This window comes from Pinus tabuliformis, chromosome 3_1, assembly GCF_031772625.1.
Source record: "Pinus tabuliformis cultivar Carrire ecotype Pingquan chromosome 3_1, CPIR1, whole genome shotgun sequence".
In the NCBI taxonomy this organism is placed as follows: domain Eukaryota; kingdom Viridiplantae; phylum Streptophyta; class Pinopsida; order Pinales; family Pinaceae; genus Pinus; species Pinus tabuliformis.
Window position 1 is genome coordinate 553,900,855 of NC_142301.1, and position 72,089 is coordinate 553,972,943.

The 72,089-nt window shown below is 36.7% G+C and overlaps 1 protein-coding gene, 3 long non-coding RNA genes and 1 pseudogene across 5 annotated transcripts; 3 read left to right on the forward strand and 2 right to left on the reverse strand.

Annotated features, from left to right (window-relative positions):
* Positions 1 to 17,167: 17,167 nt before the first annotated feature.
* Positions 17,168 to 23,227, forward strand: LOC149188201 (uncharacterized). Of its 2 annotated transcripts, none has more exons than XR_016256252.1 (3): positions 17,168 to 17,248; positions 22,418 to 22,647; positions 22,848 to 23,227. It is a non-coding gene; the product is annotated as an uncharacterized LOC149188201 (long non-coding RNA). The 2 variants fall into 2 exon arrangements; XR_016256251.1 differs by lacking the exon at positions 17,168 to 17,248 and adding an exon at positions 21,045 to 21,212.
* A 2,322-nt stretch (positions 23,228 to 25,549) lies between these two features.
* Positions 25,550 to 26,672, forward strand: LOC149188202 (uncharacterized). The gene is made up of 3 exons (XR_016256253.1): positions 25,550 to 26,060; positions 26,199 to 26,267; positions 26,522 to 26,672. It is a non-coding gene; the product is annotated as an uncharacterized LOC149188202 (long non-coding RNA).
* A 5,879-nt stretch (positions 26,673 to 32,551) lies between these two features.
* LOC149188203 (uncharacterized) lies at positions 32,552 to 33,697 on the forward strand. The gene is made up of 2 exons (XR_016255804.1): positions 32,552 to 33,334; positions 33,406 to 33,697. It is a non-coding gene; the product is annotated as an uncharacterized LOC149188203 (long non-coding RNA).
* Positions 33,698 to 43,885: 10,188 nt separating this feature from the next.
* On the reverse strand, positions 43,886 to 44,224 carry LOC149188204 (putative protein phosphatase 2C 58 pseudogene; annotated as a pseudogene).
* A 9,320-nt stretch (positions 44,225 to 53,544) lies between these two features.
* LOC149188205 (putative protein phosphatase 2C 44) lies at positions 53,545 to 54,116 on the reverse strand. The gene is made up of 2 exons (XM_089409890.1): positions 53,837 to 54,116; positions 53,545 to 53,666 (listed from the first exon to the last, which is right to left on the reverse strand). Exons 1-2 carry the CDS (start codon positions 54,114 to 54,116, stop codon positions 53,545 to 53,547), a joined length of 402 nt encoding a protein of 133 aa, XP_089266016.1.
* Positions 54,117 to 72,089: the final 17,973 nt, after the last annotated feature.

The window sequence follows — 72,089 nt, forward strand, 5'->3', positions numbered from 1 at the left end:
GGAGGAGCTTGGGAATAGATATTACAAATAGAAAAAATAAAATTACATCATGAAAAAAGATAAAATACATAATAGTCGGTTTTCACCTCGAAACAAGTTTTGAGGTGAGAACTACATTAAGCTATCAAAATAACAAATTATGACTTTACCCATCATTATTGGCCTCCTCATGTGCTTTCTGACCATTATTAACATATAATCATTGAATTTGACCATGGAGGAAACCCTAAGACCTAATCAGACCAAACCCTAGGATTTGATGAAATGGACTGCAAAATGAACATGAATCATGACTAAAAAGTATGAAAGAAGATTAGAAAGTACATATCATGAGGGAAAATTTGAAGTAAACCCTACCATCAGTGGATCCATGACCTAACGGAATGCAACCTCATCAAAATGAGACTCCTATTATCAAATGCAAAAGAGTAGAGTTTTTATCACTGATGGCAGTGTGAAGACACTGACACTAACATTGGCTCCAATGGGGATGGTAGCTCCTTGGAGGTGCCAAGAACACCGTAGACCTAGTAGCCTTATCCATTGGGAAATAGGGTCAAGACACTTCAAAGACTAAAAACTGACACTATGAAAACTGACTCAAGACTCAAACTGTGACTAAAAACTATTTAAAAACTGGCAAACCATACACATATCATTCAAACTTTATAGCCTTCACTTTAGGCCCCAAGCTGGAATGACTGTGTACCTTGAAATCTTGCAATGAAAGGGAAAATGGTATATACAATGATCATATCATGATTTCAAAAATCACCTTAGAAGAAGTAGTGCTTCAGGAGCCTACCATTGACTGGCCCTCCTGAACAATCCTATCCATCCATTTCCTTTAGCAGAAATGCATTTTTTCCTCTGTATGCAGCAATCTTATAGGGTCCTTTCCATAAGTTTTCAAACTTACCATGCTTTCCTTTATCTTCATTCCTAGCATCCCACCGCAACACTACATCCTCAAGCTGGAATTTATCTGCTTTTGTTTTTCGGTCATAGATCTTTTTGATCTTTTCCTGTAATCTGAAAGTGTTTTGGAAAACTTCCTCCCTTGTTTGCTGTAAATGAATCATCTGATTGATTCTTCTCTGAAAGTCATCCTCCTCACTGCCAGCCTCCTGTAGCAATTTCATAATCGGGACTGCAAGGGATGTTGGAAAAATTGTGTCAATGCCATAAACTAATTCAAATGGAGACATACCTATGGATTTCTTCTGGCTCACTCTATCAGCCCACAAGGCATTAACCAACTTCCTGTGCCAACTTTTCTTGTTTGCTTCCAGCATCTTCTTGATGATGTTCACCAAAGACTTATTGGATGGTTCAACCAGACCATTTCCTTGCAGGTAATAGGCTATAGAATGACCCAAAGTAATATTATAGCTGCTGCAAAATTCGACCATCGTCTTTGATTTGAAGGTAGCTTCTTTATCTGTGATAATTTTATTTGGATAACTGAAACATAATAAAAAAATTTATTCTAAAAATTGGATGATTATCGTATCTTTGGCTTGTCTGGTTGGAATTGCTTCAATCCACATGGTAAAGCAGTTGGTTGTTGTTAGGATCCACTTTTTTTGTGCCGACGATGTTGGATCGATTTCCCTCATAAAATCGAGTCCCCACTACTGAAATTGTGCATTGACTTCAACTGGTTTCAGAGGAAGAGGGATTAATTTTCTTTTGCCTTGAAAGACCTGACATTCATGACAGCTCATGAGTGTTTTGTAAACATCGGAAAATAGAGTCAGCTAGTAGTAACCTGCTCTCAACACTTTGTTTGCCATTGTCTTCCAGAACAAGTGACCACCACAATCACCTTTATGAATGTCATACATCACCTACTGAGCCTCATATTTTACAAGAAAATTAAGTAGCACACCTCCTGGATCTTTCCAATAAAGAGCATTATTTAGAATGCAGAATTTAGCAGCTTTGAGTTTGAGTGATCTACCTTTGTTCTTTGTCATCCCCGGAGGTGGTGAAAGGTGCTGAAGTACATACACTATGTTTGAATACCATGGTGACTGAAGAAACATTTCAGACACTTGAATCAGAGAGCCTTCTTCTTCATCTTCTGACATGGTTGCGATGAGATTTATATCTAAAGCATGCAGATTTGATTCCGCCATTAACCTCTCCAAGCCTTGTCCTTTGATCAACTTTGTAGGCTTAATCTCCAGATCGTATTCCAACATTGTTGCAATCCATTTTCCTTGCCTTCCTTCTCGATTGGTTTGGATCAGCACATCCTTTACTATTGCATTAGGAATGTATGCTATGATGCGCGAGTGCAGAATATACACTATGAAATCCTTTAAAGCTTTGACAAGAGCAAGAACCTGTTTTTCAATTATGTTGTACCACAAAGCAGCATCTCTAATGGTTCTGCTGAAAAATGCAATGGGCTTCTCCAGCTGATCTTTCTTTTGCATCAATACCGCAGCCATGGTATGCTCGGATGCAAATGAAAATATGATGAAATCTTGCGTATAATCGGGACTAATCAAAACCGGGGCTATAGATAAAGAATACTTTAGCAGATTAAATGACTTCATAGCATACTTCGTCAATTTTACCACGTTTTCCTTCTTTAGCATATTAGTTATTTCCGTCATTTTACAAACTTGTTGTTCCGTCATTTTCTCTATGTTTCCTAATAGTTTGAACAGGCTGCTGTTCCATTGCCGTCTCTGTGTTTTTTACAGCGTGCTAAGCATGGGAGGAAGATCAATTCGTAGAGAACCACAAGTGTTGACAATTTTTGATGCTACACGAGAAATCCTAACAAGGGCAGGATGGTTAGTTTATCTCAATCGCCTACAACAATCCACCAAGACAGTGGCAATTGAATTTTTGCAGAACCTGCAAGAATATCACTCCACGGTAAGAGGGAGACAAATAGCAGTCACTGATGACATAATTGCAGAGGTTTCGAGACTGCCAGCCACTGGATCTGTGAGGACTCTCAAGAAGGTAAGGCTGTGAGATGCCATAAAGATTTTCCAAGATGAAGGTCAAAAACTGACTTGAAGTGGAAAGGGAGTTCTACCAGCAACCTTGGGAGAGTCGTGGGTAGAATTGGCGAGAATCATCTAGAATTACATCACCTGTGAAGGAAGAAAAGACATGGTAAGACGACACCACCTTAAGATTTTAGCTGTGTTAAAACAAAAATGCACTGTGAATTTGCCTCCATTTTTAAATTCTTTATTACATGATGTTGCCCGAAGCATGAAGAAATATCGCCACGTAGAATCGGTAGTAAGTCACATGGGTTGATATGATCGACAGTTAGCTATAGTCTTGCTCAACAACAGAGCAGCTGAGAAGAACTGATTGTTACAATAGATGGGGGACTGGATTTGCCAGCCCCCAAACGAAAGCGTACTGTAAGTACATCGAATAGATCGTTGAAATGAAGGAAATCCATTAGATTGGCATGGATCAGAGGGAGGTTGGAAAATTCCCAAGGGAACACCAATCAACCGGTGGAGATAGATGATTCAGTGGATGGGAAACCCCTGCAATTGGAAGGAGGAGAGAACGAAAGAGAATTGAACGATGAGGGAGAAACAGAGGGAGAGACCGAGCAATCTAGTCAGGTGGAAGAAGAAACAGAGCAACGTGAGGAAAGCCCGTTGCAAAATCCACTGTGAGAAGATGAATTGGCTCAGATTCTCACCAATATGGGAGAATATACTCAACCTCTCAGCCCACTAAACGTCCACACTGAAAAAGAACCAGTGGAGCACTCTATTCATGATAAGAGTGCATCCAAAGAGTTATGCGACGAGGAAAAAGAAGAAGAGAATCACTCTGGCCATGATGAAAGTGCATCTGGAGAGAAAAATGATGAGGATAAGAAGAGGAACAATTTGTTCCAAGTTAGAATACACCGGAAGAATTTTATGAAGAAGAAGGGGGGGAAGAAGAAGTTACCCAAGAAATTGCAGAACAAGCTATGGTTTCTACCCACGAACAGCCCGATCAGCAGAATAATGAGGAAGCACCCCAAGAGGGAAATAAATAAATTGGTCAAGGATAAAGTCCAGGCCCGAGTGAGATAATGGCTATTCCTTCCAATAAAATAGAATAAATCAAAATATTATGAAAGGAACAGCAAAGACTACTTAATTTAATAGCGCGACTTCGACAACAAATCAGGATTCTGAAGATGGGGAAGAAAGCAAAAAGGACCCCGGTGGTAAAGCATGCAACCACTCTGGCGAAACCCCTTAGGAAAAAGGTTAAGAGGACTCAGGTCCAGCCTGTCATTCAAAATCAAAAGGAACAGCATTCGTCTGTTACCCATGTTGAATTACAAACAGATAACATAACGGCCTGTGACAAAGAAATTCAGATAGAGGCACAGTCCTCTGAGGAAATTCGAACCATAAATACGGAACAATGCAATAAGAAGATTCAAGTGAACCTCCCGCTTACAACTACTATGTGGGATAGTGACCCGAGGACATAAACCCTATGAGAAGGTTTAATGCAAGCCCAACGAGTAGTAGAAAAATTTACTGAACAAACTGTCTCTCGAGAAAAGTATGAAGAATTACAACAACAGCTAAGGGATATACATTTATTTGAAAGTCAGGCTTTTGAAGGATGGTGAAAGGAAGAAGAAAGAGTCACAAAGGTAACTCATAGGCTAGATGTAGTCATCAAGCGAATGGATACCTTATGCTCTTTAAATACTGATGTCCTAGCATGTAGAGCACCTGCTAAGAATTATGCTTTGTTTTTAATGGAAAGATATTTGCAATTGAAAATTAAACCTGTCAAAGCAGGAGCCCCTATAGAAATAAACACTATTGATGACTTCATAAATTATTGTAAGCATTATGGGGTGAAGGTTCAGAGATTATTATGTGAATTCTATTTGCACAACCTTGTGTTAGATCAAGAAATAGAGCAGAATCCCAGCCCTTTCGTTGGGGATGTCCAACTGCAGGCATTCATTTCATTTGGAGTTAATCAAATAAAATGGCTTAAAGCCTACAATGCCTTCCAAAGACAAGAAAACAGATTATACTTATGGGCAAGAGCTGAGCCTAGAGATCCATTGCAGCTAGGAATAAACATAGGAACCTAATGAGGACTCTGGGTGTGATTGAAGCATTAGGACCCATTCATACAGCAATCATTCGGCAAGGGATAGAATAATTCTTTACCATCAAAGACCTTGCCATTGCAACTGTTAAATTTCGATATCAAACTTCTAATCTGAATATCCAACACAGGGAACCGTTTAACTATGAGAAATTTAAGTTAGCTGTTGATCACTTGGGCCTCTATGGTGATCTTATTTTGAGGGAAGGGCCATCTTGGTTAGGTTTTAGGTTCCGAAGTCCAGTCATTTGGCATCCTGCACCAGGATACCAAGCCTTATACAAAATGCCTGAGGGCCAGACAGGACATCTTTTTGAGCACCTAGCTAGGCATCATGGCTGTAGACCTCCTCATGAGATCCCATCTCTAGCCTACTCCCTCACCGCCTTGCATGTAAACTAGAATTTTTTCATGAGGCCATGAAAAAGGGTAAGCAGGGGGGTGTGTTGAGCATTGGAGAAGGTATGTTATTTTCATTTACTTTGTTATATTTTCTTAAAAACTCATAACCTTTTTACATCATGAGCTAGGTATATGACAAGAGAATATGATAAAATATAGAAGATTTATATGTAACGTGAAATAACTAATAATTACCCTTTTTCCTATGCAGAAACAGGAGAAAACGGAAGACTGCCATCACAAAGGAAAGAACAAGACCAAGTTAACTGTTGTCCCTTTGACAGGGAACTGTGTTCAAACAAGGCGATCCAAAATGGAGCGTGACAACCAGAAATAGGAAAAGGAGATATCCAATCGGTCAAAAATAACAAGAGGATAACTGAGAACTAACAGTTTGGCGAATCCCTTAAGATCCTTTGATCCTGAGGGATCGCTATCTTAACAATCTTTTGTATCATTGATATCTCCGCTAGACTGTTATAAGAAGGGGTAGCATTGTTAGCATGGGGGAGAACAATTGTTATTTTTATGAAATTCCTCTTGGAACTTGAACTTTGATCATTGACTCTCTTTGAAGAGCGATTCACTATAACTCTGTTTGATGTTTAATATATAAATCCGGTTGCCGTTCTATTGTTGATTCTGGAGTAACCTTAACCAGTGAGTCCCTGGAAGCTAAGGGATCAGCCCTGGTGGATCACTTGCTCCTGTATCATTATTTCTGATTCATGTGTGGTTTAATCTCTTCCATTTACTCTGTTCAGCAATCTAACATGCTTTACAGTTTTACATATCAACTCTGTTACATACAATTGACTAAGTAATATTATTATCTGCAACAGGAATGCTATGTTATTCATTCTATCTTTATTTCACATTTTTGTTCCTTTTGACAATTGATATAACATTGTTGTTCCTTACAGATTGCCATTCGATTACATATTAACAGTGTTGTATATTCCTAAATCGGTACTACTGTATGGTTTATTCTTAAATTGTGATTGTTGTTCATTCGGGATTGTTATTCCGTTGCAATTTCTATTATTTTATGGCTATGATTCATGCTTATTGTATCGAAGCTCAGATTACTGTTCCTTTTATTGTTAAGTGTGTCACATGTTTAATCTGGTTTGTTGTACATTCATAGTTGATCTAAGTTGTTGTTCTATATTTTATTTATGTTAGTCCGCTGTTTCATTTATGTTTGCTGTTCAATTCAAAGGATGTTACTGTAGGTTATAATTATTGTTGCATTCATTTCCATAGGTTAAGGTTTTATTGTTCAATCCTGTTCATAAAGATATTTGTTGTTCCATTTCTTGTCATTTGAAGTTATCATCGCTTTGGTGTGCAAAAGGTTTGAGACTATAGTGAACATCAGCACATGCTGTCTAGTTCCTAGTTTGACGATCCTTTCTTCGAGTGATTTTTAATTGGATCAGTTTACAAAGGGAAGAGTTACCATTACTGTACCCTTGACTGATAAATTTTTGTAGCTTTCTGAACGCATGATTTGAGTCTTAGGTTTATTTTTGCAAGAAGATTTCATTCCAAGCATCTGTTTACTCTTGTATTTAGAGCACTATACTACTAGCATTACTCTAACAAATGACCGCCTCAAACTGAGTACACTCTTTGAGATAACAAATCATTCCTGGATTGACAATTAATGTAGGGTAAATAAAGGTGAAAAAGACCCTTTTTACTGCTCGACAGAGGATTTTCCTCCTGTCTTGATGGAACAGGTGGACTGTCCCCAAGCTCATTTTAATATGAGGAAACAAAAAGAATTTGAGTGGTATGATTTTCACTCTCTTAGGGAAAGGTACGATTAGCTGAAGGTGAAATCGGGTCAACTGTTACCTTGACCTATTGATTTGGATCGGGTATAGACTCATAGGATTCACTTTCATAGAGAGTGGTTTCGACCGACGGTTGATTTTGGTCAGTCGGTTCATCAACTAGTGAAGGATTTAGGGAGAGTTTCCTATAACCAGATGGAAGTCACTGCAGTGAAGCAGGATGGTTATCCAACACTCTTTTGGCTTCATCCAAAAAGGGACAAAGGTGAAAGGAATGATTACCTTCACATAACCTACATGGAATCCTGACCTTTCCCTTCTGTCCATGAAATTTACTATCACTAGTTGATGGTGTGTTACCAACATGATCTCCAGAGGTTGATGACACAGGATGGTGTGAACGGGAGGACCATTCTTTCAAGATCCGAGGAAAATAAGGACAATTTCGATGAAAATGGTCTCCCGCACAAATTATGCATGGATATTTGACTTTGTGAGGCTTAACGGATGGATTTTCATCAAATGTTGCATTCAGAGCAATGGTTGCCTAGTTTCCCCCTTACTGAATTGGCTTCTTCTTCTTCTTCTTCCCTTTCTTCTTCTTCTTAGCCACCTAGTTTCTAGTACCAATACTTTCACCAAGCGAAGAGGAAGAAGGGGAGGAAGAAACAAACGAGGAAGAAGGCAAAGGGTCAACTTTAGGATCAACTGGAGGTTGATTTTGTCTAGTTGGAGGTGTACTCGATTTCAGAGATGTCTTGACATTTTGAACCGAGGAGGTTGAAAACAGCCATACTGGCAAGCCAATGGTAAGTCCTGGAAGGGATAATGTAGCCATATAAGGAGCACCAATATTTTCGAAAGAAGGAAAAGGACTAGGATTCCCATCAAAAGGGATTCCTTGATTAGTGGACTCCAGATTTGTCGTCATATGTCTCAACCTAATATCAACTAAGGAATAGGGATGTTATTCGCAATGAATTAATTTTAACGACACTTTGGACACAACTTTTCTTTTTCATATTTTAAGAGTCAAGAAAAAGCTAAAGATGACTATAGTCTCCTTCAATTTTTAATGAGCCTAAAAGGATAAGTGCTGAGATGGACCTTTTCTTTTAAAGAGTCAAAAAGGAACGAAAGTAACTACTCTGGAAAATCTAGACAGAAGGATTACCAAACCAATCGCAAAACTGCAATATACACCTTGGTGATAAATTAAATTTTTTAATTGTAATAATTGTAATTGAATTTTTCTCAATTCAATTTCAGTGTATCTGTAATAATTGTAATTGAATTTTATTTATTTTTATAATTTAAAATTAGAAAATTCATGCGGAAGAAGAAACTTGGAAAGTATAAAAAACTTTAAAATTATATTTAAGTGTATCTCTAACTAACGTTTTTTCACAATAACGGTAATTGAAGCTTCTTTGCCTATTAAATTTTGAAACTGGAACATTGGTGTGGAAGAAGAAAAATAGAAAGTATAATTTTTATTATTTCATGAAATCAAAAACCTCCTCAATCCTGTACGGTTTACTTATTCTGACTCCTTTCTTCCAAAAGTTGAGTTTCTATAGTGTTCTACAGAGTGATATAATGTTGTTGTTGCGCAACTAACCCTTTCTTTCAAAGGTTGAGTTTGTACAATATTATACACAATACACAACGATACCATTTTATGGTTGTGTAACTAAATTTTGCAATAAAATGAAAACTAAATTATGTAGTATGTTTACAAATTCAAATATATTTATGTGTTGTTTGAAATTTTCATTCATGATCAAAAGTTTTATTTTTAGTTTTTATTAATTTAATTTATGATGAAAATATTCATCATTAAAATAATAAATTTATTTACATTATGTATTTATTTATACATGTATTTATTTAATTTTTTTCTGTTGTTGTTTGAATAATTTTTTTTTTGATATACCATAGTTTAAAAACATCGAATTTAATGTATTTAATGTGTTCGTTAGTTAATGATAGATATCCTTAAATACCAAATTCAAACACGTTGATCATTATTACTTTGTTCTATCTTATACTACTACTGTTCCAAAATAGGGTTGATCTATTCTATGTTACAAAATAGGGTTGATTTATTCTGGGAGAAAATCCACTTAATGTATTTTTCATATACTTTGTTTTACCGTTAATTAATAATTTACAAATTTAATATCAAATTTATTCAATATAAAATAATAAAAAATATAAAAAAATTGTATGTGTATAAAGTTTTATTAATTTAGTCATGTAAGATCTATCTTAACTCGGATCTTGATCCCTCATGACCTTTCTAGAAATAACGTTAAGATGGATCTACATTGGTTATAAGAAATATTTTATTTAATTAATAAAAAACATACAAATTCTTTTATAATTTGATGGAACTAACACAAATTTGTCTTCATGTAATATAATAAAATACATATCATAGAAGCAGGCATACTTGTAGCACAATTGATTACTTAAAAGAAACACAATTGATTTTTCAGTGTTTAATTTGCAAGAAATGTAAGAAACAAATATGAAACAACTAAACCTTTGAATAGTACAACATTGTAATCAATTTTGAATAACACTGGTTATCCATAGATTTGGGTGCAATGCTTCACTAGCATATCATAATAATTTTATGAGCAGTTCTTATATTACTCATGGTCCCCTGTATAAATCAACTAAACAAAATAGTTAAAATAAAATTGTAAAGATTCAATTCATATAAATTCAAATATAACATGAATTAAACATTTTGTAATTTAATATCTTTTTATTATTTTTTTAACATAGACTATACTCCCATGCAACTGTTGTATAATATATCTATCTATATATAGTTTTACATGTGAACTCCATGTCAAAAAGTAATATTACTTTTTTATATTTAATTATTTTATTTGTTTATATAAAGTGGTTGTTAAATTAAAGTTAAAATTAAAATATTTTATTTATAAAAATCTTATCTATTTTTTATTAATTTGTTAATATAAATATTAATTTATTATTTTTAAAAATAATGTTAGGAAATAACATCTCCCTCGTAAGACTAAACTATAAAACTCCTCTTAACACAATTATAAAACATATAAATAACACAATTATAAAACACATAAATAAAATAATTTATTGACAATTAATTTATTATAACACTACGATAAATAATTAAAATATCCATTTGTCACCTATCACCTAACACAATTATAAAACATATAAATCAAATAATTTATTGACCATTAATTTATTATAACACTACGATAAATAGTTAAAATATCCATTTGTCACCTATCACCTAAGTGTTTTCTTTTATTACCTCGCCAAAATGTTTTCCTACATACTTCTACTAATAGGTAAAGCCATCCCAATTGCAAATGTATTTGTTGTAATGATGAATGAGAGGGCGACGGAGTTATTGTGTAAAATAAATATATAAATATATAAGTGTTAATTAATTAATTAAATAAATTAATTAAGAAAAGATTAATGAGAAAACAGTTAAAAGGATTGAGTAATTAGACTAAAAACAACGTTTCTTTCAGAGAAAAGTTGTGGTCTATATACATACAGAAGTTGCATAGTAACTCTGGCTACGTTTTCTCAGCCGCTCAGCTACTCAGCTGAAACTGAGCTTTTTGAAAACATTGGAATAATAACTTTTTATATTAAAAATGCGAAATTTTATAGGATTAGATAGCAGTTCTGGGATTGAGAAGACAAAAAGGAATGTAAATGAAATACTTTATGAATCATTGTTCACAAAAATGGATGTAGTCTTAAGGAGATTGCACGTAAAGTCAGGTATTTTTAAGTTGATTGTAGATTCCTAAATATTGAAAATCAGACAGAGGGTCTTTTTTTTTTACCATGGCCATGTCCCTCCGATTCCCCAATATTCGGGGAATCTGCAATCTACTTACACTCAGGGCTTAAATTTTAGAGGCCGGGAAGATGACGAGATCTCGGGAGGCACAAATGGGTCTCTTAGAGGCTGTGTTGAAATTAGAGGAGCTGGAGGTTCAGAAGAAGAAGGGGTTACAATAGGAGCAATCAAGATTGGAGATGATTTGTTAGCAGGAAGGAGAACTGCATTCTTCACCTTAACTAGTTTGATTATAACTACCTTCCCTAAGTCGACTCTCCTGGGATGGATGTGAGCAGATAGTTATATTTTTCCATTGAGGCCACCCGCCCCACCTACAACGTCCAAAGTATCGAACCTCTGATTTGTTGCTCAATTATGGATTAGAGTTCTAGCAGAATATCTCCAGGTTGTAGCTGGCCGTGAGTACCTTGCAGCTCATTGAAATCTATTCATTCTTCTAACCAACGTAGAGAAGTAATGAGAACAAAGAGGAATTGGAGCGTGAATCCCAGTGAAATCCAAAGATGAACTAGCCAACACTGCTTCAGAAATGGCCTTAGTGGAGGGTCATCAACCTACATGATGCACTATTTCTGGTAGGGAATGATGCCAGTAAAAATCCCACCTATGTTATGTGACAAGACAGAGAAGTGTATTATCGTAATTGCTGTAAGTAAAAGATGTGAACGCCCAGGACGTGGGAGTGTGTATTGAGTATTGCCTCTCATGTGGACTTAATACGGCCTGCCGCCTCTCGCAGCATCCTTTAGGATGACACCTGCGAATCAAAACACCAGTCGATACAATGTGGCGATGTACATTAAAAAGAAGTCACTTTTTGGTCCCACGAGGATGGCCATGCTGGCTTGTTTGTGCATGAGGCTGTTGTTAACTTTTTGGAAATGAAGCCATTATCTGCCTTTCAGTGTGGAAAGTATGGTTGTTAACTTTTTGGAGATGAAACCATTATCTGCCTTTTATTGTGGAAAGTATGGCTTCCATACATAGTATGGAGATCCTTTGCATGTGTTTTTTTTGGTACGGGTATTTTGAGAAGTTAAAATGGAATGTACGAAGAGAAAACAAAATGAAAATCCCTTTATATACGGCAAAAGCTTTAACAAAAATATTGGAAAATATTGGACATAATACCTATTTTCCAAGGAAACTTTTGCTCTCTAGGAAAAAAGAGTTTTTCTCGGTCTGTACTTGTCTCCATGGATATGTTAAAAGAGCAGTTTATATGTTTTTTTGCAGTTTTCTAATTTAAAGAGCAGTTTCATTATTAGATATTTTATATTTTTCTAATTTCAAATTACAAATTTTGGTTAAATAGTGAATTTTAGCTATTTGAAAGTGTTTTTGAATGTGAAAATAGATTTAAATCGCTAAAAAAGTTATGACACATTTAATTTCTCTAAATTGCACAATTGAAACTTAAGATTTAAACAAATTCTTATCATATTTCTCACAAAATTTACTGGAAAAAATACCCCCACATATATAAAACTAACTCTATAACAATTGAATGACCACTACAATATTAAATCATTAGCTAGAATTTAACTTATCTTACAAATAAAAAAAATTCATATATCTATTATTTAGTCATAATTTTAAAATTATATTATTATAGCATAATATATGTTAATAAAAAAATCATATTATTATAACATAGTATATGATAATAAAATTATGTGTAATGCTATTCAGTGTTAATTTGCATTATGGATTAATGGCTCGAGCCCATCAATAAATGTAAGTATGTAAAAATTCATCATAAATTTAAAATTATATTATTATAACATAATATGTGATAATAAAATTTTGTATAATGCTATTCAGTGTTAATATGCATTAATTAATGCCTTGAGATTATGAATAAATGTAGGTATGTAAATTTCTAGTTTGATGTGGAGGACACCACAATCTCATAAAAGTGGGAATTTCAAATCCTAAGCACTTATCAAGTTCGATAGTTTATTAAAACAAAATGTTAATAGGCAGGAAATATTTCTAGCTATATTTGATGAGCAAACCATCTTATAATAAGAAATTTACTTGTAAAATTCTCTCTCCTATCTAACCTACCATCATGTCCACATACTAATACAAGAGAAAAACATTACCAATTCAGTCATGTAGATAGAAATTTATTTATTAAATGTTTTCATATCAATCTTTCTTTTAATCAAATGGTCAAAATGTTCTCTTTTATTCTAAAGTTTTTATTTATATCGATGGATAGAGATTTAAGTATTATTTTTTTACTTTTAAATTTATGATAATAGTTTCTTACTTATCTAATTTGATTATAAATTTATTATATAATTACGCCATAAGGCGTTTCCCTTTGAAATCAAATTTCCTCTTGGGTTACGTGTACATTTCTGAGCCTTTGATTTTAGTGTTAAACGATCAAAATAATCTTACCCATCCAATTGATTAGACCGGTATACGTTAGTTAGAGATTTAACTACAAATCGACCCAGTAGATCGACCTCACCCGACCCAGCAGATCGACCTCACCCGAACCGGGATCCGGTGTTGGAAGAGTGAAGATTTCACAGCACTATTGGAACAACAAGAAGCAGATTCAGGTACTGAAGCCTCCATTTGATTTCATTGTTGTCACAGATGTTGTTTATTTGGAGAATGATGTGGAGCCTTTTATTTCCACCATGAATGCCATTTCTAGAGCGAATACTGTAATTCTATTAGGTTATCAGATATGATCTCCAGAAGCCCATCAACTTTTTTGGCAGATTTGTCCTAATTATTTCACTGTGGAGAAAGTACCCCATGAGGATTTGCATCTGGAGTATGCGTATGAAGAAACTAATGTGTATATTCTCAAGAAAAAAATGACCAAAGTGTGGGTAAAACCAGGTTTTCTAGGGTTCAGGGGTGGGGCGCAAATTGTATATGGGTTATAACGTAGAGGGCACATAAAGTAGCTGGCCCTGTTATGCAAAAACTCTGATCAGATTGCCACTGGGGGAAATCTTAGGCAGATCCTATTGCCGAAACTGGGTTGTCCAATTTTGTTCCGTGGCAGGGCAATGTTGCAGCTTTTGAAGTCGACATTCTTCTTTATGTGTGTGAGCATGAAGCCTCTCGGGTGAAAGGCGACCGAAGAAGGCCAGAAAAAGGGTCACTATCATCTCCTTAACTGGTCATCGTCTTTATTTTCTTGATTTTCCAGATGGCAATGATTGGTTTGCGCAGTCAAGACTATGGAACACTCGCGTTTATATTTGCTACTTCTTTGCTTTTGAATGGGGATAATGCTCTAGCATTGCAGGTCTGGGTTTTCTTTTTTGTGGTTCTGTTATAGCTCATGAATGGGGAACTTTGAATGCAGCCTTTTGAGATTTAGCTTTTGATTCTAATTGTATGTGTTTTGTCTGGCGCTGGGTTTAGGGGCCATGGGGCTTTGAAACAGTTGTTTGAGGCTCACCCTTTCATTCCTATGGCGTATATGTTTCTGGAATTGGATTCGAGGCCTGTGGATTGGTACTCTATTTTTCGAATTTCTTATATCATTTTAAACCTATTTTATTTTTGTTATAATTTTGAGAGGGTTTAACTCATTTAGCTGTTTGGATTGGAACAAATTGAAATGATGTAAGAATCATATTTCTCTTCGGAATTCTCTAGAATGAGGTTAAAATTGTTACAGTATTATTTTTTTATTGCAGCCTGTTTGGCTTTATGGTACCCTGTAGCTTATTTTTATCGAACTGGTAACTACATCACAAACTCGTGTTCAGTTTTAAATCATGATATTGTATCTATTCTCGATTTCTAAAGACGTTGGAATGAGCCTCCTCAACTGTTGTGGTTTTAATTGATTGCGTAATCAGTGTTAAATTGCGAGGATATATATGTTTGCAGTTTTTATTGATTTAAGTAGTAATTTCTCCAGTAGGGATGTATCCTCTATTGTTGGCTTTTATAGAAGGGGGTTGTGTGATTTGGTTTTATATATAGAGAAGTGCTTCTTTTTTCTTTTAAGTTATTATACATACATAAAAAGTATAGCTTTTTCTTAGTTTTCAGAGTGGTTTTTGGAATGTTTTGAATCATCTAATTGGAATCAAACTAATTTATCCCCAGGTTAAATTAGCAGAGATCAAACACATTCAGGATGAAGGTAGAAAAAGTTGATCATAAGTTAAAATAGTAGAGATTATGTTTCCAAAGATGAAAAAAAAAAACTATTGATCAATCTATAGTTTAAAATGGCAGAGATAATCCAAATCCAAACGTGAGACTTAAAATGGCAGAGAGCATCCAAATCCCAACGTGAGACTTAAGATGGCAGAGATCATCCAAGTCCAAATGTGAGACTTAAAATGGTAGATATCATCTGATTCCAAATGTGAGATGAAGATGGAAATAGAAAAAAAAATGATCTATCCATAGTTTAAAATGACAGATCATCCAATTCTAAATGTCATTGTCAGAAAGAATGTGACTATTAGTTTAAAATGGCAAAGATCATCCAATTACATAGTTTAAAATGGCAGAGCCATCCAATTCCAAATGTGAATGTTAGAAAATGTGATTGTTAGAAAGAATGAGACTGTCATAGTTTAAAATGGCAGAGATCATCCAATTCCATAGTTTAAAATGACAGAGACATCCAATTCCAAATGTGAATGTTAGAAAGAATGTGACTGTCATAGTTTAAAATGACAGAGATCATCCAATTCCAAATTTGATTGTTAGAAAGAATGAGGCTGACATAGTTTAAAATGGTAGAGATCATCCAATTCCATAGTTTCAAATGACAAAGATCATCCAACTTCAAATGTGAATGTTGAAAAGAATGTGACTGTCATAGTTCAAAATGGCAGAGATCATTCAATTCCATGGTTTAAAAGGACAGATACATCCAATTCCAAATGTGATTGTTAGAAAGAATGTGACTGCCATATTTTAGAATGGCAGAGATCATCTAATTCTATAGTTTAAAATGACAGATCATTCAATTCCAAATGTGATTTTTAGAAAGAATGTGATTGTCATAGTTCAATTCCAAATGTGATTGTTAGAAAGAATGTGACTGTCATAGTTTAAAATGGTAGAGATCATCTAATTCCATAGTTTAAAATGACAGATAATCCAATTCCAAATGTGGTTGTTAGAAAGAATGTTACTGTCATAGTTTTCAAATGGCAGAGGTCATCCAATTCCATACTGTAAAATGGCCGAGATCATCCAATTCCATACTATAAAATGGCCGAGATCATCCATCTCCAAATCTGAGACGAAGATGGAAATAGAAAACCTGATCTATCCATAGCTTAAAATGGCAGAGCATTCAATTCCAAATGGTGATTCTGTGGTCAGAGAAACCTAGAGAGGTGCATGATTTTCTGCTGCAGAACATTTTAGGAGGTAGTAGTTCTGTAGGATTATTTCTTATTCCATTGAGGACTGTATCATAACGAGAATGAACTGACTATGGGAAGATCTGGGAGACTATGGTAGTGCAAATACGCTTTTAGTTGATACTTCAAATGTGGCCAGGGTTAGAAATCAAGATGGAAATGTCATTTGCCCCATTCCCTACTAATATCATGTGCAGGCTTCTCATGGGCAACTAGAGACCTATCTCTTGCCTTATTTGGAATGTTTGGAATCAGTGCCATGTATTCCTGAATTTGTAAATAATTTTCCGTTTCGCCTGGAGACGGAACTCAGTTGGCAACGGTCTCAATTTGAAGAGGGAAGGGTTATTCCACCACAGATTCATGGAATTGTAAACAACTGGAATATGTTTCCGAGCAGTGTAACTGAAACTTCTAATTCTCAATTGCATCAATTTAATACTCAATGCCTTGGGATTAGTAATACTGCCCAACATTTTCCTATTACAAGAACAAACATCTCATTCTCGCAGTCAGTTCCACCTGCTGCTAACTTCGGTATTTTTGAAATGTTTCACGGATTGTTTGGGACTGTTTTTAGCTGTCCAGAGTGGAGTTTCACCATTTGAAATTAGATGTCTCTTCAATGGAGGTACTTGGCAGAGTTTGAGGTATTACCTTCCACTGACCTAAAAATTTGGGTAATTTAACATTTAAATGATTGGTATATCCTACTTGCATATCTTATTTCCATGACCATTTCCATGACCAGATGACCCTTCTTGCCTCTCATAAGCAGGATTTATGGCCTTCATACCCTACTATGTTTTTATTTTACATGTTAAAGAAACCAAAGTTGGTTGAAACAAAATAAGGGGAGTTGAAACCCACAGTGAGAGAACAAAATACAGGAACACTGCTACTGTTATGGCTACTAAAATTAGCATAAAATAATCATCAACATACAAATAAATGTTGAATTCCTATTTTTCCTGCAATCCTGGGATGGGTATAGTTTAACGCCTAGACTTAATGCCATAGGGGAAGGCCTTAGTTATTCACCAATCAAAACCTCGTATCTGGAAAGAGGATGGTAAGGATGGAATCTTGAAATTACTTATACATGGCATGGTATTTTATATTAGTGATGTGAGTTTATTAAGTTTTTTTTTGTGTCATTTTATATTAGTGATCAGTGTTTATCATTTTTTTTTGGGTGTTTTTTTGAAATTTTATGTTATATGGAAATAATTTTTTAGCTGCTGACATTCTGCCTGGAAATCTTCACTTTGTTAACTGAATGCTCGTGAATACTCATTTATCCACTCAAATCTAGATTAATTTCCAATTTTCTGATTTTTGACTTGGATATTTGAAATTGTTGTCTCATCCCTAAGTACATTTGAATATGAAACAAATTGTGTAGTTTAAGTCCTCTAGATTGGGCTAAGTTTGATTGATGATATTTAATTACATCTTTAATTACTAAAAAGAAGAACTATGCCATATGTATCTACCAACTCATCTTTGGTCTAATTTTGGAAAATAATATTTCTTATGCAATTTTATAAAACCTCTATTCATCAAATTGAGGCTCGATGTTTGCATAAAACCTCATTATATTAAATCTTGTGGGATTCCCTCAACTATGACTTCAAAATAGGTTTGTTGTAAGATTTACACCTTGTTTTTAACCACTCCTATCATGGGCATTTGTAAGAGGATGAATTGGGCTGGATTCATAGCCAACTAGAATCAATGCTATTTGAATTTCAGTTGGCCTTGAGATTGCAACCTTGAGGTTAGAATAGGTGGTCTGTCTCTATGCTGTTTGGGATGGGCATTTGTAAGAGGATGAATTGGGCTGGATTCATAGCCAACTAGAATCAATGCTATTTGAATTTCAGTTGGCCTTGAGATTGCAACCTTGAGGTTAGAATAGGTGGTCTGTCTCTATGCTGTTTGGGATCGTTTAGGACTGTTTTTAGCTGTCTGGAGTGGAGTTTCACCATTTGAAATTACATGTCTCTTCAATGGAGGTACTTGGCAGAGTTTGAGGTATTACCTTCCACTGATTTAAAAATTTGGGTATTTTAACATTTAAATGATTGGTATATCCTCCTTGCATATCTTATTGCCATGACCAGATGACCCTTCTTGCCTCTCATAAGCAGGATTTATGGCCTTCAAACCCTATTACATTTTTATTTTACATGTTAAAGCAACCAAAGTTGGTTGAAATAAAATTAAAGGGAGTTGAAACCCACAGTGAGAGAACAAAATACAGGAACACTGCTACTGTTATGGCTACTAAAATTAGCATAAAAGAATCATCAACATACAAATAAATGTTGAAATCCTATTTGCCTACAATCCTGGGATGGGTATAGTTTAACACCTAGCCTTAATGCCATAGGGGAAGGCCTCAGTTATTCACCAATCGAAACCTTGTATCTGAAAAGAGGGTGGTAAGGATGGAATCTTGAAATTACTTATACATGGCATGGTATTTTATATTAGTGATATGTGTTTATTAAGTTTTTTTTGTGTCATTTTATATTTGTGATCGGTGTTTATCAATTTTTTTGGGTGTTTTTTTGAAATTTTATATTATATGGAAATAATGTTTTAGTTGCTGACATTCTGTCTGAAAATCTTCACTTTGTTAACTGACTACTCGTGAATACTTATTTATCCACTCAAATCTAGATTAATTTCCAAATTTTTGATTTTTGACTTTGATATTTGAAATTGTTGTCTCATCCCTAAGTACATTCGAATATGAAACAAATTGCATAGTTTAAGCCCTCTAGATTGGGCTAAGTTTGACTAATGATATTTAATTACATCTTTAATTACTAAAAAGAACTATGCCATCTGTATCTACTAGCTCATCTTTGGTCTAATTTTGGAAAATAATATTTCTTATGTAATTTTACAAAACCTCTATTCATCAAATTGAGGCTCGATGTTTGCATAAAACCTCATTATAATAGTGTTGAAATAAGTCAAATTGTTTTTTAAGACAAATATTTTGCAAGCTGAGCCTTTACGCCTTTCAAAAGTCTAGCATCTATATCCATGAATGCTGAAAAATTTTCTGTAAGTCAAATTGTTTTTTCCTTCTGAGTTCTCCAATGTACTGCATATTCCTTTGCTTTATCTAAATCTTCAATCTTCATGGAGGCTCGGTCCAGAGCGAGCATAGCCGGTATTAGGCCTTTATATGGATATCTTGCAGGGATTCTTGTCATATAGCCTTTATTTGTTCAATGTCTGGTCATGAATGAGGTGGGTGTTTTGTTATGATCTCTTGTTTCAGATACTTGACAATAGATGTAACCCCGTATTAATCTACTTTTGACAACCTATAAATTGTTATCCTAGAATTGGAACCTTTTATCACTTACATTATTTTTTATCTGCAATTTGAATTTCAGCTGGCCTTGACATCGCAAACTTGAGGTTAGAATAGGTGGTCTGTCTCTATGCTGATCGGGATCATTTGCGACTGTTTTTAGCTGTCATGAGTGTAGTTTGACCATTTGAAATTACATGTCAAGCTCTCTTCAATGGAGGTACATGGCAGAGTTTGAGGTTGTTTTGCTTAGAAGAGCTACAAACCAGTAATCTTGTTTGTTATAAATGACACCAAGCTTGTCGTGTTCTCAAATATTAACATTCTTTGCATGAGGCTTTTATGAATCTCTAATCTTCATGGAGGCTTGGTTAGACAACCAAATTTTTTTTCCATTTATTTCATTGCTCTATTTTGCAAGGACAAGCCATGGTTGCTATCATTTTGGAGTTTAGGATTTGCTCATCTATCAATTTTTTAGACTTTACCCTACTCTGCTAACTAGCACACCAAGTAACCTTGTTATACCAACCTCCGTTTTTGTTTTATTTCAAGTGCCTGTAATCTTGTTTGTTATAAATGACACCAAGCTTGTCGTGTTCTCAATCATTAACATTCTTTGCATGAGGCTTTTATGAGATACATTTCTTTATCTGAATCTTCAAAGCTCATGGTTATTGATATACACGATGACAACTCGTTACATGAAATGGCATAATTATATCAACTGGCTTGTGCATTTCTCCTTATGCTAAATACATGTTCTGTTATAGGGTCATTCATAAATGATGGGGCTTATTATGTCCAAGGACTGTAGGCATTTATAATTCCTTTGCTGTAAGATTTACACCTTGATTTTTTTGGGTGTTTTTTTTGAAATTTTATATTATATGGAAATAATGTTTTAGCTGCTGACATTCTGCCTGGAAATCTTCATTTTGTTAACTGACTGTTCATGAATACTCATTTATCCACTCAAATCTAGATTAATTTCAACTGTGACTTCAAAATAGGTTTGTTGTAAGATTTACACCTTGTTTTTAACCACTCCTATAATGGGCCTTTGTAAGAGGATGAATTGGGCTGGATTCACAACCAACTAGAATCAATGCTATTTGAATTTCAGCTGGCCTTCAGATCGCAACCTTGAGGCTAGAATAGGTGGTCTGTCTCTATGTTGATCGGGATCTTTTGGGACTATTTTTAGCTATCCGGAGTGGAGTTTCACCATTTGAAATTAGATGTCTCTTCAATGGAGATACTTGGCAGAGTTTGAGGTATTATCCTCCACTGATTTAAAAATTTGGGTATTTTAACATCTAAATGATTGGTATATCCTCCTCGCATATCTTATTACCATGACCAGATGACCCTTGTTGCCTCTCATAAGCAGGATTTATGGCCTTCATACCCTACTATGCTTTTATTTTACATCTTAAAGCAACCAAAGTTGGTTGAAATAAAATAAGGGGAGTTCAAACCCACAGTGAGAGAACAAAATACAGGAACACTGCTACTGTTATGGCTACTAAAATTAGCATAAAATAATCATCAACATACAAATAAATGTTGAAATCCTATTTTGCCTACAATCCTGGGATGGGTATAGTTTAACGCCTAGCCTTAATGCCATAGGGGAAGGCCTCAGTTACTCACCAATCAAAACCTCGTATCTGGAAAGAGGATGCTAAGGATGGAATCTTGAAATTACTTATACATGGCATGGTATTTTATATTTGTGATATGTGTTTATTAAGTTTTTTTTTTGTGTCATTTTATATTAGTGATCGGTGTTTATCAAATTTTTTTTGGGTGTGTTTTTGAAATTTTATATTATTTGGAAATAATTTTTTAGCTGCTGACATTCTGCCTAGAAATCTTCACTTTGTTAACTAACTGCTCGTGAATACTCATTTATCCACTCAAATCTAGATTAATTTCCAACTTTCTGATTTTTGACTTGTATATTTGAAATTGTTGTCTCATGCCTAAGTACATTCAAATATGAAACAAATTGCATAGTTTAAGTCCTCTAGATTGGGCTAAGTCTTGAAAAAAAAACGTTGCTATGGTATATGGGATGGTCTGGTCTTGAAAACCTATTTTTTTTACTGCTCTTAACTCTGGATTTGAAGTTTTACTGGCATTTCTGGTATCTTAACATAGAGGACATAATATATAAAGTGAAAATAAATGTTTGGCACTCTAAATATTTATTTGATTGCACATTCTCTCACAATTTCATTTACTTCAATGCCTGAAATTTTGACCAGCAATTGGATCGTGGGATTGTTCCTTGTTTGTTTTTTTCAAAAAATTGAAATGATCTATGGATTGATGATTTTCATTGGTTTGGATGTGTCCTATCTACAACAGAATATATCTTACATTGTTTTTCTTGGTGCTGGTCTTTTAAACTATTCATAATTTGATGGGTTTGTTGTTATGAACTTCACCTTAAACAACAACATTTTTTGCATAGGAGAAGATAGATATATGGCAATAAGTATCCAGGATTTGGTGATTTGATGGGGTTTATACATCCACAAAACAAGCGGATGGTCGAAGGGGATATAGAAAATAATATAAACATGTACAGTCACAGTAGAGATTTTAGAAGAAATATTTAGGATCAAAGATCAATCTACAATGGTCTTTGGCAGCAGATGACCAATAACATTGAACGGTGATTTCTTGGAGCGATCCTCGTATGTAAGTGCTTCAACCTTTGTCAGTCCTTTGAAAGAATCTTTCAAATTTTTTAATTCCAAAAATAATAGATCTGTGGATTGTATATTTTTTCTCAACGAATAGGTAATAACTGAAGAATGATAAATCTGCATACTTGTCAAGTTTTTTCACTCTCAAACAATGAATAATATATCTATATGCTTTTTTGTTTCAATGAATAGGTAATCACTGAAGTTTGCGGGATTAAGAGGCAAGTACTTTAAGTATCCAACATTCGGTAGGCATGGGGATGCGTTATGAAACATCGGTAGGAAGTATGGAGAGATTAGGGGTCTGCATCTATTTGAGGAATGTTTTTGGTATTTTCCACTTCCATGGTATGAGGAACTTTTGTCTTTTAGCAGCTGAAGATGGTTTCCATATGTAAACAATTGACAAAAAATATGCAATGGGTTCATGATCCATGGTTATCAATTCAAACTAGGGTTATCATTATTTACTTGTTTATTTCTTACTACAAGACTTATGTCAAGTAGCTTTACCTGGTAGAACTCCTGGGAGGTTTTGTTTTATTACAAATTCGGTGATTGCTACAAACTTTTGTAAGTTGTTATATGTGTTAGTCTGCATATTTTTATTTGAATGCTTTGTTTTGAAATTGATATTCGCTTGTAGCATTGATCCGAAATGACCAATGCCTAAATCCTAAAATTTATAGACATAATTTGTAAAACAATATACTTCTGAAGAATTCATAAAATTATAATCCCTATATAAACACCATATAAACAATTTCCCCCAAATGTAACTAGTTTTTGAGAATTGTGACACATAAATACGCTGATTGGGACCGTTTCTTCTCATTCAGTGTGCGAATATGAGTATCTTGGTCAACTAAGAGCGTAGGATCTGTTTACATGTGAGAGCGTAGATTTTTCGTAACTTATAAGATCTGTTTGATTTACGACACCATCTCCGTTATAATCGAGTGACTGTAATTGTATGTTCCACATTTTTTGTCTTTGTGATAACATTGTAGTTTATGACTAGGTCGAGGCCAGTTTACCTTGTAGATTTTGCATGCTATGAGCCGAATGGTGAGAGAAAATGCACTAGAGAAGTTTTTATGGGTTTCTTAAGTTTGACTAATACGTTCTCTGAATCAAGCTTGGATTTTCGGAGGGAAATCTTTGAGCATTCAGGGTTGGGAGAGGAGACATACTTACCTGAGGCAGTACTGACAGTGCCCCCAAATCCACGCATGGCAGAGGCTAGATAATACACAGATTAATGACACTTCATAAAATTATAATCCCTAAATAAACACCATATAAACAATTTTCCCCAAATGTAACTCGTTTTTGAGAATTATGACACATGCAATTGTTAAAAAAATGCACATGCTAGCAGGTTAGAAGGTTGTGGGCCTGTCTAGGAGTATATGCATTACCACTTGACAAACTTGAAATACATGTTGGAGATGAACTGCTTGTATGCAGTAGTAGAAGACTTGATTATGAGGTGAAATCTGCAGATCCCATTATCATATTTCTGTTACAACAGTTTCTCCCATGCTATGTTAGTGCTTATGTCCTTGTGATAGGTTCCTAGGTGAATTATCAACTGGTGCTGTTGTGTTATATTCTCTTGTTCTCATTGGATTTAAATTGTAAAAATGGGCAGTAAAGGGATTGAGATTCATTATTAAAACTACTCATTATTTTCCTTTTTATGCACATTAGTGACCATTATACTTTCAAGGATAACTAACAGAGAATATTATTGGCTTAATATTTTAGCATAGTAGTCTTTGGGAGGGTTTAGCATACTGGTCTTCCTTAATGGATTAGTGATGTTCGTGGTGAATTCCCTCATGGTAATCTCATATTCTTTGCTTCATAGTCTTGTTTCATGAGTGTTTTATGATGATAATAATTGTAGGTGGTTAAATGCTATGTTGGTGATTATGGATTAGCTTGCCAATACTTTCCATCAGGGGGTCGATTTTGGTATTTTGGTGTTGATGGACAGAGATATCTCAGCACACAAATAATGTTAAGATCCTACTACGATGGTATATGGGATGGTTTGGTCTTGAAAACAAAACGTTGCTATGGTATATGGGATGGTCTGGTCTTGAAAACCTATTTTTTTTACTGCTCTTAACTCTGCATTTGAAGTTTTACTGGAATTTCTGGTATCTTAACATAGAGGACATAATATATAAAGTGAAAATAAATGTTTGGCACTCTAAATATTTATTTGATTGCACATTCTCTCACAAGTTCATTTACTTCAATGCCTAAAATTTTGACCAGCTATTGGATCGTGGGATTGTTCCTTGTTTGTTTTTTTCAAAAAATTGAAACGATCTATGGATTGATGATTTTCATTGGTTTGGATGTGTCCTATCTACAACAGAATATATCTTACATTGTTTTTCTTGGTGCTGGTCTTTTAAATTATTCATAATTTGATGGGTTTGTTGTTATGAACTTCACCTTAAACAGCAACATTTTTTGCATAGGAGAAGATAGATCTTTGGTAATAAGTATCCAGGATTTGGTGATTTGATGGGGTTTATACATCCACAAAACAAGCGGATGGTCGAAGGGGATATAGAAAATAATATAAACATGTACAGTCACAGTAGAGATTTTAGAAGAAATATTTAGGATCAAAGATCAATCTATAGTGGTCTTTGGCAACAGACGACCAATAACATTGAATGGTGATTTCTTGGAGTGATCCTCATATGTAAGTGCTTCAACCTTTGTTGGTCCTTTGAAAGAATCTTTCAAATTTTTTAATTCCAAAAATAATAGATCTATGGATTGTATATTTTTTCTCAACGAATAGGTAATAACTGAAGAATGATAAATCTGCATACTTGTCAAGTTTGTTCACTCTCAAACAATGAATAATATATCTGTATGCTTTTTTGTTTCAATGAATAGGTAATCACTGAAGTTTGCAGGATTAAGAGGCAAGTACTTTAAGTATCCAACATTCGGTAGGCATGGGGATGCGTTATGAAACATCGGTAGGAAGTATGGAGAAATTAGGGTTCTGCATCTATTTGAGGAATGTTTTTGGTATTTTCCACTTATATGGTATGAGGAACTTTTGTCTTTTAGCAGCTGAAGATGGTTTCCATATGTAAACAATTGACAAAAAAATACATATTGTAGACAAATATGCAATGGGTTCATGATCCATGGTTATCAATTCAAACTAGTGTCAAAACCCAAAAATCTTATGGAGGGATCTATTGAAATTATCTCGTTGTTCAATTTTACAGGGCGAGCTTTAAGAGAAATTCAGTTGGATATTAATTTCACATATCCTTCAGTTGGCGATCCATGCTTACCCGTTAATTTTTTGTGGGACTGGTTAGGCTATAACAACGATGTATCCCCCAGAATAAAAAGCTTGTGAGTAGTAATTCAAACCCAGCTTTTATGGGTTGTCCATTGGTCCAATTTCTAAAATTTTACAAGTTATATATTTAGTTAGTTTATTTAGATCTCAGAAATCTGTTCTACATTTCATTTGATTGATTTCGATCTCAGGAATCTCTCGAGCAAAGGAATTACAAGTATACCTTCCAGTATTACCCATCTCACAGTCCTTGTTATAATGTAAGTGGAAATTCTAGCTTGGTGTTAGAATCAAATTTCAATATATAAATCAACAATGCACTCTAATCACTATGCTCTTTGAAAATTATATTTGTGCAGCGACTTGTCTGAAAACAATTTAACTGGACAAATACAAGAATTTATGGCTAATTTGACGAACTTGAGAGAACTGTGAGTAGAATTTCTCTTTGATAGATGTTATATTTATCTGGTAAGGCTACCTTTGTACTCACATACGCACGGCTTATATTCAGAGATGCAATCCAGGAATTTGGAGAACAATAATCTAACTGGTACAGTGCCAGCTATTTTAAGAAACAACAAAAACTTATCGATCAGGTTAATTCTCTTCTCCAACATGGATCATTTTACTGAAAATTAGTATAGTTTTATCATAGAGATCTCTAAATTTGAGATTCAATATTTTGATTGTGTTTTATGTTTGATAAGCTTTCGGGCAATCCACAAAGACACTTCTTTGTGAAGGCGACGCAAATCAGTGCACTAAATCAAAACCTGGTATCAGTAAAAGTGTTATAATCAGTTTGTCAGTCGCTGGAGGGATAATATTAATGCTTTTGTCAATTACTGTTGCAACAGTACTTAGTAGAAGATTGAAACAGGCGAGGGCTAGAGTTGTTCATATGTATATATGATTTGTGTATTTTTTTATCATTCTCTACATATTTTGTTAGTGATTTTAATAATTGTAACAACATTCTTCTATTGTTCTTGCAGAGAGAAATCCTTTGAACGACGCCACAAAGGGCCATGACTTATCATCACCTCAATGAAGAAAATTTAGTTATGATGAGGTCAAGGATATAACTGGTGGATTTGGAAGGAAAATTGGGAGAGGAGGATTTGGGCCTGTATTCTATGGCCGTCTGCAAAATGGTGCTTAATTCATCAACGTTTCACATTTTCGTATATAAACAAGAAAGGTTTTTTTAATTAAAGATAAAATATTTTTATCTCTAGAGAAACATTTCGGAATTTTAAAAAAGAGATATGTGCAAAGGGCACTGTGACTCACTGAAAAGAAAGGTATAATACAGGTTACTATGCTTTCTAAAGTGCACCGTAAAAATCTTGTGCCCTTTGTGTGATATTCTTGTGAAGGAGGAAATTTACTGGGATTCTAAAGTGCACCGTAAAAATCTTGTGCCCTTTGTGTGATATTCTTGTGAAGGAGGAAATTTACTGGGATATGTCCAAGGGAAACTTGAGGGGAATTCTCCATGGTATGGGTCAAATCCTGGGCTATCTTGTCTTGTGTTTAATCTGGAAAAACAATTTCAATTTGTAGACTGTTCTGTTATGGTTTGCAGTGGTATCTATTATTAGACTGCATTAGTAACATTGTATGGATCAGGTTTACACTGATCTTACTGCTACAAGTACCCATACCTTTTTATAGTTCTAAGGAGTGGTCCAATGGTTGTCTCTGGTGGTTTGGTCTTACAAGTCTCCAGATCCATTTCTGTGTGGAAGGCTATGCACTCACTCTTTATTTCTATTAATAACAAGAAAATTATATAGGAATTGTAATGTTTAGTGTTAAAAACTCTATTATTTGTTCACGCACTTCTAAATCCTTTTGCTTTTTTGTTGTCTTTGCGATTTAGTTCCAATGATAACATGATGCTGATGTGATTCAATTTGACAACATGGAATCAGAACTGAAGGACGTGTTTTTGGAAAGCAGAAGATGGATAGCTTTGAAATATCTAAATTTAGAGCAACACAGATGTTGCATTAATTCATAGTGACATTTGTGGTCCTAGGAAACAAAATCAGTTTGAGGAGCAATCTATTTCATCACTTAGGTAATCTACTCTCCGAAAATTCATCTACAAGTCATCTCTGCAACCGATGAATTTCACTGGCACAAGTCATCTCTGCAACCGATGAATTTCACTGGCAAACACATAGCGAGTTAAATTCTAGCCTCTGATACCCAAGACTTGACTCGTGAAGCTTTTAAAAAGACTAATGCGCCCTTATTATTTAACCCAAAAATGAGTTCAATGTTTCCCAAGTTAGTAATTTTCTTTACCTCTCTAGTGACCATCTTCATCAAGCTCAAAAATTTTAGTTAATATTTAATTGCTTTCTCCAAAACCTCTAAAACATACCCTTCAAAATTATTGGGAGTTTGATTTCAATGGTGGCATTCCTCCCATAGACTCGTTCTGGAAACCCATACAATTTTTCTTTTCAAACGGCTGCATCAGCTTTTTGTTGATGACATCCGTGCCCAGAGGGAATTCTGCTTATGCTTCATACCATTCCATCAAAATGTTCTGAAAATCCCCCCTTAAGTTTACGAATATATGCATTCCATTCTTCAGTTAATGCACCAGAAAGACCTATGTTTCCTGCCTCTCTCTAAGACGATTGTTGAAGGATTGTGCCTCTGTCCATGGAAATATCTTTCAGCTCGAAGAAGCCATTGTTGTGTGTTTCTGCCAGAGTGGCCTACACTGTCAAGCTCTACGGCATCAAGGTTGGACACTGGTTGCTCTCAATCCCACCAACTGTCTTCTTGCCAGACAACGCAGGTGTCGGAAGACCATGGTGGACTTTGGCACACAGTTTAGTTTTCTTTTGGGCGCTTACAAGCCCCTCAGGTAGGCATTTCTTGCACATAACCGAGGGACCCTGAATTTGGTTCAGGTGAATTTTCTGAAATTTCGAGGACCATGGATCTCTACTTCGCTCATCCTGCAGGTGCGCCATTTCCAGAGGTTACACCTGTGATTCTGCTCTTTGATTCTCCTAGTGTTAGGCTAGAAAGCCACCGAGCACTGTATCCATTATAATCTATTATTTGTAATTTTTTATTGAAATTTAAAAAACATTTTAGATGATCAAGAGCTAGCTCATGGGATATAGATGTAAGTGTCTGATCTATGTATAAAGCATCATTTATAAAGTTGTAATCTAATTTTAAATGTGGAAATACAACCATCAGACAATGTAAATCATTTAGCTTTATCTTCCACCTTTGCATGCAATTTTCTTTATTAATTCTTATTTTCAATGACCATTTATTTTATGCCTTACAGCGTTTCCTTTGCAACATCTAGTGCAAATGCTAGTTATTAAAATTTGATTATAAATTTATTGTATAATTATCAAGTGTTGTTTTTTTTTCCAACTCTCTTTTTGGATTAGGTTTTTATTATACCAAAATTTACAGAAATTAATAAATTTCCAAACCATTATTATTATTATTTTAAGTAGTGATTAGTACAAATGATGAATTCTTAAGAAAATAAATGTGAAAATCTAACGCTAAACGCAAAATGTTAATAGATATGAAAAAAATCTAACTATAACAAATCATCACCCCATATCTCACCTACCATCATCTCCGCATACTAATAAAAAAAACCATTACCAGATAGAAATTGCTTTATTGAATATTTGCAGATCAAATACTGATAAAAAAATAAAATAAAATATTACCATGTAGTCATGTGGATAGAAATTGCTTTATTGAAGGTTGCATATCATCTTTGATTTAATAAAATGTTCAAAATGTTTTGACTTTTGTATTTATATTGATCGATATTGCTTTATTGAATGTTGCATATCATCTTTGATTTAATAAAATGTTCAAAATGTTTTGACTTTTGTATTTATATTGATCGATGGATACAGATAGTCCGAATCTTCCAGAACTGGAACGCGGTTGAAGGGTTTCTATCGGTTTAAACAGTAGTCATGGCAAGTAATTAGACAAAGCAAACGCTAACACTAACGGCACAAGTTGGCAGCGCTTATAGACACCAACGTTAGTCCGTCAATGAGAGAGGGCTCCCACAGAAATGGCAACGCTGAAACGCCCTTCAATTGAGCTACGAATACGGATACGGATTCTCCTCCTCCCACGTATTCTTATGCGAATTAAGTGTGAAAGCTAGACAACTGTACTAATATACATACCCAATATGGCAAATCTGGATTAGGAGGAGGGCAGAGCGGGAATGGCAAGACAGATTACAAGAATTTCCAGTAATTTTTTCCTTTATATAGATCTAGTGTGAAAATAAATTAAAACTATTTAAAATATATTTTTAAATAGATTTAATTATGTAAAATTGTGATTTAAAATAATTTCTTAAGAGTTAAAATAATTTTGATATATATAAAAATATTTAAAATATAATATTAGACTGTGAAAATTATATAGATTTCACAATTCAAAGTTATCATTATAATACATATTAATCAAATTTACCACAACATTAATAAAAATTATACAAAAAAATCAAAATACAAATAATTTAATCAATTTTAAAAATAAATCATTTTTATTCTTATAATTATTATATAAATTTTACATATTCAATAACATTATAATTTTCTTTCGTATAAAAAATATTTACAAGTTCTCCAGTTGTTTTTTTACACATTTTTAATCTAAATTTTATTAGAACACTTAAGTCCTCTAGATCATCTCAATTAATAAACAATTCCCCGATTAATTAAAAAAGGAGTCGTCTAGACAGGCCGAGGAAGTGCTCGGATGGCCAAAAGTGGTCGGAATTCAAGCAAAAAAAATTCAAAAAATCTTATAGAAGCAGTGTTTGAATCATGTTTTTGATGGTGGAAATAGATTCAACACCATAGAAAAGGTCCGGGACACCTAAAATTTTGAAGTTTAACAACTATAAATTGGGTTTACAAAAATCTTTGATGAATTTTCGCTAAATATAATCAGAATTTCCATAACTTTCCATGACAACTCCTCCGCATCATTAGACTACGGCATTCAAAAATCTCCCACCATTATATAGACGCAAATATATAATCATTATGGTACAACAGATCATGGTAAACGTCATTTTCATTTAAGTAGGCATCGGATAAATGTTATCCATTCAACAATATTTATCCATTTCTCACGTCAAAGTCGTGTGCTTGATCGTGTTTTTTTAGATTTTTGAAAGGCGGTTGAAACTAAATTCAATATTAGTTTTTTCACGTATTATTTTTTTTTTTTTTCCGAAGGTGGTAAAACCTATCAACTCAGGTGTCAAACCAACAGTGAGGACAGCCATCTCTGGCTGCTATCCGGGAATCTGGGTTTGACTCATCACTGTTAAATAGGAAAACCACGCCACGTGGCATAACCCTGCTGGTGGTCCGTAATCGGGAGCAGGCTCTCACTCCTGCCAGATGCCTCTGGGTCTTGGGCCGTTAACCTGTTTCCGTTAAGTGATATTGCGTAAATAAATTAAAATTATTATTTTTATCCGAAAATTTATATAATAATTTAATGGAGTTATATGATTAATAGTATATTTTTAGTGATAAAATAAATTAATAAAATATACATTAAATTTAGATAATAAAAAAATAAAAATAAATTTCCACTTTTACCCAATGCAAGAGACCACACCTAAAATTCCACACGTGCACTTTACCGCACTTCCACTCCCACTCCGACACTTTACCATATATAAAGATAAATATGATAACATTTCTTTTATAAATAAATAACATTAATTAAAATGAATAATTTTCTCGTAAAAGGTAACCTTCCACTTCTACAGTTAGGTTTAGGTTTAAGTGTATTTAGATTTTCACCGCGACTCTTAGATTTCCACTTCCATTTTTTTAAGGCAATTTAATTATTCTAAGTTTTATTTATTTTTTTAATATTTTCTAATTAATTTCAACTTTAAAATTACTTTGTAATTTATACCATTTATGTGTTACATGCTTTAAAAAAAAAAGCATTTTAAAACATCAAAAATTATAATCTTACCCATAATTATATCACCCAAAAAAAATCATTTTAAAACATCAAAAATTATAATCTTACCCGTAATTATATCACAAAAAACCTAAAAAATTAAACTTCCTAAACAACCATTCATATCTAAAAGATTAAACTTCCTAACCAACCATTCATATGTGCACTTTACGTGGTCTGAATATGATTACATTAATTCCAATCAGATAACTTCATTAAATTATAAATATATCAAATTTTGAATAAAAATAATAAATTTAATTTATTTAAGCAATATTGCTTAATAATAATATATGAAAAACTTATATTGAATTTAGTTTCAACCGTCATTAAAAAATCTTAAAACACCCAATTAAGCACACCACTTTGATATGAGAAATCGATAAATATTGTTGAATGGATAACATTTATCCGATGCCTACATAAATGAAAATGACTTTTAACCTGATCTGTTGTACCATAATGATTATATAAATACATATAATTTTGGGAGATTTTTACGCCGTAAGGCGTTCCTCTGGGAAAGACTCCCCTCCAGTGCCACTCTGTACCTTTCTGCGCCATTGATTTCGTTGTTAGACGATAGAATTAATATTCACCGTCTGATTCAAAGTGCTCCATTCATTATCCCTGGCAGCGCATGGCATCTGGCCGCGGCGCAAGAAAAGAGCGTTTATCCCCACATAGAGGCATCTGCATGCTCTGCTAGCCTTAATAACCCCGTCCACTTGGCAACCAATCCTTGGGATCAACATGCCCATTTATATTCTTATCAGGTTCTTGGATCGTATGGCTAGGAGGGCGCCGAATAGGTGATCGAGTAACTAACATAGCATCATGTGTCATTTGCTCTGTTTTATTTTGGTATCGATGGCTTCGGTGATGAAGGGTGAAACCCTAGGGTTTGAACTTCTGCGAACCATGGCGTCCTTCCTCGATGTAGGGGTGCAATTGGGCCGAATCCACTTGCCTTCTATTTCAACTCTTAACTGGTTAGGTCATTTTTGCATACCTGTTTCACTTTTCACGGCATATTTTGGTCTTTGAAGTTACTGTAACACTCATGGTTTGGTTTGCATGCCTAGGATTCCATTTTTCCGTGGCAATGGTGCATTTGGTTTCATATCAAAATTTTTCTCAAGGTGGCTACAAGATACGCCCCTTCTCCTGGGAGGGAAGTGCATAACCTCTCATAAAGCATTTAAGTCTGCCGAGGATCCTTCCAAAGGGTTCTAATGTTTTCATGGTACTCATGAACATGGAACAAAATGTCCAAGCGACTACCATTCCTCCACACGTAAGCATCTTCTTTTTGCTAAGGTTGGAAGATTCTTTATCAGCGGTTGATAATAAATGTTTAATGTGCAGGTAAGTGCTTTTCCTCCGCGGGCTCGCTTCTATAGGTTTCAACCCACTGTCAGGGTTTTGATGAGGTTCTTTCTTCATATTCATGTGTATAGACTTGCATGTGACTCTGCTAGAATTCTCCAAACAATACCGGAGTTGGGGTTTTTCTAGTTATTGATTGTATCAATTGGCCTTCTTAACCTACTAAATTGTGAATTCTTTAAATAAACCCTCGACACTGTTGAGAGGGGTTTACTGTAATGTTATGTTGTTACGTTTTTTTTAGAACTGTTCAGTACCTTCGTTTTGTTTAGTTGCGACTTCTTGTGGTAATGGTCTTCATTTGCTCCATGTGTCGGATGGTTATAAATCGTTACAGTTCTGTAGTTTCACACTATTTCATTATGTTTAAAGTTCTTCTTTTATTACTTGCGTTGTTTAAGTAATGCTTAATATTGGTTCCATTTCTATAATGATGAAAATATGGTATCTCTTAGTAGTTTTATAATTTGTATATGAACATAAATTTGTATAATATTTATAAACTTTGAGCCATTTATACAGATCCCTTTATATGGTTAACTCTGCATGATAATAGTATTTATTTATACAGTTGTTTTCTATTTTCAAAATTTCAGTTCTTAATGTCATGCATGAGATTGTGCAAGAGTCCTTGAGGAACTGTTTCTAGGATGGCTAATGGTGTGGCCTTGCGACTAATCTTTGTCCTATGGTTTAACTAATACCAGAGGATAGTTGAATGGTAATGGTTCCAGCTTCTCTTGTTGTTTTCAATTATACCATCTCTTTAAATCTCAACAAATTTTCAACATTTAGTTTTCTTTTATTTATCTAGTCTCTACTTGAAATAAAGAATAGACTCTATACATATAATATGCATTTTCACATAGAGTTTCTCTATCTGATAAAATTAAAAATCCAGAAAACAACCATATCTCTACTATCTCATTGTCATAAATTCACAGGGAAACAAGATCACACTTTTACATGCTCAACAATGCAGAAAAATAACAATATTCTTTCCATGTTATTCACACAATAGTAAATACAAATAAGAAATGAGGACTCCCCTCTAATGCCACTCTGTACCTTTCTGCGCCATTGATGCCATTGATTTCGTTGTTAGACGATAGAATTAATATTCACCGTCTGATTCAAAGTGCTCCATTCATTATCCCTGGCAACGCATGGCATCTGGCGCCGGCTCAAGAAAAGAGCGTTTACACTTATTTGGCTCGTACGTGGCTCCCTTGGAATGCTTTACGGGGAGACTTGGTCCACTCAACGGCCTTCACAACACAATTGATCCCATCCCATTTCAGAGTAATCAACCGATCCATATTTCCATTAATTCCTCTAATTTTTCTGCCCATTTCTGGGTTTTATATAAAGAGTCTTTCTATTTACTTTAGTCTGCGGGTTTCATATATCTCATCTTACTTTCATTGAGCTCCTCCTCTCATCATCGAATCCATCGGTGGGGTGGAGTTGTTGCTACACTAATGAATAATATGAAGGCTACAATAGCCCAACAATCACCAGAAAATTATGAAGGCTACAATAACCCAACAATGACCAGAAAATTATCAAGTATTTATTGTTTTTTAGAGTGCTAGATTTATGGATCTGCCTGTGTTTTTGAATTTTGTTGATCCATCTCTTTTTCTTATATTAATTCTGTAAATGTGTTAGAAAACCTGCACAGATGAATCTAGCTAGTAAAGGTTGAACACACAGCTTTGCAGAGCAAAAGCACTAAAAGAAAATCGAAAGAAGAAAAGAATGATTCTATTGAAAATTATGTTACAATGCTCATGATATAGCATTACTGGGTGAAGATCCCAAGGTAATGACTATAGTGGTGATCAATGAGAAGACTCAACACCTACAACCAGTTCCGGAGATAACTAGTCAGTTGCGGAGTTAAAGAAGGAGCAAATCAAGGAGTAAATCAAGGAGTAAATCATGCAAAAGGAATTTTGCATGCAATCTCATGCTCTAACTAAAAGTCCGCATGTAGATGTGTAGTAGTTCCAACATGCAAAAGGAATCTTGCATGCAGTCACATGCTCTAACTAAGAGTCTACATGTAGGTGTGTAGTAGTTCCAACACCCCCCCTGAACACCACTATGGGAAAAATAGAAAATGGGCCCTGGCAACTAAGGCAAAAGGTCACCCAAAATACAATGCAACTTGTACTAAAATTGAGGAAAGAGGGAAAACCTCATGGGAAAACCCCCCCCTCAAAATACAATGTAATCAAAAGAAAAGAGGAAGAAAAATATTGTTGCTAAGCAACCGTGTCCTTCACTCCAAGACGATCACGCAAAGAGCGGAACTTCTGCTCAGTGAATGTCTTGGTGAAGATGTCTGCAGTCTGTTCTGCTGAAGGACAGAACTGCAGATCAATGACCCGATCATGTACTAAGTCTCTGATGTAGTGCATATGGATCTCTATGTGCTTCGTCCGCTGCCGCTGTACTGGATCCCTGCAAAATTTGAGAGTGCTCTGATTGTCACACCAGATGACAATGGGCTGGTGGAACTGGACGCCCAACTCAGTGAGGAAGTGTTGTAGCCACAGAGCCTGAATGGTGATGTTGACTACTCCTCGGTACTCAGCCTCAGCTGAAGAGAGAGCAATAGCAGCCTGCTTCTTGCTCGACCAACAGATAGGGCCAGATCCTAGACTGAGTGAATATCCGGAGGTGGACTTGCGATCAATGCTGTCTCCCGCCCAATCAGAATCTGTGAAGCCAAGGAGATTCAATGCAGTGCCTGCTGCATAGTGAATCCCGAAGGTGATGGTGCCCTGCACATATCGGAGGATGCGCTTGGCAGCATTCCAGTGTAGCTCATGCGGCTCCTGCATGTATCTGGAAATTGCCCCTACTGCATATGAGAGATCTGGTCTGGAGTGGGTGAGGTACAATAAGCTCCCCACTAGCTGTCGGTAGAGAGTGCTGTCAACTAATGGAGTGTCACCTCCATCCTCAAGGCGGACCCCAGACAGAAAAGGAGTCGGTGCTGGCTTGCAGTCAGTCATGCGAAATCTCTCGAGGAGATCCCGTGCATACTTAGCCTGAGAGAGTTTGATGCCTGTGGCATTCTGGCTGATCTCAAGACCAAGAAAGAAGTGTAATGGACCCATGTCCGTCATCAAGAACCTATCATGCAAGGCCCTCTTGACTGTAGCAATGGTTGAAGCTGAGCTGCCAGTGATTAGGAGATCATCTACATACAAAACTAAGATAAGAAGAGAATTTTGTGTCCTAAGCATGTAAACATTCGGATCAGACTTACATCTTTCAAAGTTTTGTGATAAGAGAAAAGAATCCATCTTCGCGTACCAAGCTCTCGGGGCTTGCTTAAGGCCGTAGAGAGATTTCTTCAGTCTGCGGACCAAAGATGAATCTTGAATGAAACCATGTGGCTGCTCCATGTAGATCTCCTCAGATAGGTCTCCGTGAAGAAAGGCATTCTTCACATCCATCTGATGTACTTCCCACCGCTGGGCAGCCGCAATGGCAAGTGTAAGGCGTATGGAATCCATCTTTGCTACTGGAGCAAAGGTCTCGTCATAATCAATGCCATGCACTTGTTGGAAGCCTTTGGCTACTAGCCTTGCTTTCCGTCTGGTGATTTGCCCATCTGCAGCACTCTTGGTCCTGTAGACCCATTTGCATCGGACAAGTTTCCTTCCTGAAGGAAGGGGGACCAGATCCCAAGTCTGGTTCTCAAGGAGGGAGTTATACTCCTCCTCCATGGCGGACTCCCAAGATGGATGCCCAGCAGCCTCAGCATAAGACTGTGGATCAGAAGACTGAACCAAATGACAATGCCAGGAGGGCGATGGTTCAGTGGCAGTGAGGACAAGAGGAGGCTCAATAAACTCTGAGCTAGTCCTCTGCATATCAGAATTATCCCCCACAAGACCATTTCTAGCAGCTGGTTGGTCTTGTGCATATATCTCACGTAAGCTCCTTGTTCTCTGATTTATAACAGGGGAATATGATTCACTACTGGAAGCTCGATCTGGGCTTGGATGTGGATCATCATTTGCATGCACTAGATTTGTATCTGAAGACTCTGTCTTTGCATCTGCATGCTCTTCCTCGGCATCTGCATGATCTGTATCTGCATCTGAATGCACTGAGTCATCATCTCGGACATGAGGTAGATAAAAAGTGTCTGCATGCGGCGCTTGAGGTGCATGCGAGAGACTTTCCTCAAATTTGACACTTCGCTCAATGATGAGCTTGTCCGTAGAGGGTATCAATAGTCGATATCCCTTCACACCATCAGGGTATCCAACAAAGATGCACTCAATGCTCTGTGGATCAAGAGCTTTCCTCTTTTCAGAGGGGATCCGGGCCCATGCTCGAGAGCCGAAAACACGGAGGTGAGTGACCTCTGGTTTAGTGCCGCTCCAAGCCTCAAAGGGGGTCTGGTCCTTGACAGACCTATGAGGAGATCTGTTCTGGATGTAGTTAGCACAATTAAGTGCTTCGGCCCAAAGCTTATGAGGCAGTGACTTGGCATGCAACATGCAGGAAGCCATCTCTTTGAGAGATCGATTCTTTCTCTCAGCAACTCCGTTCTGCTGCGGAGTGTATGGAACTGTGTACTGCAACTGTATGCCGGACTGAAGGCAAAGGTTCTGAAGTGCTGTGTTAACATATTCCCCCCCATTGTCTGTACGGAGGGCTTTGATCTTTCTCTCTGACTGTGTCTCAACTAGTGCTTTGAAATCTTCAAAGTGCTCAAAAACTTCAGATTTGTTCCTGAGAAGATACACCCAAGTATACCGTGAGAAATCATCAATAAATGTAAGCACATACCTTGCTTTGTTGATGGAAGGATGAGGAAAAGGCCCCATGAGATCACTATGGATCAGATCTAGAGGAGAGGATGCTCTGTGAGTCTTGCCGGTGTCAAACTTTTCTCTGGGATGTTTGCCAAGAACACACCCTTCACAAACTCTTTTGGAGAAACTGATATTTGGCAAGCCTTCCACCATCTCATTCTTGCTTAGCTGCTGCATATACCTGTAATTTAAGTGACCAAACCTCTCGTGCCAAAGCCTACTACTATCATCAGCATGTGTAAGCAATAAGGAGGATTCAGATTCAATAAATTCAGAAAATGTATACAGTCTGGCTCCATTGTTTACCTCACCAGTTGCAATTTTGACATTGCTATGTAGATCATATATGTTCACTGCATCTGGAGTGAATTCCACTCTCTTTCCGGTGCCGGAATGAGTGATCTGATAAACTGAAAGCAGGTTTACCGAAAGTTTTGGAACATGAAGCACATCTTCAAAGCTTCCGTGTAAAAGTTCCACTCTACCTTTTCCGGTGACCTCAATAGGTGAGTCATCTCCCATGAGGATGGGAGGTCCTTTGCATGTATCCAAAGAGGAATATACTTCCTTTGCAGCAGCCATATGATGTGATGCACCAGAATCTATAATCCATGCATCAGGAGAAGAATTAATTGCAACTAAAGCATGAAAATTGTTACCTTTTCCGTGTGGCGGATCCTCAGTTTTCTTCTTGGCGCCCTGAGGGATGTGGTCCCCAAGGTTATGCTTCTGAAGGATTTCTGCCATTTGGTCAATTTGTTTCTTCATGCAAGAGGATTCTGGATGGAATCCTCTTTGACAGTAGGTGCATCTGTTTCCTTTCTTCCCTTTCTCATTTCTCGAGCCGGAGGAGTCATTGAAGGGCTTGGTGTACCCTTCCTTCTTTGGATGGGAATGTGCTTTTCCTTTGTCTTTCTGCTGCTGATTTTTCTGATTTGAATCAGATCTGTGAATTTTATTGTGGCTGCCATCATGCACAGCAAGTGCATGTGCTTTTGGAGGTTTGATTTTCCCCATGCCAATGAGTTTATCTTGCTCAAAAATAAGAGACTCCATAAATTCTTTGAGAGAAGGCATAGTGTAGGATTTACCTGTTGCGAGCCTTACTGAATGAAATGTAGACACAAAGACGGAGTATTCCGGTCCGAGCTTTGACATAATAGAGAGAACTTGGCGACTCTCCTCCTTGGATTTGTCAATTCCACAACCCTTGAGTTGCAGCAATAAATCATTATATTTGGTGAAGAAATCTTGAATTCTGTCATAGTTCCGTGGATCCAATGATAGCAGCTCCACTTCGAGCAGATGTCCTTTCATCTCATCCTGTTTCCCGTAGAGCTCTTCAACCTTTTTCCAAATCTCATTGGGAGTATTGCAGGCAGATAGATGAAACTGCAACTCTGGAGAGATGCACATGCATATGGATCCGTGGGCCTCATCCATACGGTTGAGGTACTTGGATTTCTCTATGGCTGAAGTGGGTTCCACTTCTGTAGCCATGGTAATCCTGTACAACCCTTTATGACGAAGGTATCGAGCCATTTGATCCTTCCATTCATGATAGTTGTACGGTGTTAGGATCGATGCTTTGGGAAACTCCATTTTTCTGTCAATCTTCGATCTCCAAGCTGTAATACTTGCAAAATAAAGTACTGATGCGCCTTTTATCTAGCAACCTGTGGGCTCTGATACCATGTAAATGTGTTAGAAAACCTGCACAGATGAATCTAGCTAGTAAAGGTTGAACACACAGCTTTGCAGAGCAAAAGCACTAAAAGAAAATCGAAAGAAGAAAAGAATGATTCTATTGAAAATTATGTTACAATGCTCATGATATAGCATTACTGGGTGAAGATCCCAAGGTAATGACTATAGTGGTGATCAATGAGAAGACTCAACACCTACAACCAGTTCCGGAGATAACTAGTCAGTTGCGGAGTTAAAGAAGGAGCAAATCAAGGAGTAAATCAAGGAGTAAATCATGGAAAAGGAATTTTGCATGCAATCTCATGCTCTAACTAAAAGTCCACATGTAGATGTGTAGTAGTTCCAACATGCAAAAGGAATCTTGCATGCAGTCACATGCTCTAACTAAGAGTCAACATGTAGGTGTGTAGTAGTTCCATTCTTTTTCTTATATTAATTCATCTATCCATCTCTGTATGGAAAAATACAACGAGAAGCTCATGGAAGCCAACGGTGGAACAAAAAATTGTACTTGAATCTATTCACAAAAGCGGCATTCATTCACCAACGTTGGATTACCAAACATTTGCAGCAGTATGGCAAAGTTGAAAATAAAAGTTCTGTCTGCAAGTATTTGATTCTGATTTGGAAGCATTGCCAACACAGCAGGAATCATTAGGCATTCAAAGGCTGATTATCTCTGAAATACGCAAATTGCAAATTTGTTTTGTGGTCTTGGAGAAAGGGGATAGCTATGAGGTTCAATACACACATTTCATCAATTTGCTTGACTTATCATTCTGCTTCCACATACTGTCTGTTTTAGCATTCTATTCGATTAGAAGAGAATTCTTGCCCATGTATACATTGTTAATTTATAATAATATAATGCATCTTTGATTCAACTGGTGAGGTCGACGGAATGTAAGCCAACCACCTTACCTCCATTCTCGCTACAGTTTTCCGCATTCCTATAGCATAAGTTAAGGGGTGACACTACGTGCAATTCCAGGGACTGGGCAGATAAATGCCCCTCGGATCTGGCACCTAGGGAAAGGAAATCCTCTTTTTGCAATGCAGTTACTTGGGGCATCTTTCTTTAAGAACTTCAAAAAAGAACCTGGAGTTGTTGCTACACTAGTGAATAATATGAAGGCTACAATAACCCAACAATGACCAGAAAACTATCAGGTATTTATTGTTTTTTACAGCGCTAGATTTATGGATCTGCCTGTGTTTTGAATTTTGTTGATCCATCTCTTTTTTTTATATTAATTTCATCACGTCAATTTGAAATGTTTTAAAAATGTTATGATTTCTACTTATAGTTGCCAAACCTTTTCACTTCCTAAATGGTTAGTTCAGTAGTTCAGCGCTTCGTTGATAATAATACAATTCATCTACACAAACGTATATGATTCAATGCATGCACATTGATGTATAAGGAGCAGGGCTCCCATAAATTCCGGCTATCACATTTATAGTTTTGCACCCAACCTGTCTGACTTTATCACTTATTTTTGTTAACGCTATATGAGTTCCCATAATGTCTGAGAAATACATGAATTCTGTGAGATACATATAGCTAAACATCACCTTCGCCCTCGTTTTACTGAAAATCTAAAACATTTTATATCGTTGCTATTTTTTTGGCCGTTGATGTAGCCATTTTAATTTTTAGCATGCCCATTTAAATGATTTGATATGATTACTATCTGCTTTTATATGAGTACTGTCTGCTTTTTTTTGGGTCATTGATGCAACCATTTTAATTTTTAGGGTGCCTAGTTAAAACGTTTTATATGATTACTATCTGCTTTTACAGTTCATGCGCCCATTTTAAATTTTGGATGGTCCCGAGTGACCATAATGTCTGAGAAAGGCATCGAATTTCTCATTGTAATAATATAAGATAGCTAGGAGGGAGGAGTGCAATTGTTTTAGGGTTTTGTGCTATGTTAGAATTTGCTTATACAATTTTTATTTGGGGATGCTGGTTTGAAGTTTAAATGAATAATACTTCGGAATTTCAAAACTCTTATGGTCACCGGTTTCACATGGTAAAACATAGTACCCAATCCTTTAATCCTTTGGCTGATAATTTATTGTAATCGTTCGATGTGATTTGCATCGAAAATTTAATAGTTAAAGCATTCTCTAAGAATTTATGGCGGAAATTCGATAGTATATATCTAAAAAAAAAAGTGATAGATCATTGGAATGCCCGTCGAGTGTGGGTTATCGAAAAAACTTGGGACTCACTTCTTTGCAAAAACTGTAATTATTTTACGGCGTTCTTCTCGGAAGGACTCCCTTCCAGTGCCCTGTGCCATTGATTTCGTTGTTAGACGATGGAATTAATATTAACCGTTTGATTCTAAGTGTTCGATTCATTATCCCTCGCCGCGCATGGCATCTCGCATCTGGCCGCGGCGCAAGAAAGGAGCGCTTACACGTAATTGGCTAAGGTACGTGGCTCCCTTGGAATGCTTTACGGGGAGACTTGGTCCACTCAACGGCCTTCCCATCACAATTGATCCCATCGCATTTCAGAGTAATCAACCGATCCATATTTCCATTAATTCCTCTAATTTCTCTGCCCATTTCTAGGTTTTATATAAAGAGTCTTTCGATTTACTTTCCTCCATAGGCGGGTTTCATATATCTCATCTTACTTTCATTGAGCTCCTCCTCTCATCATCGAATCCATTGGTGGGGTGGAGTTGTTGCTGCACTAGTGAATAATATGAAGGCTACAATAACCCAACAATGACCAGAAAACTATCAGGTATTTATTGTTTTTTTAGAGTGCTAGATTTATGGATCTGCCTGTGTTTTTGAATTTTGTTGATCCATCTCTTATTCTTATATTAATTCATCGATCCATCTCTATACGGAAAAATACAACGAGAGGCTCCACTCATCGATGGAAGCCAACGCTAGAACAAAAAACTGTACTTGAATCTATTCACAAAAGCCGCATTCATTCACCAACGTTGGAAGAGATACGGAGGATTACCAAAAAATTACCAAACATTTGCAGCGGTATGGCAAAGTTGAAAATAAAAATCATGTCTGCAAGTATTTGATTCTGATTTGGAAGCATTGCCAACACGGTAGGAATCATTAGGCATTCAAAGGCTGGTTATGTCTTAAATACGCAAATTGCAAATTTGTTTTGTGAAGGTCTTGGAGAAAGGGGATAGCTATGAGGTTCAATACACACATTTTATCAATTTGCTTGACCTATCATTCTACTTCCACATACTGTCTGTTTTAGCATTCTATTCGATTAGAAGAGAATTCTTGCCCATGTATACATTGCTAATTTGTAATAATATAATGCATCTTTGATTCAACTCATGAGGTCGACGGAATGTTAAGCCAACCACCTTACCTCCATTCTCGCTACAGTTTTCTGCATTCCTATAGCATAAGTTAAGGGGTGACACTACGTGCAATTCCAGGGACTGGGCAGATAAATGCCCCTCGGATCTGGCACCTAGGGAAAGGAAATCCTCTCTTTGCAATGCAGTTACTTGGGGCATCTTTCTTTAAGAACTTCAAAAAAGAACCTCTCTGGTATTTAGATGAACTATTCGAGTAAAATTAATGACAATACAGTAATCAAAAAATTTCCTAGATGCTTTCTCCCATGAGATGAGTTTGCGAAAAAAAAATATGCATGTAACAGTAACTATGCAAATAAGTAAATGATTGGAAAAAATGCCTTGCCTTCCACAATCCATCACTAGCCAAAATGAGAAATTTTGTGGTTGCATCTATGGTCGTGTCTCTCACATCTGGTTCTGAACTTAAATGAACTCGAGGTACATCTCCTAATATATTAAAAAAAAACACCATTAAGTATACAGTTTCTCCTGTTACCATTCAAATGTTACTCTTGAGCTAGACCATTAATAAAGTTACAAATCAAAAAAATTTCTCATTAAAATTAATCTTTGCACAACGTTTGTAGTGGTACGTGGCAGGAGTGTCACAAATCCACCCTTCTCGATGTTTCGGCGTTCAATACTTGGCTCATGATCAACAGTCAGCTCAATAGCAATGCCGTTTTTACATATAACAGCCCTCGAATCCCCTGTATTTTCTACAAAGAGTTTTTTCCCATCAACTAAAATAGCAGTGACTGTTGTGGAGCCACAGGGCCCTAAATCAGCTGCCTTTGCTAAAAATTTCCCATCAGTCCGGTTGTATGCATTCTTGATGGCACTTTCTGGGTCTGTCGAGAACTTCGGCTCCATTATTATCAGATATGCTTTTTAGCATTAAAATACTTAATTAGCATTTTACACCGTACGAAACTTTGAAAATAGCAAGTGACAACCAATACAACGAATGGCAGATCAGTTGTAAAAGCATTTTACTGGATGTGCATTAGAGTCAGAAATCTCATCTAATATACAATTTTTTTCTAAAGAGTCATTTGAGAACCATCATATTTATATAAATCAAGGAAATTATCAAAAATGATAACGATTTGTCACAAACGCAATTTTTGCAATAAGGAAGCACTATTGCTTTATGCCATGACGTAATGCTACTATTGGGCATTTTTTCTTTGGATAGGTGCAAGAGACAAATGAACATATAAGTATAGGAAATATATGAACAGTTTAAGCTATTTGAAAAATAGTGTATTTACGCATGAAACATATTCAACTAGAAATATGATGGGGGAAAACAAGAAATTCATTATATGTGAGAAGTAAAATGTTGGAGAATCTTCACCTTTGAGGTTTGAGAAATGGACATGGCAATATATCACAACTAGAAAAATCTTGTTCATTGATGCAGATCATTGTTACAATTAACAATATATATCATATGCCAAAGATAAAACACAGGAAATTAACCCATGAAGTCAATGCAAGTAGAAACACCATAATAGAACCAATAGAGGAAAAAACGAAATTGTTTCACAAGTTACAATCAAGTTAGGAAATTGAGATAAACATATGCAATTTGGAAAATGGAAAGAAACTTTGAACCTGCTCCAATTTAATGTATAATTTTAATTTTTGATTGACTAGCGATTGCAAAACAATACATGTCACAATACAATCAACTATAAAATTTAAATAGATGTTGTTAAATTCACAGAGACCTTCCAAGTATTCCCTATGATTCATAGATGCTAAACCAGGTAGACCATTAGCATTGATTACAAGTATTCCCCATGATTCATAGATGGTAAACCAGGTAGACCATCAGCATTGATTACAAGTATTCCCCATGATTCATAGATGGTAAACCAGGTAGACCATCAGCATTGATTACAGTGCATAACCCCAAAGGAATTGTAAGAGTTGAACTTGTGACATCCCATTTCTGAGAAGTTCAATGTCTAACTCCAAGGCCAATCAAGCCAACCCCAGGGCTCAAAAATAAGATAATAAAAATATATATACATTTCGTAATGAGGCGTGATACCTATCATCCAGCTCATAAAGGATATAGGTTGGTAACAATTGAAATAGACTTACAAATTAGCTAATTTAGAGAGTTTCATTGTGGGCAAAGTCAAGAATCTCATTCTAGATTACGATTTAAGTTGGGAATCAAACCCTACTCAACTAATGAAAGGACTGAAATTTTCTAAACCCCTTTCCAGCACTAATTTAAATATGTAGACTATAGATTGGTACTACCCAGGCACTCCCTAGGTGACATTATTAAGCAACGCATCAGTAGCTACAGAGTGATTGATACAGATGTGGATGCTTCTTCTCCCTCCTATACTTTTTACATCTATACCTAATGACAAGTAATGGGCACTTCCACAGTATGTTGTAACTAGTGTACTTTTGAGCCTTGTTGACCTCTCTTTTGGTCACCCACTGCCATTAATAAAACTAGTCTTATCTTATCTTTTTTCGTTTGTTAATAAGAAATGGTACTGTAATATAAAAACAATACTAAATAGCCAGGACTAACTCTCACCAATTTAGATCCTCATCTAGGTGAGCACTTAGTGTCTATACTTTCTTCGCCATTGATTTCGTTGTTAGACGATGGAATTAATATTCACCGTTTGATTCGAAGTGTTTGATTCATTATCCCTGGCCACGCATTGCATCTGGCATCTGGCCATGCATCGCATCTGTCATCTGGCAAGTATGCATTGCACTCCGAATCCTCCTGCGCTCTCTATTCATTAAGCAAAACCCTCTTGCGCTCTCTGTTCATTAAGCAAAACGAGAAACTTCCAAGATGTGGATATCATGCCAGGGGGATCCATGAGCATCGTGAGAGAAAGCCCTACTGTTGCCATTGTCAAATTCAAGGCCGGAAGTATCGAGCCAGCCCATCACCATACCTTTGGGCATGATCTTATTGTTGTCAAATTCAAGGTCGGAAGTATCGAGCCAACCCATCACCATACCTTTGGGTATGATCTTCTTGTTGTGTCTGGATGATCTCGTTTGATAAAGTCAGCTTTCACACGGGGTAAGTGGTATCTCAGAATAAACAAGAAGCAAGCAAGCGGCATAGCATTGGAAATATGGTAGAAGAAGATATGGCCAGGTCCAAACCCCCGCATATCCTCAAAAGCTAGATTTCTCCATCGTTCTTACAAGTTTAGTAGGTTTATTTTAGTGTAAGGAGCCTCGAGGCACTCGAGATATTAACTACCCGTTGTTCGTCGGTTCGATTCCCAAACGAAATACAAACCCTCCGCCGCTGAATTTCCGAGGGTTTCAGCACAAATTATCATGCAGGCGCCCTGCCAAAGGTACAACTTTTTTACAGCTCGTTTGTGATCCAGTTTTGGGGTTATGTTCTTTTGTTGTTGGGCTGAAATTGGGTTTACTCAGTGTTAGGTTATTTAGTTGTGTTAATTGAGTGATGCAAATCCTATCTAATTTTTGTAGAAATTATAATTTTTTTTTTCCTGGTGGTTCACGACATCCGACACATTGTCTGTGAATTTTCAAGGTTTTTGCAAATTTCATTATTATTTAAATTCAGGGTTTTGTTGTAATTGTGGTTCAATTTTGGCTGTAATTGATCTACTGTTTATGTAAAATTGCAAGAGAGTAGGGTACAAGTCTAATCACTGCTCCTGGAGGTGATAACAGTTTCTTTAGTCTCCATTTCAGGTACATTCATTCTTGTTGTTAGTACCTTGTCTACGTATTCTATGCACAATTGCATTGAGTAGAGGTTATTTAGTTATTGGACATGAATTCCCGCTCTTAATTTTATGACGCCCGTGTTCTTTTTTGTTTGTTTGTTTAAATTATATTTATTTATTGCATATGCACTGGGAGGTATGAGCATAACAAGATCCACTAGGCACCGGTAGGTATGAGCATAACAAGATCCACTAGGCACTGGTAGGTGTGATTGCATTAGTTTTTAGTAGCAGGAACAAGAATCTAGCTGTATCTTAGCCTGGACAATCACGGTCGCCCTCCGAGCATAAGATCCAAACTGTAGCCACGTGGGTTAATGGCCATCGTATGTTTAGTACTATTCGTTGCATGACCTTGGTGGTATTTGCTGTTAATTACCTCCATTATTTCCCTCGGAGATTTGTAATCCTATTTTATCGCTGTCTAAAATGATTTTCTTCACGGCCCGACCTAGACTCGTTCACATCAATTTTTGTCATTTTATGAATTTTGTGGCTATTGATTAGCCAATACTGAATTTTTAGTGTTTCTTACTAGCCCATAGAGTAATGCTACCTCGAGGCTTGTACCCGTTGAAAGTTGTCGCGTTGCCTGTATTGAATCTCCAAACTCTTTGGAATGGGAAGCTCTACCTTTTAACCTGCACATTAAAATTGCTACTGCTTTTAACAAGGTACAACTTCTTGTAACCTATGGGAAGGCCATATACTCTTGTCTGTTACACGAACCTTTCATACACCTTTGTGTCAATTACCTTTTATTTTTGCCCCAAGATATTCATCATCCATTTATAAATTGTTTGAAGTGATTGGCCCCGCTAGTCATGGAAAATTATTTACAACAATATTCACCATTTTATTTATTTTGTGAGTGTTGATTAGTTAGCCTTGATTGTTTAGTTTTCTAGCTATCCGAAAGAATAACACCACCTTCTCCCTCATGAAAGGTCCCTGTTTCTGGTATTGAATTTCCAATGGTTGTATTTAAGATGAGAGTAATGGAATTAAAGGTGCCATAAAGATGATGTTGATTTGTTACTTTGAATTATAGAAATCTATTGGTGTGTTTTTGGGCTTCCCTTATTTTTGTCCATCATAACTAGGTAGAGATCATTGTATGAAATTTCTTTACTTTCTTGTTTAACAACAATGTAACAGTGGTTGGGTTGGGATAATTTGATTAACATCTCTGATCATTATGTTCTGTTTCTTTTGACTTTAATGAAGCAGGTTATGACACAGTGCTTGCACAAATAAATGGTGTTCGAGTTGAGAGGCCATCGGATTTACCATCAGAGATGGTTTTAAAAAGAAAACGGTACCATGTTGAACCAGAGGCTGGTTATAACTCATCTGCACGGAAAGATGCAGACAGCAATGATGAAGATGGTGATGACTTTGAGAAGCACATATCAGAGGAATATTATCAGGCCATACTTGGGGAACATACACAAAAGTTCAACAAAGCCAATAAGTTGAAAGCAGCAGTAGCTGTTGCTGCCCACATAGGTCCCTCCACTACAAAGCGTACATAAAACAGGAAAGGTCGGAAATTAAGTCATGGCTCTTAGATGGTTCTAAAAGATGAGAGGACTCCACATGGATTAGACATTCCTCCTTTGGCAGGTCCTCACATAGATGATGCAGTCCAGAATCTGTGGAATTACAACCATCTTGACATTGCTCCAGAACATGGTCCTCATACAACAACATTTGGTTTATTGGAGATAGCAGAGGGAGTTACTTTTGAAATTCCGCCAGTTTATGACAAATTAGCACCACTTCTTAACTTGCCAAACTTTACAGATGTTCGAATAAAGGAGAGTTTTTTGAAGGGTAGGCTAGATTTGAGATCTTTGTCTGCCATGATGGCTGCTGATAAAAGGATTAGACGTCAGAACTGTGCTGGAATGGGAGAACCTTCCACAAAGCATGAGACTCTTCAGGGCAGGTTGAAAGCACTATCATCATCATGTGACTCAAGCCAAAAGTTCTGTCTGCAAGTATTTGATTCTGATTTGGAGGCATTGCCAACACAGCAGGAATCATTAGGCATTCAAAGGCTGATTATGTCTGAAATAGAAAAATTGCAAATTTTTTATGTGAAGGTCTTGGAGAAAGGGGATAGCTATGAGGTTCAATACACACATTTTTCAATTTTCTTGATTTATCATTCTGCTTCCACATACTGTCTGTTTTAGCATTCTATTCGATTAGAAGAGAATTCTTGCCCATGTATACATTGCTAATTTGTAATACTATAATGCATCTTTGCATATTTTGTGTCACTAAGAATCAATGCTTCGATTTGGGCCCCGGGAGGTTGGTGTCCCTTCCTAATTGCAACAATTTTCGTCATGCTTGTGGGTTGGAACATGCATGTTTTTCTTATATCACCCTTCACTCTGTTTTTTGCTATCTTTGAAGGAGTTTATCTATCATATGTATTGAATAAGGCGCCACAGGGTGGTTGGTGTCCCTTCATCATTGCAAAAATTTTTCTGACAATAATGTTCTCTTGGAAATAAGGAAGGTAGAAAAAGTATAAATATTTAGCACAGAGAAAACTCAGCATAGAAGGTTTGAATGGATTGGTTGTCGGGGTGAATTCACTTGTACCAGGAATTCATTTCTTTTGCAGTGACCTTATTTCTGACTTACCACCGATTATTGAGCATTATGTAAAGAATGTGGGGTCTCGGCATGAAGTTCTTGTCATTGTCACCATAAGAATGGTTCCAGTCAAGACAATACTTTTGTTGGAGAGATTTATGGTTGGAAAACTAGAGCCAAAAGGTGTCAATACTTTTGTTGGATAGATTTATGGTTGGAAAACTAGAGCCAAAAGGTGTATATAAATGTGTAGCCCAATCTGGTTACAAAGATGTCCAAACATTGAAGGATCTGAATTTATCAACCAGGTTTTTGAAAGCATAAAAGACTATCTCAAGCTTAGAGGAACTCATTCCTCCTCACATGACATAAGTTATGCAAGCAAAAATACAGTGGAAGAAAGTAAATACTCTTAGATGAGGATTTGTAGTAGATTGAATTGGCAAAGAATACAAGGTTTGTGTATGTTCTAGGAAAAACCACATTGAAGACTAATAAGATCACTGGGCCTTTTGAAGGATTAATGATTGACAAGCTCTACAGGTTTCTCCAAAACAATTGCAGGTTGACTTTGTCTCCCTACAATATACCACTTGTGCTTTTACTTCAAGTTAGAATGGTGCAAGAAATTTAGAGTTCGTTCACACAAAACTGTTAGAAGATAATGAAATTATAAGCTTTTACTCATAATAAAGCTTTTAGGGCCTTAAAGTTCCTGATCACTCAAAAATAATATATAATTTTGTACTATTGTTACTATTTTAATAGATTTATAAGATTTCAAAATGCAAATTTCTGTTGAGATCAGAAGAAATAAGCATTGAGTTTTTTACCATTTCCGCAATAAATCATGAATCATGTAGAGTGAACTGGTACATACATGTTTAATGTTTTGTGACTAGCGGAATGGAAAAAAATGATAACAGCTCATTACTTTTCAGTTTCAATCCTTCTTTTACAGTAAGGCTCTTATCTTTTGATGAAATGAAAAGGCTGGTAAATTAAAATTTTCAAGAAATCCTAGGTAGAGTTTGTTAAGAGGGAATTTTAAATTTTAATAGTAACTCCTTTTTATCCTTTGTCCTCGGAAATTTGTACTGTAGCCACTTTAGCAGCCATTGTAGCCAGTCAAGCATTGATTACAGCAACATTCTCAATCATAAGATAGTCCATGGCTCTTAGTTGCTTCCCTCGAGTGAATATTGTGCATACCTCACAAAATTACGAGGGTTAGATCTATTCACCTGAAGTTAACTATGTTCTCATGGTTATCTGCCTTGCAATTGTCATAGGATTCCATACAATCCTGAATATTGAATAGTGAAATATGACAGAATGAAATTAGATGTCCAAATAATAATAAATATGACTTGGAACTCAATCCTTGAAAATATTTTTTCCTCTCGTTGGCCCATTATTAGCTCAGCATTGGCATGTTTGTTGCGGTTTACAGTGATGATGGCTCCTCTTCTGGCTCTCACTCTGACCTCGTTATTGCTCTTCCTCAAACTTCCCAAGTCCTAGCTACTTCCACGAAACATTTTCTGGTGCAACACTACTACTGGAATGCTTTCCTCTAACTTACTTCATTGTCTAGGGATAACACCTCTGGATTTTCCCCCCTTTTTGAGTCCACCCGGATCCCTTTTCCATCTTATTCTCTACTTTTCCTTTCTTTCCTTAACATAGATTTTAGACTGTTTCAGAGATGCTCTAGGCAGTCAATCGTTGTTCTTCCCAGTCCTGTTGACCTGTTTTGGTCATTTGAGCTCATTACAGATTTTAGGTTTTTCAGAGATGCTCTATGCACCTCCTTATTGCTATTCTCAGTCGTTCTTCTACCTCTTCCCAATCGCTAGGTTTAATCTAGTTTGACATAACTAAACTTGCTGTCAATGTGTTTTTCCTTCTGGAGAAATTGTGATCTCGATTGAAACTTCAGAATATTTGATCTATATTCTTTGATGTTTTAAAAGTATTTATGTTAATAATTACGTATCATCTCCATAGAAGATTTTATTTTCCCAACAGGCATTGATTCAACTGGTGAGGTCGACGGAATGTTAAGCCAACCACCTTACCTCCATTCTCGCTACAGTTTTCTGCATTCCTATAGCATAAGTTAAGGGGTGACACTATGTGCAATTCCAGGGACTGGGCAGATAAATGCCCCTCGGATCTGGCACCTAGGGACAAGAAATCCTCTCTTTGCAATGCAGTTACTTGGGGCATCTTTCTTTAAGCACTTCAAAAAAGAACCTCTTTGATATTCAGAGGAACTATTCGAGTAAAATTAATGACAATACAGTAATCAAAAAATTTCCTAGATGCTTTTTCCCATGAGATGAGTTTGCGAAAAAAAAAATATGCATCTAACAGTAACTATGCAAATAAGTAACCCGGATGCGGGTGTCTTTAATTGTCCCTTGCAATGGCACGCGCCATGCCAGCTATAAGCACCAGCCATCGCTGGCGTCTGTACAAGAGAGCCTGTATAGAAATCAGAGGATTAATGCAGTGTTTAATGGCTCTTCGTCTGCGAATTGAGCGGGAGGAACTCGCTTTAATGACCAGAATGGCGGTTCGGGCTTGGGTAGGAGAGGGGCGAAAGGCCCAAGGCCTCTCCCCCGTGCTAAGACAGAAGGATCACTGTTATATGGGTTTCCACCGGCTGGCCCCTGCACAGAATTTCCTTATTCCGACTTTCAACATTTGGTATGAAGGCGGCCTGACTGTAATTTCTCTTTGGCTGCTCGAGTATCTAGTTATTTTCATTCTCCAAGCTATGTCGCGCCTCAGAGGGGTCCCAAGACACGGCGGAAGAACGGGTACCCGCGTAATTCTGGATGATCTGTATCCAATCCCGGCCATTTCTGCAGAGCCCCCTTCATCTTCTAGCTCAGAGCAAGAGTGTCTCCTTCCTCAGGGCACTTATCAGACATTCAGGTTTCGGTTTCCCAGTGGTCTCGTCCGTCCTGAAGTTGTGGTTACCTTCACTGTTTTTATCTCAGAAGAGGATCCTGAACGTTCCACCTCAAGCTCCCCTTCAGTGGAATTTGTCCAGGATTGCGACATCCTTCTGGCTGATCAGAATGGCGTGATGCACCGAGTTCGCGGGCCAGTTCCCCAGCAAGCTGCTCAAGACCTTTCGGGCTTTGATGCTCCTGTGGAAGAACTCCAGCCACTTCCATTTTCCAATGCAGAGAGGAACGTCGGCAGAACTTGGGCTCCAAGACTGGGCTCGACCAGCCACGCTGCCTCAGTAGAAGAGGTCCCGCCACCGCCTGCTTCAAAAATGGAGGTCGAGGACTTAATTGATGAGGATTCACCAATTCCGGAATACCAGACTCAGCATGAAGATGACTCGATGATTTGGCTTGGCCCACCCAGCCCAGACAATGGAAGGCAGGAGGCCTCCTCCCACCAGCCAATCTAATCATGGGTGCTCTGTTCTAGTTTTTCTACAGTCTTAAAGCTGAATCTTAGGATATGGTTTTTGATCTTTTTTGTAGTTTTGTGTTGGGCCATTGCTGTAAGTCCATGGCTTCAGCAATCTTTTATCTAAGCTTAATGGTTCATATTGTAACCTGGCTCTGTCAAGCCAGTCAGACTACAGTTTTTGTAATTTTGAGTCAAGGATGTCAAAGGTCCAAAAACTCTACTGGACTAGGTCTCATCTCTCGGTTAAAGCTGGTTATGCTTGAGTACAGGCTTCGGCCTCCTCGCTGATTGTATTCCCCTGTAAATATTTTCTTTTTCTTAATATAGCAGTAGACCTTACTTAGAAAAAAAACTATGCAAATAAGTAAATGATTAGAAAAAATGCCTTGCCTTCCACAATCCATCACTAGACAAAATGAGAAATTTTGTGGTTGCATCTATGGTCGTGTCTCTCACATCTGGTTCTGAACTTAAATGAACTCGAGGTACATCTCCTAATATATAAAAAAAAAAAACGCCATTAAGTATACAGTTTCTCCCTCTGACCATTCAAATGTTACTCTTGAGCTAGACCATTAAGATAGAATTAGAAAGTTACAAATCATAAAATTATTTAAGTATGTTCTCATTAAAATTAATCTCTGCACAACATTCGTAGTGGTACCTGGCAGGAGTGTCACAAATCCACCCTTCTCGATGTTTTGGCGTTCAATACTTGGCTCATGATCAACAGTCAGCTCAATAGCAATGCCGTTTTTACATATAACAGCCCTGGAATCCCCTGTATTTGCTACAAAGAGTTTTTTCCCATCAACTAAAATAGCAGCGACTGCTGTGGAGCCATCGGGCCCTAAATCAGGTGCCTTTGCTAAAAATTTCCCATCAGTCCGGTTGTATGCATTCTTAGTGGCACTTTCTGGGTTTGTCCAGAACTTCGGCTCCATTATTATCAGAGATGCTTGTTAGCATTAAAATACTTAATTAGCATTTTACACCATACAAAACTTTGAAAATAGCAAGTGACAACCAATACAACAAATGGCAGATCAGCTGTAAAACCATTTTACTGGATGTGCATTAGAGTTAGAAATCTCATCTAATATACAATTTTTTTCTAAAGATTCATTTGAGAACCATCATATTTATATAAATGAAGGAAATTATCACATGTCACTATTCTTCTACACACTATTATTTACAAAATATCCATATTCAGCATACACATAACTAACAATTTCAATTGCAACTCATTATCATCCACCCTTGCTTTCAACAATGCCCATTCGCATGTCGCTATTCTTCCACACTCTATGCCTTACGGCGTTTCCTTTGCAACATCGGGTGCAAATGCTAGTTTAATTAATCGGGGATTTTTTATTAATCGAGATGATGTAGACGACTGAAATTTTACTAAGTTTTCCAATAAAATTTAAATTAATATTGCGTAAAATAAAATTTAAAAAATTAAAGGAGAAATCTTAAATAATTTATATATGAAAGAAAATTATAATATTATTGAATATGCAAAATTTATATATTAATTATGGGAATAAAAATGTATTTTTATTTTATAAAGTTTAAGTATTATATTAGATATTATTCATTTATATGACCATTTCTATTAGAGAAGTGTAGAAGTGAAGAAGTGGGATTGAGGGTGGTTTACACCCAGTAACCAAGACTTCCTAAGAGGTTGTCCATTCTAGATGGCCTCTCGCTCAAGCCCACTTAAGTGTGGAGTTTTCCCCACAATCAAGCCCACTTAACTTGCTACCCCATTTGCAAAACCTTAACAATAGATATTGTGCCTCATGAACGAGTCTAGTAAAATTCCCTTTACTCTTTTTAAATTTAAATATTAAATAATAATAAAAAAAAAAACTATAAAACTAAAAATTATATCACCAAAATTTTATGCAAATACCAAAACATAAATTGATTTTACTATGCTGCCAGCAAATGATGAACACTATCATAATAATTACATTTCACTAAATCCTACTGTTCAAACCATAAGGGATAAGCCGTGAAATGGAGAAAAAATTGCATGTCAGACACAATCATATATACCTGAATATAAAATGATATATGAAAATATCTCAATATAAACAAATTTCAATTCTTTAATATAAACAAATATGCATATGAGAACCAATCGTATACATGAATATGCAATAATATATGAAAACATCTCCAAATAGGCACAATCTCTTCGCCAGAGGCGAAAGTTGGACTTTCACGCAACACTCTTTTCGCCGAATGCGAAAGGCAGACGTTACTCTGTAAAAGCCATTTTTATTTAATCTCCACATTGTTAAGACCGCAAGAAAAGCAGACCCTTTATTCAAATATATAGCAAACGCACTCTTATGGTTTTTGAGTATTGATCTAACGATTATGGTTTTGATGATTTTCAACCATGGGGTCAGCAGTCTTTCCTCTTTCTCCACCGACAGAAGCGAGGGAAGCAGCCAGGCCTGTAGGAGGCACATCGACAGTAACGTTAACCGAAACCGAGAGATCAGACCTGCCCTCCACACGAGGCGGGGCCTCCGCATTCGAAGAGTGTAGTACAAAGCAGAAGCACACAACCAAAAGTAAAACGTTCGATGCCCTCATCTTTCTGAGACCAAGAAAAAAATCAAATGTATAAATTCAGTGATTACACAAAGTCTGCATGACTGAGGCCGGCCGACGCCTCTTTATATAGCGTTTTGTCACGGGGATCTTTAGAATTGGAGTTACGAATACTGGCAACACGTGAATTCTGGTCACCAGAGATTCCCGACATGGATGTACAAGTAATTAGGTGGCCTTTTGGAATTTAACTACGGACCTTTTTATGATTGTATTTCCACCACATGATGGATGGCATAAAAAACCATGTTATCTACACTTTTCTAATGTAGACAAACGATTACAGAGCTGTCGATATGCCTTCCTTACAAATTCATAGCTGGCGTAATGCATTTACACCCGACATACGCATATCGCTTGTTCCTATTCAAGTTAGCTGTAGGTGCATGGTCAATTTCTGTGGGGTTTGATTCCTCATCGGATCCGTTTATATGGATTTTTCATCTCTTCAGTTGAAGCTGATCACTCAAGCTGAGTTGCTAGTATCATGGTGCATATTAGGGTTTCCGGTGAACAGGTTGGTGCGGACAATTTGGTGTCATAACAAAATGCAGCAGTGCGACGGGCACATGCTGCACGACTGGTGCACGACTGTCATGTGACTTTGGTAATTCGTGCAGGCCTATTTTAGAAGGTTGACAACTTGTATCACATTATATTTGTAAAGTAAACTGGCAGACTTTATTTATTATTGGGAAGACTTGTTAGGTAGTTTCCCCTCCCCTCTAAATGTAACTGTATATTTTGATGTTTATGATTCCGCTGCATGATAAGAAAATAAAGCAACAAGTTACATGAAGTAATGTTCTCTCCACTATATTGGGACACTTAAATAATTTTGACTAAGTGTTGAGTAGGCATAGTCCCTAAGATTGAGTAGTGGGAAATAAAAGAGTTTGGGGTGTCGCACTTTGCCTATGTGTGGTTGGAAGACACGACTAACGTAGGGTCATGGAAGGTGGTATTAGTGATCGTTTGTTTGCAGAAGGGGCTTTGATGATTGAAGCAACATACGAAAACGGTGGTTGCAGTTGGTATTGAAAAAAGTTGAAGCATTGTAGTTGGTTGCAATGTGACATTAGGAAATTGAGCGGATGAAAAACTACAAGCTTGGGTGAGACTGAATAAAGGAAGATGGAAGATATAAGGGTTGTTGAAATTATTGGAAGGACAAGAGGCAACAACACTATGCAGCTCTTGTTCAAGAGTGGAGCACTTGGGGAACATTAGAGTCAGGATAGTGGATGTGTGGAAGGTCTTCAACAATCTTCATGGAAGGTCTGCTGAACTTCAGGAACTTGGCAATAAGATACAACAGGAAACTGTAGACTCCAAGAAATCATGGATGAATGAATTCACTTAAGGGAGGAAAGTGCCAAGTTGCAGGGTAAAGTCGACAAAGAAATCAAGAGAGACTTTCTTGATATAAAATTGTTGTTATAGAGGAAGCTCAGATTGAATATATTGACAAAATTGGAGATTACTATCATTCAATGAAGGATGATTTACGGTTGAGGGGTGCACTCCGAGTGGAGGAAGTCATTGTATGCCAAGTAGCTGCAATTGAGGAGCATAAGAAAGAAGACAAGATTGATGGAACCCAAGCTACACCAGGTTTGAATGAACCAAAAGGGGAAGTTGCATACTTTAAGAGGACAGTTAGGTTGAAGCATAAGTCAAATGACAACTTTGAGGTGGACTTGTTGAAGAAGGTTGTTGAGATAAAATGCAAGACAAAGCCTAGGGAGGATGGATATGCCTTAAGGTTGAGTTTTGTGCAGGTGATCGTGTGTGGGAAGAATTTTTGTTGCATTGGTTGACACAGGAACTACAAGGTTTCCCTAGCAAAAAGGAAACAACATCTTTGGAGAAGAGGGCTTGAATGGGAAGGGAATTGAGTGCTTTCAAAGCTATTAACTCTGGTATGAAGGGCATGACTGGTGTTTTCAAGAACACAAAAGTGAGAGTGGATTTATGGTTTGGAAATTTGGATTTAAGGGTGATTGAGATAGATGATCATACTATGGTTTTAGAGTAGGACTTCTTAGTAACACCACAAGAGATACTAATGGTGAATCGTGATATACTCTTCATTACAGTTGATGGAAAAACCATGATTGTGTCAATGGTAAGGAAGAGTCACTTGGGATATAGACCAAGGATTTCTTTGATGACCTTATATGAGAACAACCCGAATGTGAAGCATGACTATGTGGAAAAAAGGGGAGTTGCATGTGTGGCTCAAGTAACGAAGGAGAAGAGGATGACCAACTTTGTTGTGAGAGCCATGAAGAAAAAGAAGGATATATGTGGAAAGATGGTTCCACTATCACAAAGCATGAAATTGTGACTTCTACAAAGATTATTCATCGAGATAGTGCTAAGGTCAGAGGAGGCCCAAGTGCTTCTTCTAAGGCAAGCAAAGGGAAGGAGCATGCAAGTAGAGATCCACCTGGAATTGTCGATTAGTGCAGGTATACTATGGGCATATATGATTTTCAGTTAACGACGGAAAAGCTTGAGAAGCTTGGATGCACAAAAGCAAAGATTTTTGTTGTGCATGACTACTTGAGCACTTCACCAATCTTACACTTGGGTGGATGGGAGTCAGGGAGGCAACTTTCGGGCCCTTGTCATGCACTGGACCTTTGGAGATGAGTGGGTAGAGTGCCTTGATGAGGGAGAGGTGACTGCACCACCATGAAAAAATGGAATTTGGGGAAGGGCCTCACATAGACATGATTCTTAGATGGATGTGGTTGTCTGTTCATAACCATGGGAAGCACATGGACTGTAGAATTGATGGAAAACATATTTCATATGGGATGGATACTACTTCATGGACTTAGATATGGCTTACTTAACATTGGATGGAGATAGGGAGAATTCTCGATGAATTTGATGATGTGACAGGATGCTGGAGGAACGACCAATGGTGGCATGAGGAGGAGAATTATCATGCATTGGACGTGATAGTTGGACTAGTCACTCGACTAGTTCAAGGGATGGGGGCATGCAATGCATCGAGCTATGTTAGAGATATATCAAGCCTTTACTGAGATATGTTGTGTTGGGTTGGAGTATCATTGTAGAGATTCACATGATGGTGATACATGGTGGATTGACATGATAGATGTTGTAGTGATAACATGTAGCTGAGTTAGAAGGAACGACCTTCCACTGATGGAGAAACATGGAGGATTATGATGGATGTGGTTGATGACCATGGATTGAGGAGACTTACCAATACATGGATTGATGGACCTTGATGGAGGTGTGTGTGATGGCAGCAAGGAGTTGGAAAACATGGACATTCATGGTGGAGTTGATGACACTTTGTGACATTTTGATCCTGGTGATGAAGTTTGTCTTGATGGGTGTTGTCTAGGATAAAAACCCTTTTAAAGTGGGGGAGGATGTTAGGAATTCGATTTGGGAGCACCCAAGGGAGTCGAAAAATTGAGGTCATAGTATGCACGCACACATGATGTGCAACTGGCACCCATGTTTGGTTAAAGGTGACTTAGGTGGAGGCTGTCAGTTAAAGGTGACTCAGGTGGAAGATGTTCGGTTAAGGATTCACACATGTATAATGACTAGTTAAAGACAACATATGGGCAAGTGCATGTAGTGGGTGCACCATGATGTGTTGGTGCTCAGCTAATAAGATGAGCAACCAAGTATAGCGAGTGTTGCGTTTGAGTGACACAAAGATGAATTCTTGGGTGAACGAGTCACCAGGAAAGCGAGTCGACCGAGTTGAGTTAGCGGGGCGGGGGACGTGTTGCAGACTGATGGCCGACGCGAGTGAAGGATTAGTGAAGTGTCTTGTCATGTGGAGCGGAAAGGCTAGTTGAATGTGTGATGGGCCAACTCATGGGTAGACTAACAAATGTGAAGGTTCATGGAGGTGTGTCAAGTGTTGTGCACATGTTGGTTGAGTGAACGTATGGCAGGCTGACCCAAGGTGCAACCGAGGGGTCATGACTCTTTGGTTATTCATAAATCAACTGATTGTATATATATGAAATGGGTGCCATTCATTTGGAAACCATCCAAACATTCGTTCAATACACAAAATGGAATGAAGGGTGAGGAGTTAACACAGCCACAGAGTGAAGGATAAGTTTGGGTGAATGAGTCGTGTCATAGGGAGGATGAAGGAACATGCATGCAGAGGTTCTAGTTGCTCATGCAGTTAACAGTTTGGGCAGAGTCGGGTTGTTTGGCACAGCATAGGTAGGTCGTGTGTGAGTGGCACTACGGTTGGACAATGCGCCCACCCTGTGGTAATAATGGTGAACATTGCACGATGGAAGTTTGGCAAACCGAATATTGGGGTTTCCGGTGAACAAGTTGGTGTGGATAGTTTTATGTGACAGACATAAGGCAACCGTGTGATGAGAACGTGTTGCACAGTTGGTGCACGACTGTCATGTGACTTTTGTAATTTGTGGAGGCCGATTTTATAAGGCTGCACAACTTGTAAAACATGATATTTATAAAGTAAAATTAAAAACTTTATATATTATTCGAAATACTATTTAGGGAGTTTCCCCTCCCCTATAAATGTCCATACACTATATTTTTTGATATTTATGATTCCACTGTATGATAAGAAGATAAATAAACAATTTAAATGAAGCAATGCTATTTCCGCTACATTGTAAACACTTAATTAAATTTGAATAAGTGTGGAATAGTCATAGTCCGTAAGCCTGAGTAGTGGGAAACAAAAGGGTTTGGCATTTCCGCACCCCACCTACATGTGGTTGGATGACACCACTAGTGTGACAGGTTGCATTACATGAAACTATTTTTTCTTTCTCTTAGTGACGTGGTGGTCAAGTTAGTAAAATCTTAATGTTAAATGTAATGTTAGCAAAATAATTGTGTTAGAGTTAGTTGGAAGTTCTTAAAGATAATTTATTTTCCTATGTAATCCCACCCTCATTGCCTCCTTTGTAAAGCCTTACTTAAGCTTCATATAACTTCTATGTAGCTATAATCATGGGTGTTTTAAATGCGACAATAACTACCTATAAAAATTTACTAATGAGGTTTCTTTTCGATTTGCATATAATGTTCTTAACACACATGTATGCTAACTTTTCACGTTTTATTTTAATCTTTTTTACACTAATTTATGCTTTGAAAGATGGAAATATCCCTTTATTACTAACCAAATTTCTACATGTTTACTTCTCGGACTGAGCTCCTCTCTCATATTTGTCTTATTTATAATTTAAAGTATGAATATTAGCTTCATTGATATGTCAAGATATGCAGTTGTCCATGGTCTATAGTTTTAATAAAGCTTTAACTATTTGCAACACCCTAACATTCAACTTTGTTAACACCTTGCTCGAATTGATACTTGACCTTGTTCTAAGAATGAGGGTATTTCATCCTCTCAAATGGATTGAATTACCCTTCTTGTTAATAATTTATGGATGTTTTATCAAAACCTTATGTTGATGAAATATTTATTTTTCGTTCCTTTTGTCTAGTATCTTTCTCTTTAGTTATGCTTAATGGCCGTTTAAATTTTCCCTTCAACCATTATGTTGTCTTTCAGATGGATGATTCTTTGCATTTATACAATGGTGCTTTTTAACTTAGTCTCAAAATTACATGGAAACCATGATCCAAATGTGCATATAATCGAGAAAGGAAAAAAAATCAAATTTATTTGAATTTCAACTAAGGAAATGTCAATTTCATACCGAAGAACCATTAATTTTTCTTACCATTACCTTCTTAGCAAAGTATTTATATAATAAAGATCTAATGAGAAATAAGTAGTCATTTCAACCTCTAAATAACCCATAGCTAAAGGATAAATTTGAAAATTTTACTAGCTAGAAATATAGGCATAAATCCCACCATTCTCCTACTGACATAGATACAAATTCAAAGAAATAATGTTGCACCCAAATATTGAAGTTGGGACCCAAGTATGAACATGTTTAATGCTAGAGCCTAGATTGACCTCAAGCTGAAGGAAGGTAATTCTAGGGTAACCACAAACCAAGCTTAACCTGGTAGCTAGCCCTACCAGGACGGGAGAGGGCTCTCTCCTTATGAATCTTAGTCAAGATGACTGGATCATGAACAATATTTTATGCTAGGTATAGTAGCTCAAGGGTTTTGATTGATTTTGTTGGTTTTTTTCTGGATCAGATGGAGCTAGGCAATTTGGGTATGGGAAATTGGGTCAGAATATAGGGTGTTCTATGGGGCAAGGTAGGTATAGACTTTTACACTTGAAATTGAGTGAGGTGAGATGCCTAAGACTGGTGAGGAGTTGAGGAGGGCATGTATAGATCATGTATCATTCTCAAACAGTAGAAAACATAGAATATTGAATGGTTTCCTAAGGTAGAGCACTATAAACAATGAATTCTACCTATCTATCTTGATATCATTCAGTTAGAAGAAGTGAAATAGATTATGGCACACATAAAACATGTAAACAATTGATAAAAAAAGAAGAAACTAAGAAAAAGCACCATACCACAAGTATCCCATAAAAATAGCCGCAACTCCTATTAATTTCCTTGCCAAACTACTTACAATGATGTGCAATATTGTTCAGAGCGTACAAGTGAATCCAATCCCTACAAATGACTAAAAAAATACATAATATAGGCATCAAACAACTCATCCTGACCTTCAGGGGTCGAATCCATGAGAAGAGGGGTTGTTTCAACCATTTCCCAACTAAGAACTGAAATCTAGGCAGTCAAACAATGTGCCTCTAAAAGAGTGGAAACAAATACATTTGCCTCAAAACCACGTCTAACTAATGAATCTACACTCTAACCATGTTTTACTTTTTCATTTACATGCCATTTCATTAATTACATGAGTAAAATCATTCATGAGGAGATTGAAAACAAATCCACAGTCAAACAAGGTGAAATTTTGATTTTCTGGGGAAACTGGTCAAAAGCACAATGCCACTTTCCACCTATTTTGGGAGGCCTTCCCCTTAACCAAATTGAGCCCAAGATAACTCATTGGAAAGGTATTCAAATATAGTTTCTAAAACACCTAGAAATTTTGAATTTGAAGGTTATTTTCCCCCTAAAATATTGAATCCCCCAAGACTACTTCTGTGTGTCCAAAAAGAGGCAGAGAGGTCATCTTTTGGTAGTTTTTGGACCTTTTGGTGATCCAGATTTGCTCCAAAACTTCTGAAAATTTCTAGGTTGTATGTTCTCATCATGTTGAATCTAAAAATATAAAATTTTTCTCCATCTAATGCTCCAAGAAAAGGCACATCGTCGGTGGCGTTGCGCTTCTTGGCCAATTTTCTGTGTTGAAAATTTCAAAATTTGAAAAATGCAAAAACTCTTCAAAACTTGCCAAAATTTTGCATGGGACACCACCATCAACTACTTTTATAAGCTAGTGAGGCTTTAGCTAATATTTTCAACTTATCTTGCTCCTTTTTACTCTCTAAAGCTTTCCTCAACCTAGCTTTAAGCTTCTTGATCCTCATGTTACAGATTTTGTTGCAGGTCATGTAATGGTAGACCATGTGGCGGAGCATCTTCTTATCCATGTTGGCCTTCTCAATCAGCCTTTCGAGATGTATGTTGACCCTCTCAATCCATGTTTACCTATCATTCTCAATATCCTACTCAATAGGAGTCAATGGGACATGAGCCTCTTAGGCCATTTTCCTGCTTTCTTTGATTATTTGCAACTCCATGAGGACTTCCTTGTTACTCAGTTGCTTGTTTTCATGTTTCAAGTATCTGATGATGAACTTTACTCTCTCTAAGTTGTCCGCCAAAGCTTGTATTTGAGCTTCCCTCTCTTGAATGATGATGTCCTTGACAGTTTCTTCATCATGAGCTTCCAAGTCAATGATGTCAACTCCATGATGAGTAAAGTGATGTTATGGCTCCTCATGCTCAATGAGATCAAAATCTCTTTCCTCCTCATCACCAAGATCTTCCTCCTGCAATTTTTCCTTGCCTTTGCTCAACTGCTCAACCTGTACCTGTTTTGTCGAAGATGAAGTCAAAGCCCCTTCCACAACTTGCGGAGCAAGCACTTGCCTAGCAACTGCAAAATGTCTCCTTGTGCCTCTCTGATATGTTAAATACACTGGGACCTCAGCAATTTTGGTTTCCTTGGCCTCTTCCCTTGTTTCTCCATGGCTAGAAGGCCCACCTTCTTCATGATGCACTTGTGAGAAGATTTTTGGGCCTTTGAACATCTCATGAGCAATGAAAGTCTCCCATGGAATGTTAAGAAGGCTAAGCTGGTGTAGAACAATGACTTTAATCAAAGAGTAATGATAAATGGTGTTCAACTACTGGGGGTATGATTTCCTCTGTACAATATGTGCCATTTTCTCAATATTTCTAAACATGAAGTAAGGGAGATTAAGCATCTTTACACTAGTGAAATGCATGAGGAGTCTTATATGATAGGCATACAACCGGGAGAATCTACCTTCACAAGTGAAGTACCTGATAATAATCCTCATCAAAGGAACATACCTGTTTTCCAAAAACATAAAGGGGAATAACCTCTTCACTTGATTTCTATATTTAGCCTTGATATAAGGCTCATAGTAACTCTCATCAAGGTTTGGACCCTTGTACCATTTTTCACCAACATTAGGGATTCTGGTGGCCTCTGAAATGACAGTTTATGATATTGTGAAGGTTACTCCGGCAAGTGTCACCTCATTGTTATGCAAATGAGTCACAAAAATTCTGGACAACTCATGGTGAAACTGAACACTCTCCACCATTTCACCAAATTCAAACCATGCTTGATGCCTGAAACAAGAAACTACAAGTGAGCAAGCCTGTAATTCCCTCAAGCTAGTGGGATCCTCTTTGATGATTTTCCCTCCTTTATGGGGCTTCCTCTGTTGTCTATGTCTCTCCATGGAGTTGTCACTAAGTGTCTCTTCTTCATACTCATAATCATTGTGTCTTTCCATTTCTTTTCCTTTGTCTTTGAACAATATGGTTATATATGGATGGTTGTGGATAACTGATGTGGAGGAATGGAATGGGTAGAGTGTATGGATGAGAGTTTTTGGGAAAATGTGTGTGTGAATAGGGTTTAGGGAGAATTTATGTGGGAGTGGTGTTTAGGGAAAAATAAAAAGTGGATATACTAGGAAAACAATAGTATAGTGAGGATTTCAATTCATGAGACACTTTGTAGGAAAACTAGGGTTTTGCCCTGGAAACTGAGGTTTTGATTTTCGGGTGAAAAAATAACAAAAACTTAATGTAAAAACCATAAACCACAAGAGAATTTGATGTACTCACTTGCAAATGAGGTAAACTTGGCAATTTTAGGTGAAATTTGGCATTTTGAGGTGATTTGGGGCTTTGTTGGGCAAAGCGTAGTGCCACCTACAGGAGCGCAGTGCTGGCCTGAAAGCATAATGCTCTTGTATTTAAACACTGTGAAAACTTGCTAGAAGCGTAGCACCTGCTCGAAAGCGAAGCACCACCCCTCAAAAGTGCAACGCTGCTCCAAAACTCCAAAAACATAGCACTTTGCTCTGTTTGCTCAATAACACTGGAAAATCGACCTTTGCTCTCTTCTTGGCTCTTTAATCTTCAATAATGACACAATGGGATGAAAAATAGGAGGATGGGTTTATATAGTTTCACCTTTTGATTTTTTGTTTGTAAAAACCCACTTTTATAATGTCTATTTGTCTTTTATAATGCTCTGTTTTTTCATGCTTGTTTTCTTTTGCTTGGAAAGTGAACTGATGCTCAAAATCACTTGATTTTTGCAGTGACAGGTACTTGGCGGGCATCACAGGGTTTAGGAGGAGCTTGGGAATAGATATTACATATAGAAAAAATAAAATTACATCATGAAAAAAGATAAAATACATAATAGTCGGTTTTCACCTCGAAACAAGTTTTGAGGTGAGAACTACATTAAGCTTTCAAAATAACAAATTATGACTTTACCCATCATTATTGGCCTCCTCATGTGCTTTTTGACCATTATTAACATATAATCATTGAATTTGACCATGGAGGAAACCCTAAGACCTAATCAGACCAAACCCTAGGATTTGATGAAATGGACTGCAAAATGAACATGAATCATGACTGAAAAGTATGAAAGAAGATTAGAAAGTACATATCATGAGGGAAAATTTGAAGTAAACCCTACCATCAGTGGATCCATGACCTAATGGAATGCAACCTCATCAAAATGAGACTCCTATTATCAAATGCAAAAGAGTAGAGTTTTTATCACTGATGGCAGTGTGAAGGAACTGACACTAACATTGGCTCCAATGAGGATGGTAGCTCCTTGGAGGTGCCAAGAACACCGTAGACCTAGTAGCCTTATCCATTGGGAAATAGGGTGAAGACACTTCAAAGACTAAAAACTGACACTATGAAAACTGACTCAAGACTCAAATTGTGATTAAAAACTATTTAAAAGCTGGCAAACCATACACATATCATTCAAAATTTATAGCCTTCACTTTAGGCCCCAAGATGGAATGACTGTGTACCTTGAAATCTTGCAATGAAAGGGAAAATGGTATATACAATGATCATATCATGATTTCAAAAATCACCTTAGAAGAAGTAGTGCTTCAGGAGTCAACCATTGACTGGCCCTCCTGAACAATCCTATCCATCCATTTCCTTTAGCAGAAATGCATTTTTTCATCTGTATGCAGCAATATTATAGGGTCCTTTCCATAAGTTTTCAAACTTACGATGATTTCCTTTATCTTCATTCCTAGCATCCCACCGCAACACTACATCCTCAAGCTCGAATTTATCTGCTTTTTTTTTATGGTCATAGATCTTTTTGATCTTTTCCTGTAACATGAAAGTGTTTTAGAAAACTTCCTCCCTTGTTTTCTGTAAATAAATCATCTGATTGATTCTTCTTTGAAAGTCATCCTCGTCACTGCCAGCCTCCTATAGAAATTTCATAATCGAGAGTGGAGGGGATGTTGGAAAAATTGTGTCAATGCCATAAACTAATTCAAATGGAGACATACCTATGGATTTCTTCTGGCTCACTCTATGAGCCCACAAGGCATTAACCAACTTCCTGTGCCAACTTTTCTTGTTTGCTTCCAGCATCTTCTTGATGATGTTCACCCAAGACTTATTGGATGGTTCAACCAGACCATTTCCTTGCAGGTAATAGGCTATAGAATGATCCAAAGTAATATTATACCTGCTGCAAAATTCGACCATCGTCTTTGATTTGAAGGTAGCTTCTTTATCTGTGATAATTTTATTTGGATAACTGAAACACAATAAAAAAAATTATTCTAAAAATTGGATGATTATCGTATCTTTGGCTTGTCTGGTTGGAATTGCTTCAATCCACATGGTAAAGCAGTTGGTTGCTGTTAGGATCCACTTTTTTTGTGCCGACGATGTTGGATCGATTTCCCTGATAAAATCGAGTCCCCACTACTGAAATTGTGCATTGACTTCAACTGGTTTCAGAGGAAGAGGGATTAATTTTCTTTTCCCTTGAAAGACCTGACATTCATGACAGCTCATGACTGTTTTGTAAACATCGGAAAATAGAGTCAGCTAGTAGTAACCTGCTCTCAACACTTTGTTTGCCATTGTCTTCCAGAACAAGTGACCACCACAATCACCTTTATGAATGTCATACATCACCTACTGAGCCTCATCTTCTACAAGAAAATTTAGCACACCTCCTGGATCTTTCCAATAAAGAGCATTATTTAGAATGCAGAATTTAGCAGCTTTGAGTTTGATTGATCTGCCTTTGTTCTTTGTCATCCACGGAGGTGGTGAAAGGTGCTGAAGTACATACACTATGTCTGAATACCATGTTGATTGAAGAAACATTTCAGACACTTGAATCAGAGAGCCTTCTTCTTCATCTTCTGACATGGTTGAGATGAGATTTATATCTAAAGCATGCAGATTTGATTCCGCCATTAACTGCTCCAAGCCTTGTCCTTTGATCAACTTTGTAGGATTAATCTCCAGATCGTATTCCAACATTCCTGCAATCCATTTTCCCTTCCTTCCTTCTCGATTGGTTTGGATCAGCACATCCTTTACTATTGCATTAGGAATGTATGCTATGATGTGTGAGTGCAGAATATACACTATGAAATCCTTTAAAGCTTTGACAAGAGAAAGAACCTGTTTTTCAATTATGTTGTACCACAAACCAGCATCTCTAATGGTTTTGCTGAAAAATGCAATGGGCTTCTCCAGCTGATCTTTCTTTTGCATCAATACCGCAGCCATGGTATTCTCGGATGCAAAAAGAAAATATGATGAAATCTTGCGTATAATCGGGACTAATCAAAATCGGGGCTATAGATAAAGAATACTTTAGCAGATTAAATGACTTCATAGCATCCTTCGTCAATTTTACCACGTTTTCCTTCTTTAGCATATTAGTTATTTCTCTTAAATTCTCAGCTAGATTAGGTACAAATCTACATAAGAAATTCATCTTACCGTTAAAAGCTTGTATTTATTTCTTGTTCCAGGGAAAATCTATTTGCTGAATTGCCTCCACCCTTGAAGGATCAATGCGAATTCCTTCTTTTGAGATAATATGACCAAGTAGCTTTCCTTCATCCATGGCTAAGAGACCTTTCTTGGGATTAAGAGATATCTCAAACTTCCTACGCCTTTGAAACACAATCTTTAAATGGTGAAGACGCTCATCATCGGAACCTAAAAACACTGTCAAATCATCTAAATATACAACCAGAGATACATCTTTTTCATTGGCAAAAGCGATGTCCATTGCATGCTGAAACGTGGCTCCACTATTCTTCAAACCGAATGGAATTTTAGCATAATGAAAAGTTCCCCAAGGTGTGGTAAATATAGTTTTGTCTCGATCATCTTCATGCACCAGAATTAAATTATAACCTGAATATCCATCGAGTAGTGACATGCACGATGCTCCAACCACTCTCTACAGGATATGATCCATCTTCGGAAGTGGGTAATTGTCCTTGAAAGACACGTTATTAAGGTTCCGGAAATCGATACACGAGCTAATTTCTCCGGTCTTGTTTCGTACTAGAACCAGGTTCGAAATCCAATCAGAAAATCTGATTTGGACAATTATACCTGCTTTGAATAGCCTATTTACCTCTTTTTCAATGGAAGGAAGCAACTTGAGATTGATTCTTCTCAGCTTCTGTCTGAACGGCTTCCGATTTGGCTTGATGGGAATAGTGTGCTGAATGATATCTTTGTCATACACCTTCAGATTTGAATAATCCCAGGCAAACACATCAAAAAATTCAGATAACAATCTAACATATTTATACTTTACCTCAGGAGACAATGTTTTGGACAATTTCACAAACTTGGGCTTATCTGTTGTTCCAAGATTAACATCCTCAATAGCTTTCTCTGTAAGCACCAAGCTCAGCTTTCTAGCCACATCATCTTGATCAAAAAGTTCTTCCAAACATATGAGACCTTTAGGAATAGTGTTGTTTTTCTGTTGCCATATCTCCATTTGGTTCACTTCAATCTCTTGGTCGTCGCTGTCATCGTCATCATCTATTGAAGCATCCTTGTAATTACCTTCATTCTGTAGAAAAGTATTGATTTCATTATCAACCTAAAACACCTGCCAATACCTTAAATTGTTCAGAACAAAAGGCCGGTCTCACAGATGGAGCGGTTTGAATATGATGAAAGGACCTATGAGATGTTCATGTTAGACAATAGAGGTAAGTCTTGCATATACTCAAATAAATTATTCAAGAATTAGTGAGATTATATATTGAAGTTTTTGATGAAAGAGTCACACATAAATGAATCATATGAAACAAAAACATGTAAAATCATTTTAAATTCAACTTAAGTGTGAATTTTTCCCCACAATCAAGCCCACTTAGCTTGCTACCCCATTTGAAAAACCTTAGCAAATATTATCCCTCAAAAACTATTCAAATAAAATTCCCTTCAATCTTTTTGAATTTGAGTATTAAATAATAATAAAAAATCCTCATATCACCAAAATTATATCACCAAAATTTTAAGGAAATACCAAAACCTAAATTGATTTGGCCTAAACTGATTTTAATATGCTTCCAGCAAATGATGAAAACTCTCGTAATAGTTACATTTCACTAAATCCCACTATTTAAACCATAACGGATAAGCCGTGAAATGGAGAAAAAACTGCATGTCAGACACAATCATATATAGCTGAATATAAAATGATATATGAAAATATCTCAATATAAAATTAATATAAACAAATATGCATATGAGAACCAATCGTATACATGAATATCCAATAATATATTAAAACAGCTCCATATAGGCACAATCGCTTCGCCAGAGGTGAAAGATGGACTTTCACGCAACATTCTTTTCGCCGAATGCGAAAGGCATACGTTACTCTATAAAAGCCAGTTTTATTTAATCTCCACATTGTTAAAACGACAAGAAAAGTAGACACTTTATTCAAATATATAGCAAACACACTCAAGTATTTGAATATTGATCTAACATTATGCTATAGAATCTAATAATTATGGTTTTGTTGATTTACTACCATGGGGTCAGCAGTCTTTCCTCTTTCTCCACTGACAGAAGCGATGGAAGCAACTAGACCAGTAGGAGGCACATCGATAGTAACATTAATCAAAACCATGAGATTAGACCTGCCCTCCACACGAGGCAGGGCCTCTGCATTCGAAGAGTGTAGTACAAAGCAGAAGCACACAACCAAAAGTAAAACGTTTGATGTGGTGTTGTACTCTACCTACGTGTGGTTGGAATACACCACTGGCATAGGGGCATGGAAGGCTATATTAGAGACTTTTTTGCAGAAGGGGCTTTCACGATTGAAGCAGGGTACGAAAACAGTGGTTGCAGTTGGTATTGAAGTTGAAGCATTGTAGTTGATAGTAGTGTGACATTAGGAAATTGAGTGGACGAAAAGATACAAGCTTGGGTGAGGCTGAATAAAGGAAGATGGAAGATATAAGGGTTTTTCAAAAGCTTCGAGAAATGACAAATTATTGGAAGCACAAGAGGCAACAACACTATGCAGTTCTTGTTCAAGAGTGGGAGCACTTGGGGAACATTAGAGTCGGGATAGTGGATGTGCGAAAGCCCTTGAACAATCTTCATGGAAGGTTTGTTGAATTTCAGGAACTTGGTAAGAAGATACAACAGGGAAACTGTAGACTCCAAGAAATCATGGATGAATGAGTTTGCTTAAGGGAGGAAAGTGCCAGGTTGCACGATAAATTCAAGGAACTTGAGGAAGAAATCAAGAGAGACTTTCTTGATCATAAAACTGTTGTTATAGAGGAAGATGAGATTGAATATATTGACAAAATTGGAGATTACTATCATTCAATGAAGGATGATTTATGGTTGAGGGGTGCTCTTCAAGTGGAGGAATCCGTTGTATGCCAAGTAGGTGCAATTGAGCAACATAAGAAAGAAGAGAACATTGATGGAACCCAACCTACACCAGGTTCAAATTGGTTGAATGAACTGAAAGGGGAAGTTGCATAATTTAAGAGGATAATTAGGTTGAAACACAAGTCAAAAGAAAACTCTAAGGTGGACTTGTTGAAGAAGGTTGTTGAGATAAGATGCAAGACAAAGCCTAGGGAGGATGGATATTCCTTAAGGTTGAGTTTTGTGCAGGTGATCTTATGTGGGAAGAATTTTGCTGCATTGGTTGACGAACTACAAAGTTTCCTTAGAAAAAGGCAACAACATCTTTGGATAAGAGGGCTCGAATGGGAAAGGACTTGAGTGCTTTCAAATCTATTAACTCTAGTATGAAGGGCGTGACTGGTGTTTTCAAGAACACAAAAGTGAGAGTGGGTTTATGGTTTGGAAATTTGGATTTAAGGGTGATTGAGATAGATGATCATGCTATGGTTTTAGGGCAGGACTTCTTAGTAACAACACAAGCCATACTAATGGTGGATTGTGATATACTCTTCATTATAGTTGATGGAAAAACCATGATCATGTCAAAGGTAAGGAAGATTCACTTGGTATATAGACCAAGGATTTCTTCGATGACCTTATATGAGAATGACCCGAATGTGAAGCATGACTATGTGAAGCAAGGGGGAGTTGTATGTGTGGCTCAAGTAACAAAGGATAAGAGGATGACCGACTTTGTTGTGAGAGCCATGAACAAAAAGAAGGATAGATGTGGAAAGATGGTTCCACTCATCACAATGCAGGCAATTGGGAGTTCTACAGAGAGTCTTCATCGAGATAGTGTTGAGGTGA

What these genes read in the sequence shown, in the direction of transcription:
- LOC149188205 (XM_089409890.1), bottom strand. Translation starts at nt 54,116, where the DNA reads ATGGAGCCGAAGTTCTGGACAAACCCAGAAAGTGCCACTAAGAATGCA. An exon ending in ATTTGTGACACTCCTGCCAG is followed by an intron (nt 53,667 to 53,836) that starts GTACCACTACGA and finishes TTTATATATTAG; the next exon opens with GAGATGTACCTCGAGTTCAT.